This window comes from Castanea sativa, chromosome 1, assembly GCF_040712315.1.
Source record: "Castanea sativa cultivar Marrone di Chiusa Pesio chromosome 1, ASM4071231v1".
Taxonomy (NCBI): Eukaryota; Viridiplantae; Streptophyta; class Magnoliopsida; order Fagales; family Fagaceae; genus Castanea; species Castanea sativa.
This window is the reverse complement of record NC_134013.1, coordinates 18,843,264-18,913,525: the sequence shown is the minus strand read 5'-3', so window position 1 is coordinate 18,913,525 and position 70,262 is coordinate 18,843,264. Positions and strand designations below refer to the sequence as shown.

The window sequence follows — 70,262 nt, the reverse complement described above, 5'->3', positions numbered from 1 at the left end:
GTGATGAGCATAATAATTATTTTATGGTGGTTTTATTAATTATTTTTATACAATTTAAACTAATTTAATAAAGAGTGATTTATTTTGTAATTATATTTTTATTTATTATAAGAATAATCATAAATGTAATATAGTAATAATCATAAATCATAAATTTAATAATTTTTGTCATACTAAAATGAAAAAAATACAATTTTTCTCATAAATTCAAAAGGCAAGTTAACGAAAATATTTATTTTTTAATAAAAGTTATTTATAACATTTTGTGAATAATTAAAAATTTGAAAATTATTCTTTTAGTTTTAAACAAACTTTCTCAAATTTATTTTTTCTACTTGCAATCCAAAACACTAAAAAAAGTAACTAAAAAAATTAATAAATCTTAACTATGATTAATTGGACCAATTAGGAAAAAAATTTGTTATTTATAATCTACTAAGGTTATTTTCTTTGCAGAAATTGTAATTTCATCCACCCAAAATATATTATCAAATAAAAAATTATTAGCAAAATCTAAGAATTAAATTTCTATATATGCATTGTTATAAAATAATAATAATATTATTAATTAAAGTAAATTTGCGAAAGATTAAATTTGTCTCTCATCCAATAATTTTTGTTTAGCCAACCTTTGCTTTTCTCTAAATAAATGGCATTATAGAGTACTTCTAATACAATTATTAAGAGTACTTTGTCCACCACAAAGGATTAAAAAAATAAACAAAAATGATTAAAGTCTCAAAGTTTAACATCTAAATTGAGCACTATAAAAATTATGCTATCAAATTACAATAACTACCAAATAAATTATCCAAATCATGTTATGTAGTAGAATAATATTATATTTTTATATTTAATCCCTTATAACACAATATAGGATAACATTTAACAATCAAAGAGAGAAAGAAAAAAAAAACACACAACAATTATAAAAAAAAACTGAATCGCATTAACCTAAAGTAGATCAAAGAATATAAAAAATTATCAACCTAAAGTGAAGATGCAAGAAAAATAAAAAATAAAAATCCACCCAAAAATTGTATGTGTGTCTGAGAGAGAGAGAGAACCTTTTTTTGTAAGGGAAAACTATACATAAAATGAAAGAGATAGTGACAAATTTATAGTAAGAGGGTGTGAATAAGAATAAACAAAAATAGAGAAAGATGAAGGGAAAGATGAAGAATGATATTAATGTAAAGGGTAGTGGGGGGATGAAAATGTGAGGGAAGGAAAAAGGTTGGAGAAGTAGTGAGGAGAAGAAAAAGTAAAGGAGGGAGAAAGGTTGGAGAAGTGTAAATATGAAATAAAAATATATTAAAAATAATTATAAAAAAATGGAAAGAAAAAAGATAATGACGTGGATGCTGACATGGCTCAACACAAGCGCAGCACCATCAAACGCAATATTATATTTTTATATTTAATCGTTTATAACGCAATATAGGATAACATTTAACAATCAAAGAGAGAAAAAAAAAAAACAACAATAAAATTTTTTTTTTTTTTAAAACTGAATCGCATTAACCTAAAGTAAATTAAAGAATATAAAAAATTATCAACCTAAAGCAAAGATGCAAGAAAAAAAAAATCCATCCAAAAATTGGGTGTGTGTGTGTGTGTGAGAGAGAGAGAGAGAGAGAGAGAGAGAACCTTTTTTTTTGTAAGGGAAAACTATGCATAGAATGAAAGAGATAGTGACAAATTTATAGTAAAAATGTGTGAATAAGAAGAGACAAAAATAGAAGAAGATGAAGGGAAAGATGAAGAATGATATTAATATAGAGGGTAGTGGGGAGATGAGAATGTGAGGGAAGGAAAAAGGTTGGAGAAGTAGTGGAGAGATGAAAAGGTAAGGGAGAGAGAAAGGTTGGAGAAATGTAAATATGAAATAAAAAAATATTTTAAATAATTATAAAAAAATGGAAAGAAAAAAGATAATGACGTGAACACTGACGTGGCTCAACGTAAACGTAGCAGCACTAAACGCTACGCTTCGGCTTTTAGTAATATATAGATATAGATTTGATATTACTTTTTTACTAATGCTAGATTTACAAATTATTTTACAAACCATTAATGTAGTGAGTGGCTAGTAAGTGAAAATGTGATATCAATGGTGGCTTAGATGAGAACCAGTAATAATTAATTACTGAAATAATGTCACCTAAAAAGAAGAAAAATACTAAAACTTCAAATTATTTTACAAACTACTGATATGATGGGTAATTATTAGTAAATGATGTCAATCATGAGTATACATATAGTTTAAGGAAAATATCAATGATATATTCACTAACTATTTTATAATATTTTTTTAAATTTTATTGAATCAATAGATAGTTCTTACTAATTCTGGTATAAGCCTACTATTAATAATTTGATATTACTTTTTTACTAATGCTAGATTTACAAATTATTTTGCAAACCATTAATGTAGTGAGTGGCTAGTAAGTGAAAATGTGATATCAGTGGTGGCTTAGATGAGAACCAGTAATAATTAATTACTGAAATAATGTCACCTAAAAAAAAGAAAAATACTAAAACTTCAAATTATTTTACAAACTACTGATATGATGGGTAATTATTAGTAAATAAAAATGTTATATCAATGGTAGGTGTGGGGGGCAGAATGATCAAAATACGCTTTTGGGCCTTGGACTTGATTTAGAGGTATCAATTCGTCTGAGCAAAGCCTTGAGGTCCACAAGCAAGCTCTTGTTGGAAGGATTGATGGGGTTGTACGAGGAGGGGCATCTACTCGGCCAAGTCAAGTGAAGATCGAACGATGTGTCATGATGTTTGGAAGAGAATGCTGGAAGGTTTGTTGGGTAAAGATATGTTCCACACAGTTATAAAAAGGAAGAACGCATGAGAAATATCATGGAAAAAGCTGCTACCACCGCATTAAAGACTCTGCACCTACCCATTTGGCCACATTAATGGGGAAATGACATCTGAACAGTATAGATCAGCCTTACAGCTATTGTTTGAAGACTTCTAGAGGGCGGTGGATGGGACAAGTATCTGGATCATTGATTTGATCCATACTTGGAAGATGGAGGGAAGAAGAAGGATGATATAAAGGGAAAAGATAGGCATTCTAAAAAGGGGAGGAAAAAATAAAATAAAGAAAGAAAGCACTGTACACATCATCTTCAATTTTAATTCATTGTTTGGAGAGGGAAAGACAATACAAGTTATCATCGGCTTACGTCCGAGGAGAGTTTCTGTTGTTTTATCCATTTGTTGTGTAGATAATGGCAATCTAGCCCACCATATTTGTTATCCAATATCCATAAAACCTAGGTTTCAAGCTCAAGCTCTACAAATTTGATTGTATAAGGCTTTTTGGGTCTGAACCCATCATGCAGTTTGGTTCGGGTACAAATTGTACACTTACAGTAGGTTTAGATAAAAATTAGTAAGAATTTGCCATATTAATGATTTTTAAAAATTTTGTAAAATTGTTTGTGACTATATCATTGCTCAAAAAATAATAATAATAACGAGAGAAGGCTTGGGTGGGTCCCACACAATTGTGGGATCCATGTAGAGTAAGAGAAAGTTATAAATGGATAATGATTCTATATAATATCAATGGTTGAAAATTTTGTAAAATGGCTTAAAATTAATAGCTTGAGTAATGTTAAGCACAACACACATATTCCTTGGTGCACGGTATTTTTATATGCAGTATGGAGTCTATGGAGAAATAGGAACATTGTGGTGTTTCATAATAATGTCCCAAATCCAATGCTTGACAAACTCTGCCTTAGTCAAGCTAGGGAATTTCATTTTTGTGTGAGCAAGATCAACCAAGTCTCTTCCAAACTTTCTATCCCTATCAAATGGAATAAGCCAATAGTGGGATGGCATAAACTAAATACGGATGGTGCCTCTATTGGAAATCCTGGTAAGGTGGGTGGTGGGGGAGTGATCAAAGATTGTCATGGATGGGTGAAGGGTTACTCTCGATCAATTGGATATACTACTAGTGTGATGGCAGAGTGGTGGGCATTGCGGGATGGTTTAATGTTAGCTATTCAAATGGGCATAAACCAGCTAGAGGTGGAACTTGATGCCAAGGTGATTGTGGAGTTACTTAATGGTGCTGACTGTCCAAACCGTGCTTACACCCCTCTACTGAATGATTGCAAGTCCCTCATAGGCAAGTTGGTGCAGGTCCAGATGAGGTATGTTTTTAGAGAGGCAAATCAATGCGCTAATTTTTTGGCCAAAAGGGGTTGTGCAATGAGGGAAAATTTTGTAGTGTTTGATCTTCCCCCCTCTGTTGATCTGAATGTATTGTTAGATTCATATCAAAACGGACTGTACTATTTTAGGCATGTTGCCAATACTTTGGCCTCTATGGCCAGTGTATAATTTTTTTGCTGTGTTAATATATCCATCCTTCTAACCAAAAAAAAAAAAAAATGGTTGAAATCAAAAGTAAAAAATATATATATCAGTTTTAATATTAGCAGTCATATAAAAAAAATTAGTTTTTTTTTTTTTCCTTTTTCACCTTCTAAGTTTTACATCCCACACCAATATAGTAATTGCTTGGCACAAGATCCAAATCCCAAATGATAATGAATGTAGCTGCTCCTACTTCGTCTCACATATATAATATAACATGATTTTCACGAGTTATATAAGTAGTTTAATTGGTAAATTTACTTGTAGTAAAATAAAAGGCTTGGTTTGAATTTTGGCATATATTAAAAATCAATTAATATCTTGGTATAATGATAGAGTGCAATTATCTTGGAACAATTATTATAAATTCCAATTACGTCTCATTTATAAAATATGAAATCAAAATCAACCATTATTAGGAAATTTGGGTTTAGTAAAAAGGCATAAGCCTAAAAAAAATGTGAGTTTTATTAATCTATGTTTTCTTTCAACAAGAGGAGAGATTGGAATTTAGTAATAATATATGTGGTGGGTAAAAAATGAAAGAACAAAACTTCTAATTCGGAAACTTGTTTACTACTTGCGAGCACAATTAATTTATTTAGAGATGGGAAGTCAAGTCTATGTTTGAATACCCAATACTAGAATTAAGAAGGCTTAGGTCGTGAGATTAAGAAAGAAATGATGCATTCCTCATTGGTGTTCATTCAAAAACAAATGCTGGAAAATTACAAGTGTTGGTCCTCGGATCTGTTCCGAGGAAGGTGTTACAAAGATAAGTGATCACTCTCTTTTTCTTCTCTTTTTCCTCCCTCTTCTAGATGTTTTTCCTTGCCTTATATATTCAACCTTCTATATTCAACCTCAATGCATCCTGATCCTACACCTAGAGGGTTAAAATCGCTCTCCTAAGATTTATGTCATATCCAGAACATACTTGTAAGATTTACACTGAATTCTTAGCTGTGCCATCACTGTTCATGGTCACTTCCTCATTAATGCGGTCAAAGAAGTGGTTGTTTTGTATTTAATGCGGAGGAGATGACTTCTATACCCTTCTTTCTTCATCCTTCTCGCACTTCGTGCTAAGTCGATTTTCTTTCTTTTTGATGGCTCAATTATGTGCCTCCTCATACAACTAGTGCTTGTCCTTCTGAGGTCTGAAGTATGTCTTCGGAGTCCTCACCAGTCAAGCTACTCTAGTCTCTTTCTAAGTTGTGGGATTCCCACCCCAGATCATTTTATGAATTTTAGCTCCTCGAAAATAACCTTGCTGGCCTATTTTTATTATTCCGGATTCTCGTCCCCCCCCCCCCCCCCCCCCCACACACAATATATACATATATACTAAAAGTAAATAATTCTATTATTGACAATAACATACATTAATGAAAATCCAATTATCTTGGACACAAGTTAAAAGATATCTCAAACTCATTGATATTTTTCATTTTTCTTACAATTATTGGTAGATTCAGTCCAAAAACACTCACAGGAAGATTGGACCAATGTCCATGACCCAACACTCTTACACCTATTAATTTGTTGGTAGTGTTTTTTTTCTTTTTTTCCATGAAATAAAATTCATAGAAAACAAGAAAAGCTACACGAAAAAAAAAAAGGTAAAAAACAAGAGACCAATAATTTGACACAAGAGATTTCATCCTCAAGTAAGATTCACTTATTACTCTACAAAGAATTGTTTTGAATCAGGGATATTTTAAGAGAAGTGCTACGTCCACAACATTTTTACAATATTTTCATAACAAATCACAGGTGGTTAGTTGCTATTGGTTCAAATTTAAATTCAGCACTGAGATTACTTTTTTAACACACTAATAACAACCAATAATAACCTGTCACTTAGAGCATCCACAGCTGGGCGTGATATGTCAAATGTAAGATGAGTTTAGCAATAAAGGCCCCAAAATCCCCCACAGCTAGGCTTGTAAAAAGCAAGTATTGCAAATTTTTTTGCAATACTGCTATAGTGAAATTCTAAAGGCACCTTTAGAATTGCAATGTAGCACAATTGTAAAAAAAAAATAATAATAATAATAATATTTTATCAAATTTTCACTTTCTCAATTCCTCTCTCTCTCTCTCTCTCTCTCTCTCTCTCTCATCTCCACTCTCTAGCTTTTTTTCTTTTTTAGTTCATTCATTCAATCCCTTCCCCTCTCTCGTCCCTCTCTTCCCTTTCTTTCTTTTTTTCCTCTCTATTTTTCCTTGAATCAAGGGTTTGATGTGGTGGCGGATGGGTTTGATGTGGTGGAGCTCATAGGTTTGATGTGGTGGGGATGAGTGATTAAGGGTGACGGTGTGGAGCTTGTTGTCCGGCGTGGTGGAAATCGGCGTTTTTTTTTTTTCCTGTTTCGCTGATCTGGGTGGGTTGATATGGATAATGGAGGATAAAGGAATGGAGTTGTGTGGAAGAAGGTGATGGGTTTTGCAGTGATGTTGGCAGTTTTTTTTTTTTATCTTTATCTTTTTCTATTTCACCAGTTTGGGTGGGTGGATATTTGGATCGGCGGGCTAGGTTTGCTGGAGATGGCTCCGATGGGTTTGACAAAGGTGGGTTGCTGTGTTTGACCATGGGTTGTTGTGTCATGCTTGGTCGGCGAGGTCTGGGATTTGCGTTTTGGTAGGCATGGGTCACGACATGGTTTTTTTTTATTTTAATATGGGTTTTTGTTCCAGTGGGATTTTGGTGAGTAGTGGGCAGTGGTGGCGTGGTGGGCATGGTGGAGGCGCAGTGGTGGTGACTGGGCAGTGGAGGCGCGGTGATAGAGGTTGAGGGAAGGTGGAGGAGAAAATTGGAAAAAATAAAAAATGAAAAATATATTTTATTGTGTAGATATATTATTTTAATGAGTAGAATAGGAAAATAAAATTGGAGATGCTAGAGGTATTGTAAAATAGTATAGTATAATGATAAAGTGGTTTTTTGAGATGGTAAAATAGAGTAGAATTAAAATTTTCGACTGTAAATACTTTTATAATTTATTATAAAAATATTATAAAAATTTGTGGACATATTATTTATCATATTTTAATGATCTCTTCAACCAGGGTTTCAATTTTTCCTCTCATTATTGTAATTATAATTTATTATTATTATTGAAAAAACACACCTACTCGCTACTCCTCCACCGAGAAACTGACACAATAGATGATTCAACACGTTGCTTGTAGTCTAGTAGGACCCACCACTTCTTGGAGTCTTACGACGTAAAGTCCAATCTGTCCGAGAAAGTTGTTGAAGTTATCCAGTTAAGGTTGTTAAGTTTCTGATAAAACAAAAGCAAAAATAAACTCACAAACAAAAATAATTTTTCCTCAGCATCCCCATAATCAGTGCCGGCTCAATAGGTGGGCAACTGTCTAAGGCCCAATGAAAAAAAGTCCTCAATTTTTATTAATAAAGATATTCTTTTACCAATAAAAATATTAATTAAGCCATAAATATCCACAAATAAATAAAAAATTTTATCAAAGAAAAATCAGTTAAAGAAAAATGTTTTCATTGGATAGATCAATCATTTAATCTCTTACACATATAAATGTTAAAAGAACTCATTAATCTTACACTAGTAAATAAATTTATTCTCAAATTTTATTTAGAGATATCAATTATATAAATTTATTAAAATTTTCAATCATAATTTTTTAGTATTTGGTTACTTCATTCAATAAATAGTGTTTATTTTAGTTGTATAGTCATTGAGTAATGTGATGAGTTCATTTCAAGTTGTACTTTTTTTCTAAAAAAAATAGATTTTAAGTAAAAAAAAATAGATTTTAAGTAAAAAAAAAAAACCAAAAGTTAAATAAATATTCTATTAATATTCAAAGTATAAGAATAGACCTCGTTTAAAGTAATCGCCTTAGGCCTCACAATACCTTGAGCCGGCCTTGACCGTAATAAGATGCCATCTTTCTTCTTTGTTTCTTTCTTCTTCTTTTTTTACTTTTTATTTTTTTTTAATTTTATTTAGATAATTTTTAATATATGCTGTCTATAATGACGAAAAAGCAGTTAATCAACTTGTTGGCTTAAATGAAGACTTTACTGTTTTTTTATCACAATAAATTTGTTTAGAGATAAGAAGTCAAATCTAATTATGATATCCAATGCGTGAACAAATAAAGTTTACATCATAGGAATATAAGACTGAATGAAAGAGAAAGCTTCTTCTACTACTTCATAGTTTAAGAACTGGTTAAAAAATACAAGTGTTGGACCTCAAGTCTAATTCGAGGTTTGGTTTACAGATGGATATATATATATATATATATATATTTTTTTTCTCTCTTTCTCCGTTGCGTTTGGAGCTTCCTCTCGTTTTTATATCTAGCTACAATTCATCTGAATCTTATACTTGAAGGGCTGAGATTGCACTCCTAAAACCCTTGTCTCATCCAAAACAGACTAGCAAGCTTTAGCTTTAGTGCTTTACCTTACATTCTTAGCTGTGCCACCACTATTCATGGTCATTTTCCCGTTAATGCGGCCAGAGGAGTTGTTGTCTTATATTTAATATGGAGGGATGACTTCTACACCCTTCTTTCTTCATCTTTCTTGTATTCCGTGCCAAGTTTGCTTTCTTTCATTTTTTATATTTTAACTTTATGCGCTTCACATAACTGGTGCTTGTCCCCGAGGTTCAAGGTGCGTCATCAGAAATAACCTTAATCACCCATTTAACTTAGATGTGGGATCCTTGTCCCCACAGTGTTTGCTATTGATAATGGTTCTTTATTATTAGATCAATATATTAATGTGGATTCCAGTTAACTCAATTGGTAAAGTATTTAATAGTTGTATAAGAGATATGCGGTTCAATCTTTGTCTACACTAAAAACTGATTAGTGTCTTGATCTGATGATAAATAACTATCATTAGGAGCGGACGACACATAGTGAAAATTTCTCAAAATCTCTTTAAAAAAAATCAAGATACTAATTAATTGGTTTTTTTTTTTGTATAAGCGAGTACATAATTTATATCCCTTATTCAAATATAGCTAACTGGAATCCTCAATTCATGACTTATTATTAGTAGGTGAGAAAGTATTGACCTTTTTTTTTGGGGGGGTAAGATTGGAAATTACTGTTAATATAATACTTGGATAGTTTTGAATAATTCATCATGCGTTACATTTACGTTTTCAATTAAAATAGTACAGTTACAACGTGACAAATTGTATGGCATCTCATTGATACTATTTTTTTAAACATAAAAAATCTCACTGATATCTAGATGGTGGATTTTTTTTTTGTGGGTCCGTCCCTTATATATATATATATATAATATTATATATGTTAAAATTTTAAAGCATGCACGGATTACTGGCATAATTATTTATAATATGTAAATTTTAATTACATTTAATTTTATTCTATATTTAAATCTAATATATAATTCTATATGTTTTTTTTTATGAACATATAATTTTATATACAAACACAATCATGAAAGATACCTAATGATGCTAGCATATATAATTATATATACAATCTCTTCTAAAATATAAATAAAAATCCACAGACAATCACAATCACAATAAACTGTATTAATATTAACATAATATCAAAATTTATATTAAAAAAATGAGAAAAAAATTATATTGTGTTAAACTTGTTTATGCATTGCACGAGTGGGGGAGCAATTTTAAATGAGATGATTCCTTTAAAAACAAGAAGATATTGTATTGTTATTCGCGTTTGGGGAGCAACTGGCTAGAAACTGTGATTTAATAAACAAATTATTGTATAAAAAAAAAATTATAAAAATACCGCAACTTGAAAGTTGAAACTAAACAATGATTTATGTATTCAGCAAAAAAAAAAAAAACAATGATTTATGTGTTCACTGTTTTTTTCTTGTTCCTTTTTGGGACTTTGTTTAGCCCAAACCCAATAGTAGTAATGGACTTTTATAAAAAAAAAAAAAGTCATAATGGACGGAATTTCATGACATTGGGTCTCCAAGCCCAAAAAAAATGTCGTTTAACAGATTACTCCATACGTATGCGCTCAAAGCCTTAAAAAAAATACAATGATACACAGTATTGAACTTCACGACCCAATAATCTTAGAAACACCACTACGTGCTATTTGTGACTTAATTTTTTGCCCAACAAGGCAACACTTAAAAAAAAAAATATTAACATACAGTATTCGCTCACGATGATTGCTCTTTATTACAAAATCAAGACATCAAAATTTTTTTTTTTTAAAGCGAGGATCAAACTATCTAAAACCTTTTTTTCTTTGATATGCCATATGAAAAATTGAGTAGCTCGAATTTTATTGTGACCCATTCAACTCACAGAGAAATAAATGAACTTGAGTGTCCATATTTTTAAATCCCATTCATTTTACCCCATACATAATGTGGGCTTCAAGGATTTGCTAACTCATTGGTTGTCTGGCATAAAAGACCATGTACTTAAGTTTTGCCGTAGGATGAGTTTAGATTGGGCTGAAACGTAATGTGTCTGCATTTTAGCCTTTTTTTTTTTTTGCTTGACGCACATGTCACTGTTCATTGGTCATGAATAGTGATTTTAGGCCAATGAACAGTGATTTTAGGCGTGAATAATGTTTATCACACATTAAAAAATTATTTTGCTACAGTGTTTTTCGGTTTTAATTTTCAGTTTTCAGTTGTATCCAAAAAGACCTTTAATATTGACCCATTTTGTGTAAATAAAAAGCTTTTAGGTGTGAGACACTAGGATCATGAGTCCAATCCACGAAGAGAAAGAGAAAATGAATCATGAACCCAATTTATTTAAAGAAACCTATGGGTCGTAAAGCCTAATTTATAAAGTAATGAAGAATTATCATGAGCTGAATTGGTCTGGTAAAACTTATGGGTTGTAAAGCCCAATTCGTAAAAGTAACGAAGAATTATATAGATCACAAAGCCCACTTATGAAGAATTATGTAGATCACCAAACTCAATCCATGAAGGGATGAAATCCACTGGTAATGCTAAACTATGTTATGAATTTTTAATTTTTTAGAGATAGTTTCAACTTTCAACTTATGACGTTTACTTCTGATGATTTCTTTTTATCATCAGACTAAGACATCAATTGGTTTTTGGTGTAGCCAAAAATCGAATCCCAAATCTATTATTCAACTACAAGAGATTTTATCAGTTGAGTTAATTGAAACCCATTTATCTTGTGAACTTAAGTTTATAAAACCGAATATGTGAACCAAAGTATTAGTTGGTCACAATTTTATGTAGCCAGGGCTAAGAAATTGTCTCTAAAACTAAAAGGAATTATTTTCAACAAACAATACTTAGGTAGGAAAATTTTCTAGTGCACATAAGAAATGTGCTATTCATATTAATTAAATACATAGTTTAGGAACTTAATTAAATCTTTTACAAAAAAAAAAAAAAAAAAAAAAATTGAAACTCGATATTAAAGCCAATTAGATTTTCATTAAAAATTAATGAGAAATAAGCTCTTAACATTAACATGTTGAGCTCGCCACCATCGCACTACTCATCACCAAGGTTGTTGGACCTAAACTGGCCAGTTGGATCAGTTTAACTTGGAACTGGATTGAAATTTGGTTTTTCAGTCATGTAGAAGATTTCAAAGAAATCTCGTGAACCACTTGACCCTCAGTTGGATCATATGGTTTGGGTAGAACTAGTAGGGGTTCAATCACGATCCAACCTTGTTTTGATAGATTGGAAAAAGAAAGAAAAAGAAAGAAAGAATAAAAATGCAAATATCAGGACTAGAACTTGGGCTGAAGCTCTAACCAGTAGACTATCTTTATGCTATTGGAAGTAAACTTAACAGAATCTCATACTACTAAATTAAATAAACTTTTATTACTTCTTTTATTATAGATTATAACTAACGTTCATTCCCATAAAAAAAAAAAAAAAACTAACGTTCATATTGTGTTATATATTTTAATTAGTCATCTCTAAAAGAGAATATATAAAACATATTCCTACTTTTATACTTTGAAAATAAATTTTAAATTTTAATGTTTTTTTTCACGCTTTATTATTTTATTTTTATAAACTTTGTTATTTAATTTTCAAAAATATGCTTGAAAATCATTTCATTTTCCCCATATATATATATACATTTATTTATTTATTTAATTACTAAAGTGTAGGTTCCAGTTAGCTCAGCTGGTAAAGTTTTTGATGGTTGTATAAGAGATCTGGGGTTCAATCTTTCCCTACACCAAAAAACTAATTGGTGTCTTGGTCTGATCAAAAAACTGATTGGTGTCTTGGTCTGATAATAAAAAGCTATTATTAGGAACGGATGCCATAGGTTGAAACTTTCTAAAAAAAAATAATTACTGGTCTGATAATAAAAAGCTATTCTCAAGAGCGTATGCTATAGGTTGAAACTTTCTAAAAAAAAATTAATTACTAAAGTAATTATGATATCATCGTGGTTCAGTCTGGGTTTGAAAACTATTCTCATTGCTTGACCAAAATCTGACTGCTTACTTGAGAATGAGTTGTGGTTGGCTTTGATTGAGTTCTCAGTTGCCAATAGGTAGGAGAGTTCCTAACTCGACATGATCGGGTCGAGTGACATGCTGACTTTTAAACTGAGCCTAACAACCCGATCCCCTCATGTTGGTTGGAACTTGGAATGACAAGGTATGACCCTTTAAATGTAATATCTAAGACTCTTGAGCTGTGCTCATCTTTACTCAATATGTCAGAATTTTATGTGCATTAACATTTTGTTGTACGTTTTGATATCAGTGATATGGCATGTCATGTTCTTTGGGTAGTTCCTTGTGATGTTTACATTTAAGCAAATCTAGCCGGTGTTCAAATATGGGGTCGCTTGGATGCATGACTTGGTATAGGACAATATATCAAATAGTTTGCACTTAGCACAAGTAAACATAAGCTGATGAGCAAACTTAAGCTTAACTAATTTAATTGTCAAATTGGATGATAGTTGATACATCACCAATCAAGGAGGGCATTTTCCTGACCAAATTTGTCTTTCTATTTAGTTTAGGAAATATGCTGATTCTGAATTTGGCAAATTGTTATTGGTCATTGAAGAACCATAGTCATTAGCCACAAAGCCACCATAAAGGACATAGATACAAAAAGATTGGAGTCCCAAAGATTTAAATTTCCAAGCTCATATTGAGTTTCATAATCTAAGCTTTTCTGTCTAATACGTTGTTGACTTTCATCGTAAGCTCACTAAACAGGTGATGCTAATTCTTCTCTGTATAATGTGACCCCAATTAGTTGTCATTGAAAATTAACCAATTACCCTAAAACTTGTACAACTTATCATTTTAATAATGATTAACATTTATTGGTAAAAAAATTTTCTTAAAAATTTCGTGTTAAGCAACAAGAAAAACCAGTTGGACCTAATTTTTTTCCTCCTTGTTGGTGCTTGGTATTATGGGATTTTGATGTGATTGTCAATGGATAGTTGCAAATAACAAAGGGAGGGCATATACTCAAAAGAGTTAAACCAAAACTTGCTTTGGGTGAGGTAGAGCTGCCATATGAGGCATTTTCAGAATACTGAATTCATATATGGGTGAATACTGAATTCTTTATATTAAATGTAATACAAACTCATTCACTTGGCCATATATCAGATACCATTTGTTGGTTTCCATAAGAGGGCTTGTAGAAGCAGCTAGCATCATTGAATACAAAACAGAATTCTTAATAACCATGTCGTAAAAATATAGCTAAAAAAGGTACAAGAGATCCTGTGCCAGCACAAATTGACAGCCACTCAATATATGGATCGGTTGCTCACAATTTTATACATCAGGGCTAAAGGATTCTCACTAAAAGGAATTGCTCTCGGCAAACAATGCACATACAAAATGTGCGAGAAACTTTTAACCAAAAAAAAAAAAAAAAAACTGACCATTTGAAACTGATTATCATTAAAACTTAATGAGAATTCATATATAGGGAATCATTGTGGACTATACTTGATCTTATAGAACGAGTCATTATAGACTTTAATGGAGCTTTTGCATTACTTGTTTCCAGCTCTGCTCAGGGACGGAGCCAGGACTTGGAGTTAGGGGGGGCGACTTTGCTGCTAGCTGTGTGCGGTGGCTTCGACCCTTGAGTCTATTTTTTTACTACTAAGGATTTTTGTTAAAATTTTTTTAAATGGCCAAGTAGTTTGTTCTAGGTAAAATATATTGATTGGACTTAATTTTTTTAGTTTTATTATATTGGTAATTTTTATTGTTGAGCTAATTTTTTTGAGTTTTTATATTTTGTTTTAGATTTAATCTATTAATTTTTTATGTCCTTTAAAAAGTGAAAAATGCTAAAACTACAAAATTTTTACAAATTGCTAATGTGATAAGTGGTTATTGATATATAAAAAGTTATGCAAGTGTACGAACTAATAAGAATTTCTTTACCTTAATAGTTTGTATAAACATTGTAAAAACGTTTTTGGCTATAAGATTACTCTCAAAAGAATTAATGGCATTATTAAGGGGGGCAAAGTGTAATTTTATTGAACAAAATTGTTAAACTTAGTACCTATTAATATAATAATATTTTTATAAAAAAAATTAGGGGGGGCCATTGCCCCCCCCCCCCCCTAGTCCAATAACAGCTCCGCCCATGGCTGCACGTCTAACAATTCTAGAAGAAAACTTTTGCTGCTTGTTAATAAATTTATCTGCATAGCCGATATGGTATGTAGTAAACTAATTATTTACAATTAATGTATATTTGCTCACTTTTTAAAATATCCATGGCTGAAGAACAGTTACTCAAAAATAAAAAACCGTAAATTATAAATTTAAAAAAGAAGAAGAAATTGAATACTAGAACAATGTGCTTTTAGCAAAAATTACTCAGACAGGAAACATGTTAATATCTAAAGCACATACAAAATATGCTACTAATCAACCAGAAAAAAAAAGAAAAAAAGAATCAAACAATTTAACTAGAACACCGTAGCAGAAGATGATATGAAAACTTTACATATGTGACAGAATCTTAACATATAAAACTGTAAATGTAGTTACATCAAGAATCAATAATGTGGACAAAAAATGGCAGTAATTCCTATTCCTAGGCTAATAATTTCTTCCAACAGTAGCCGTCGTTCTCTTGACAATCAGTTAATTCAAGCTACTGGCCCTGGTTAGACCTTCCAACGTTTGTTGCATTTGCAACAAGTGACATAGGTTGTCATGGGTTCATCGGCACTCCGGGTCTGCATTTGGTAATAGGTACACTTGCGCTCGCGACACCGGCTGCACTGGAACATGTCAGTGGTGGCCTTTTCTTCCTCATCAGCATCATGCATACATCTTTTCATGCTTTTCAAGTGTATCTGAATGTTCTCTCGCTGCCTTTTCTGACTGGCCATCTCCTCAGCACTCATGGTTACAAGACTCTCAGGCTTGATCTCTCCAAGAAGCACCTTCCTCCTCAAATCTGGATTCTTTGGGTCTTTGAGATTGAACAAGATGGATTGATAATTAGCCTTCTTGATGGGATTAGACCACCCAATCCTTTCAGACATAGCAGACTCTACTGAAACGGCCACTTGAACTGGGTCTATTGCTGGTGATATGCTCACATCAGTTTCAGAAGAAACTCTAGAAAAGGCCTCTTGCAACTGTTTCCTAACCCTCTCACGGTAACCAGAGGTTTTGGTGATGGGTTTGGAATCTTGGTGATGATGATCATTAATTTTGTTCTGCAGAGGCACTGGGGTCGTTCTGTTTTTGCCTTAGGATTTGTCGTTGATGGTGGGTACCTTGGAATCTTGATGATCAAGAAAAGCCATACCCACATTTGTTTCAGGCTTGGGAAGCCGAAACTTGAGAACCTCAGTCTTTGCTGTCATTGTCACAACGTGTAGCAAGATTGTTGATGGTCAGTGCTACCTTCTTCCTCTCCCAAATAAGCTTTGCTCTCCAAATTGAAGTACAGCGTTGTAGTAACTCTTATATGTATTTAAAACTGCTTGTGTTGTTGTTTCCGTGACCCTCAAGGAGTAGGAGTTCCGAGTTGGAATCGGAATCGGATTTTGGAGTAGGGCGGTGATTAAATTGGGTTCTAGCCGTTGGACTGTCAGCTGCTTGGTTTTGAGTTTTAGCAAGTCACAACTAATTACTAATTAGTGTTTCCGGAATATACTAAACTGTTTAGTGTTTGGAGTTTGGTTGGATCAATTTATATTTTATTTTATTTTATTTATATTTCTTTCTTCATTTATTTATTTTCTACTTGTTCCATTGAAAATGGAGAAGATTTTGGACCCACATAATTATTAAATTAAACCTGAACAAGAATAAGTGTTGGATCACTGGTTCAATAAGTGGTTATAGATTGAGGGAACTAAAATAAATATGAAAATAAGTTTGATGAATCATAAAATTAAATATGAAAAAAATGGCATGCCTTAATCACTAATTAAAATTAAGTCTAAAATACAAATCACCTAACATAATACAAACTCAAAGTTTCACAAGTAACAATACTAGAAAGTATAAAATAAAAGAATATTATAGCCAAGGCTTTGCTATATAAATCTTATTATATTATACAGTATTTCTTAAAATTTTAGGAATAAAAGTGTGGGGAGTAAAAGGACCTAAGCGGGTATTTGGGCCCTTGGGCTCTAGCAAGGAGGGTCGATCTGTTCTTGAGCTAAGAATTTGTTAGTATTGCGAATCGGCCCATACGCTGAGGGTCCGAGGACACATCCGAGGGTGAGTGTCTCCTCGGACAGACCTAAGAAGATTCGTAGATTCACTACGAAGGTCAAGGCAGAACTCTGGAAAGACTGTTGGTTAAGAGGGGGAAACCCTGAACCTTCTAGATACACCGATGTTAGAAAAATATCATAAGCAAATGCTGCCACCTCCACATTAAAGACTCTGCATCTACCTCCCTGGCCGCATTAATGGGGAAGTGACCCCTGAATAGTAGAGCTGAAACTTCTGGTCACTATTCAAAGGCACTAAGGGAAGAAGTATTTAAGGGGGGTGAAGGCCAAAGAGAAGGGGGCAGTCTGTAACAAAGAAAGAAATTAAGAATTGTAATCTTTAAAAGAAAGAAAGAGAAATAATATAGCAGTAGTCCTCGGCCCACGTTCGAGGAGATCCATCGGCAGTTATCATTTATTATTTACAAGTGTTTGCAATCCAAAGCCTGTTATCAAGTTCTCAGTACCTTTAGTCTAGATTTCAAGCCCACGCTCTACAAATTTCATTGTTTAAGGCTCATTGGGCTGAGTCCATAATTTTTTTTGGGTCCAGGTGCAATTGTGCACTTACAAAAAGTATATCTCAAACTCTAAAGTTACGTTCAATGCATATAGTATATCTCAAACGTTACTCTAATCTCATAAATTACAAACTGATTAGAAAGTTGAAGCTACATCTTTGTTGAAAGTCAAGCATCAACCTTATAAGAACTCTTTTGTTTTTATTAAGCTCTAAATTCAGACAACAATATTGCAATGAACCCAAAAAGGAAATTTTATTCAAAACTACAAAACCAAATGGGTCGCAATAACTCATTTTGATTGCATGAGTTGCGAAAAAATAGTTGGATCTTACTTTTAACCGGCCAATTTCATTAGTTATCCGATCAAACAACTAGACCGGCTTAGGTATTGCTTCACCAAGTTATAGGTCCAACGGATTGGGCCAAGTTGGGTTTTAATAACTATGGCTGCAAGAGAAATTACAATTACACTTAAATGTGATAGTCAAATAAATAAAATTTAAAGCATAAAGTAAAAATGGGAAAAAAATTAAAAAGGTGAAAGTCAAATATGTTAACTAAAAAATAAAAAAATTGGGGCTAAGTTTGAAAATGAAAAATGGATTTTTTTTTCTTTTGTTTGTTTGTTTGAATTTTTTTGGGGCCCTAGTTGCAAGAGAAATAAGTGGTTAATGTAGTAAACCTTGAACTTTGAACTGAGTCAACTTGGGCCAAACATTGCATAATCACCCCACCCCTAGATTGAAATCACTGGGAGTGAGTTTAGTTGGAGTGATTTTGGAAGGGATAAAGGAGACAATAGGGGAGAACTTTTTTTTTTTTTTAGTTGCTTGGTTGGAGGGGAAAAGTGGAGGGAGATTTTGGTGGGGCCCAGTTATTTTTTCTCCGGGCCACCAAATATTAATCCCCCAATTTGGATAGAATTATGGAGATAAACTATTAAAAAAATGTTTTTATTTTTTGTAATAGGAGTATGAGAATAAATTTATATAAACTACACTATCTAACTTTTATACTCAACCAAATAAAAGAGTTTTTTATTCCTTCACTTTTCCACCCTTCCTCGTCTTCTATCCCCCACTAGATAATTCTGGACTTATTCTAGTATCTAATAAGAAAAGAAAAATTAATGAGCATAGAAAGGCATTAAATGCATAAGTAACATTGAACCTTATAAGCACTCATGCATTTCTTGCGTAATAGTCAAAAACTCAAAATACCAACACTATGACAGGGACTTTATACAAGAAATGAATGGAATATGAACAATTAGAGGGGTTTTTTTTTTGTTCCTCTTCTCCTCTAATACATTAAGATAGGGTAAATAAAGTATAAAAAAAAAAAAGTTTTATATTTTTTTTTTGAAAACTTTAGTTTTATATTATTAATTTGGCAGTAGCGTGCTTAGTTCCATGTCTACTTGCTGATAATGGTGTTATTAAATGAGGACACATTAATGAATTTAAAGTTTAAACTAAAGTAAAAGTGTTTAATAAGTGTGAGGTCGTGACAACTGACAAATGTTTAAAAGGAACAAGGCCATGGTGAGTCGGTCATTGCAATTAATGGAGGATGTTATGATCCTAATGTCCCCACATGGATTAAGTAAAAGTTTAATCATATGTTTATAAGCTCTTGGATCCCCTTCCATCATATATGCAAGTTTTTTTTTTGTAGGTCTCAGGTGCAGAAATTTGTGTTGTCATGCCTCTACACAAGTAAATCCCCTTGGAAGGTCAATTCTCCTCCATTATAAATGTGATGAGTGATAATAGCTTAATTTTGCATATTTGTATCATTATTTGAGAGTATTACCATACAATACTTTATTTTTTGGGTATTAAATCATGCATTCCATATTTGATTTTGAATAATGTGAAATAGTTAGTTTTGTGTTTAAAATTATTTTTTAATGAATGAATATGTTTTTTCTAAGAGAATTGAATTAATTATTGCAAGATTTATCAAGAAAAGGTATGAGCCAATTTGCACAATGAAGAAGGCTAATGGGCTAAATTTTGACAATGGAAAAAATAAAGTTAAATAAAGGCTAACCCAATTAAATTTAAGCCTAATTGGACTAAAAAATCAAAGGAAATTTGCACTAAGTGTCTGTTTGGAAACATCTTATTTAGTTTATTTTTGCTAAAATATGCTTTTACTTAGAAAAAGTGAGAAAAAGTAAGAAAAAAAGAAGAAGAAGATTTTACAAAGTTATATCTAAAAGCTAAAAACCCAAAAACTAGCTTATAATCTATTTCCAAACACACTAAATACAAATCAAACTCAAATTAGGATTTAAGCATGCACAAACTTTACTGTTTTGGACATAACTTTCACCTCTAAGATATTAGATTGTGATAATTCAAGTTGGGCCAAAAGATATCTCAAAGAGTTACAACTTTGCCGTTTATAAAAAATCCAAATTCCAACACTTAATGGTTCAAAAAAGTCGGTTGAGTAGAATCTAAGGATTTTTTCCAAATGAGAACTCTACTTGTAATAAGATTTTTGGCCTATTTAAAGGATTTTTAGGTAAAAATTCAAGTACGGTAACCTAAGACAAAATCAGTTTTTTCTTCTAGTTCATTTTCAAATCTTAGAGTTATTATTATTATTTTTTTAGTGCATTGCTAGAAGTCTTGCTAAAGCAAGGGGTTCAACCTTCTATTGATACGTCCTCAACAATATTTTGAAGATTTTAATACTTAAGTTTTCGTGTTTCTGATTGATTACCTAGAAAAATGTTTTATTCCATATAGCAAAAGACAACATGCGCTGGGAAAAACATTTTCCACAAAAAAATTTTACACCAAAGCCTGAGTCAAGTTTGTTTTCAAGTCATACACATACAGTTGAAAACCCCAAATGCTTTGAATAGTAAGTAGAGATCATTTCCTCCAATAGTCAGTGTATCCTTAATCATACATCATCCAGTAATCAAAACTGGAAAAATGAGTCAGGTGTCCTGTAGTTCAATTACATAGCCTACTCTCCTCTATTAAAAGAACCGTGGTTTGAATTGCCCGTCCCCATTGTTGTAACCATTCAACCATTCAAAAAAATAAAACTGGAAAATTGAAAATGACCCCTCCTTCCTAATACCCTTGTTTTTCATCAATCTTCTTTACTCTATCAAAAAAAGAATAATAGTTCATCATGAGGTACAAGGGCCTGGCAGTAAAATTTTCCAGATTTTAAGACACACAGAGCATGTTATACGTATAATTATCGAAAGCCAATCATTTATGAGACCAATTAGAAATTTTAAGAGCAACAGTGAGCGCAATCCAAACTAAATAGAACTTCATTAGTTCAGATTTATTGCTAATGACCGACCTGCAGTCAAAAGAATCTTGAGCAACGTCTTGTAATGAGGTGGGGGGTACCCTCACTCACCTCTACACATCCAATTTCTCATGCAGCTATTTATAACTTAGACCATGAATTAATCATTGAGGGGTCTTCAGGGATTGGAATACGAGGATCTCTGTTTCAAATTATTGATCTTCCTCTTGTGCAACTTATGGATGCCTTCCACGACTTGTCTTGATGAACATTGAAATATATGTCGTCCAGGCCAATGGATTTCGACCCTGAAAGCACACCCCATCAACTAAGTTTTTTGTTTCCCCGTTCTCACTGGGACTTCTTTCCTGTTTAGCTGGCCTTGAATGATATAAAAAGACCATTTCATGCTTGGCCAACTGCCTGCCCATACTCATTTGAACAATCTTTCGCAGCAACTGGCAATTGGAAGATACGCATCCCTCCGTGGGGATAATGGCAGGGAACTCAAATCCTCATCTGCTTTCTGGTAAAGCATTTTCTGCACATAGAACATCATATAACACTGTGAAGCTCTCACTATCTCCTCATCAACCTCAGTGATCCAAGCATCATCACATTTGTACCATCGGTTTCTCAAGCGCAGATAAGTAACATAATGGCCGGATTCAAGTGTCCCTGAGTGAGTAACCACTGCAAAAATCTCAAAGTCAGTATTAATATCTGATTCATCACCCTCAACAGAAAAGATTCTATTCCCAAATCTGTTTCTGACAATTGAAGAGGACAAATAGGGGGTCATATCCAAGGAGAAAGGAAACTGCAAATATCGATCAATTTTTCTCCACATTTTTCTGACAGGTGAATGCTCAAATCTTTTTATATGCAAACACAAGACCAATGGGAGTCTCCTGATTGACATTTGCTTCACTGAGTCTCGCATTTCTTGACAGGTCTCGCAGAAAAGTTTCTGTTCTGATCCCAACTTCTCCTGCCTTGTGAACAAATCCAAACAACCCAAAAGAGTAGATATACTGCTGTTCTCATTTGGTTTGCTACGCTTGTTAACAGTATCTGTTGGAGAGAAATTGCTAGTGTCCAGGTCAACTGAGATGTCCACACAGGGGTCATAAGTTGTTGAAGTGGATCCACAGGTCATGCAGGTGACATCTGATCTCAACAATCCAGAGAATACCCTATGAGCAATACATTGGCAATCTCCACTATCTGTAGAAAAGAAGAATTATTTTTAAAAGACTATAAATACTAAGAAAGGTGAAAAAAAAAAAAAAAAACTTCATTTTCTAAGTGTATTACACCTGTACTCTTCACTGTGTGACAGAATGCTTACTGCCTACATAAAACTTTGAGAACCAACACACAAGATACTGCAAAAAATTCTCAAACTTATTCTAAACAATATTAAGTTAATTCAAAAATAGAAAATAACAATAATGGTCCAGCATCTTTCTACGATTCTACTCATTTCTTATTGAGCTATGCCCAATAGGAACACATGCTTTTCAGATTTTCTGAACTTCTCCAACAAAAACTAGCAAATGATTTTGCAAGTCCATATTCTTCCTGATTAGCAGTAGAAAAATAAATCAGAGAATCTCCAATTAGTCATTGTCCTTCCACACGGTCCCCCAGCTGCACATTGTCAGGAAGATGACCGTATGCACAGTGTCTCAGCATATAAGACAGAATCATGCATCATCTTTAACCACTGTGACACTATACACATTATGTGACTAAGAAGCAGAAAAGCACCAGATTTGTCTCACTTTCTTTCTCTTTTTTTTTTTTGGGATGGGGACCTAAATAAACATACCAGATGTCAGATTTTATTTTTATTACCTCTATTTCGGTTCCTTGATTTGTCCTCTTTCTCATGGATCCCATCTAAGACTGATATGAAGAACTCATGAGCATCCTGCTGCTCATAACTTGCTAGATTTGCTGAATGCTGCCACCAACTTGAAATGTAAACCAAGTTTCAACATATCAGAGCAAGTTTATCTCCATTTTTTTTTAATCGGACAAAAAAATAAGAGGAAATATGCTATAAGATCTAGACAAAACCAGGATCCCATCAAACAAAACCAATGAAATCATTGTCAGCGATTCCCAAGGCGTATCAGCTAAGGACCACGCCTCATGAAGCGGAGATCACTAGCTCAAATCTCCCTGTCCCCTCTCCTAGGAGCCAAAAATTTCTTATAAAAAACATATATCATTGTAAGTGATTCTATGCAGCTTTCAATTAAATTCATGTGCAGAATTTAACTCCAATCACAGAACCTGTGATGCAAGTATGCAACAATGATGTGTAAAACAAGTTCTGTTCAAACTTCAAATCTATCTGAAGCATCCTAGTTATATAACATTAAATGAGATTATGCATTTTTAAATGTAGCTCATCTAGCCATCCAAGCCATCTCCAATTGTTTTATTCACATCAAGAGGCTCAAAATAAATCAACCAACAAAACAATGTCACAAACTTACATTTGCCAAAAAGACAGTCAAAAAAGACAATTCGCAGATACATCCTCTTACAAAGAACTACTGTAAGACATTTATCTATTCAATAAAAATCAATCATCAAAACCATGCCACATAACAAGATATGCCAAAATTAAAGACTGGCATACAGAGCAATGGCAGACCTGTATAGAAAATGAGCAGGACTATACGGTGCTCGATCACCTGAAAACACAGCCGAGAAAACGACATCAATGTCACAAGACAAGCATAGCCGATCCCCTGATCTTCTCCGGCAAGCTTCATGATTATGCCCTTCACTCAAGAAGTAATTCCTGAAGGGAGGAGCATGTAGCAATGCTTGCAACACAGAGTTCATGAAACAAGTGCTCCCTAGATTATTCAATCCTCTCAAACCCAATGGATAACAAGATTTATCCCTCCGATCCCTCATGGAAACCAACTGTTTAGATTTCTTCAAATCCACCAATTCTTCAGCCACACCTAAACCCAACCTCCTCCTCTTAACCAATCTCTCTCCAATACTCTCATCACCATGCTTATCATCCCTTGGGACACCCATGTTGTGCTTGGACATTACAACCTTATCAAAATCAGGGTCATAGACCTGATCGCAGCACACACAGCAATAAAGCTCAGCCCTTTCGATGTCCACAGCTAAATCATGGCCATCCTCAGACTGAGTATGCAAAAGGGTATGGTCCAAACATGAGACAGAGTTGCAAATCAAACAAAGATAGAGTCTACCTTGAAACCCATTACAAGAATTGCATCTGGGAACCCCTGTGTTGAGCATCTCAACACTTGTTCTCCCATGTGGAGTGGCCTTGAGGTGCCTTTGTATGGATTTATAGCCACTCAAGCCATGCCTGAGCTTGTAATCTTCAAGATGCTTGCAAGGTTTTGGGTTTGTGTATGAAGGGTTTCTTGAGGACATGTTGATAGAGATTGAAAGAAAGAGGCTTTGATTTGTTGCAAATCACAAGAATTTGTTAAAGCAAAGACCAATATTAATAAAAAATAAAAATAAAAAACAATAATGGAGTTATTGAAAAAAGAAAAGAAAGATTCTATCTTTCAACGAAATTATTGAAAAAGATGTATAGAAGAAAAGGATCTGAGATTGGATTTGGAAGTTTTTGAAGAACAAAGGGAAATGGGTTTGGAGTTTTTTGGGTTACTGTTTACTGATTTGATGAGAGAGGGAGAGATAGAAAAAGCAAAGCTTTAAAGCTCTGTTTGGGAATGACTTAGGGAAGAAGAAGCTGCTTTTGAGGTTCCTTAGTGAGGCTGAGCTGCCGACTCGTTGTGGGTTCCAAGTTCCAACTTTTTCATGTCAAGCCCTTGTAAAAATTAATAAAATAAACAAATTTACGTGAAGCTTTGCCTTTGCACAGTGAGCACATTAATTTTTGGGGTATGATAATAGGTACTCTTGTGCAGTAGTAGTTAAGAGGCTAAACGGGTTTGGCACTTCTTTGCATTGAAAACCTTCCGCCTTTAAATTCCTTCTCTTCCGATTATCAAATTATAATAATAAAAAATTAACAGTTTAATTACATTGGTAATGAACCAAAAAAAAAAAAAAATTGAAAGATAGCTTTTAAATTAAAAGTGACTTCAATCCCGATAAAAAGCCAATAAATTTTATTATAAGATTCAACCTTAATTAGGAGTGGCAATTATTTGAATTGGTTCGTGTCAAAACTGGTTAGCACACTTTAACAATGATTAATAAATTAGTTGATACCTACTTAATCCGCAATCAACTTGGAATGACCTTATTCACATAAATAAATATCAATTTTATTTGAAATAAAATTCTAAAGTCCTGACCCATTTATCCAAAAAAAAAAAAACCATATTTTCACTTTTTTTTTTTTTTTAAAGATCTTCTATTAAACAAGTTGAAATGAATTGTGCAATGTTGTAATGTCAACTCATTTAACAAACAAGTTGTATTATGGTAGAGGGGTTTGACACCATTATAAAATAGGTCTTTGAAGTTGAGCTATGTATTCAAATACTGTTGCCTTGACATGAATTTGATCCACTAACATGAATATAACTCTAACCTTAATCAATGATTTAGTGCTCTTGTTAGTTACCATACCCTTACTTTTTATTGGGTGAGAAATTTGAACCGTCACTAAATTGATTAGGAAAATCATAAAAAATAATAACGGTTTTGGTAGATCAATTCTTAATGTGGATGCCAATTGCCCAAATAAGTGATTTTGATCAAGAAAATCAATTTCTTACTAGATGTTGTTTCAATTTAGTCGGTTAGAATAATGAAATATTTCGGTACTAGTTAATACATATGTATTATTCTGGAGATTACCGCTTCTTTTATATATATATATATATATATATGTATGTTATAAACCCAAATATAAGTATATTTAGTCTAAATACATTAATCCATCCAATGGATTAACTTAAACAATATATTTTAAAATGTGTTTTTTTAAAATAAAAAAAAATTATTGTGCCAATCGAAACCATCAAAAAAATCTTTTAATCGGTACCGACGTAATATTAACTACCGAATTTTGAGCTGTTAATCGGAGGGTCTATATATTCTTATCTTAATAAGAGTCAGACTTTACTTTTCCCCCCAAAGAATCTAACAAACTAACAAGAATGAAAGCCCCAACGTAGAATATTAGCCAGTTTCTATGACTATTGGACCGCGCACTAAAAGTCGTACTTGTTGATCATCGTCAATGGATCATTTTTCATTACCCACTACCATCAATTCCAACCTTTATTACAACCTTCATCACTTTTTTTTTTATTAATATCAATCACAATATACGACATTAACATTTGTGAAAAAATCATTTTTTTTGGTTAGTAAACTTATTGTTAATTTTTATTCTAATATTCATTTTCAATATTAATTTTTAGTCATTAGAAACTCAATAATATTATAAGGGACCTTGTTGTTTACTTAATCAAATTGATGACTTAATTGGAATCTCCTATTATGCAACGTAAAGGCTCAATGATTCATCTAGTGGGGAAACGTAAAGAATACCGGGGGTTGTAAGGATTTTTTTTTTTTGGAGAGATAATTGTAACATATAATGCTAATTTCGCAGTTCAAACTTTTTCTCCTTAGACCCCCAAGCACTTTATACATTGAGAGATGCCAAAATAATTATTAGATATTTTTTTAGTATGGTAACGTAATGCTTCTTTTTCTTATATTCATAATGAATTCTATTAATTAAATTCATATTAAAATTCACTATAAATATGAAAAGAATGAGCATTACATCATCATGTTTCAAAACTACTAAATAATTGTCTAACACATTGAATAAAGAAGCAGCCAGTGCCAATCTGATAGCCATGACAAATGTTGCAACTTGCAAGTAAATATATATTTTTAATTTAAATTTAAAATTATATTTTAACGTTTTCTATATTAATCTTCTATCGGTGCGGGACAAGGCAAGCTAGACACCTATACATAATACAAGTACACAACTACGCATCTTCTTTTTTTTGATAAACAACTACGCATCTTGTTGCTTGCAAGCAAAAGCGTTGAAAAATTTTTCTTGCAAATTATTAGTATAAATGCTTTTGTTGTAGCTGACTTTCATTCATTGTCATGACTCATGACCTACGTCCCATGAATACGGTAGATAAATAAGAAAAAAAAGAAAAAGAAAACAAAAAAGAAAAAGAAAAACACTGAGTTCTGAATAATGGCATGCTCAACCCTAGCACTACCTTCCATTTTATTGCAATATGACATTCCGTGAAAGTCAATAAGTATGAGCATAGCTGGATTCAGGAGACTGTTTATTAGACAAGAAATAAAATGATTTGTATACAATTGGATTGCATAAACAAAATACGTTAAGCATTAAACACGTTCGAGGTTCAAGCGATAATCTGGTGGTGATAATATAGTGATAAAATGATATATATATATTGGGTTTACAAAAGTGAATCGACTGGGCTTAGAAAATAATATTTGTAAAAAAATGGTTTGCAAGAATGAAATATGTTAGGCTTAATCAAGTTTGAGGTAAAACCGTAAAAGTGATAATCTAGTAATAAATAATTTGTATGTATGAAATTGGTTTGTGTTAAAAATATATTAGTCCAATAACATAGGTTCAAACTTAATCTTACTATGTGTACAAGCCAAGTCTTCTACTTAAACTAAAAGTCTATTAGTTTAAGGTTTAGCTTATTCTGTATATCCATTTTAATTATGGATCATTATATTACAGAATTTGTACTACATTCTTATATATTAAAAATCCATTTGGCTAAACCATTGCTTCTGCTTTTGTATCTATCTATCAGCATATTTAACATGATATATCAATGCTAATACTTAATATATAGTTTACAAAAACAAAATAACAAGGTTCAAATGTTACTCCAATGCTCAATGGTAATAGCATTGTTTGTAATGTCTCATATCTATGGTTCAAATTCTACCTTTTCTTCTCTTTTATCATCTACCTATCTAAAAAAAAAATTAATAAAAATCTTGTTTGTTTGTTTGTTTTATTTTATTTTTTATATTTAATTACCTGAGATGGTTTTAGTCAAGATTATGTTACCTTCTCTTATTGATAGGGACTGAGGCAGGGCTCAACTACGATCTTTATTCTGCTAAATAATTGAATTGATACTTGATAGTACTTCAAAGTTCAAACTAACAATAATATCAGTTATTATAATTGAGTTCATTGAATAATTATCGAAACCATTGTTATAATAATAAGGGAATGACATCAGGGAAGGGTTGCCTAACCGTTTCTTTAGATATTGTTCCTTTGTCCCCCCTTTTAAACAGAATATCTTTGCACACATTTTTCAATTAGGTTGATAAGAAATATATAATAGGTGCTCATTGCATGTTTTCGATTTTCTTCATTGGCCTTATTTTTTGCATGGGAATTTTTTTAAAAGAGAACATAGCAATTTTATTATAACCCGCTCTTACCAGCTATAATGACTTTGAATTTTCTTTCTTTTTATGATTTATAATGACTTCGAATTTTATAGTTTTCCGTAGATAAGGAAATCATCAGATATTTCATTTTGTTTCACCTGTAGAATTGATTATAGGATAAAAAAGAGTAAATATGAGAATGTTAAATCAAATGTCCTTTATTTTTTCATTTACTAAAATCAAATAGCCATTTTTTTAGATTCCTTTTATTTCATCATTTTCATATTCTTTTTTTTTTTTAAGAAAGTTTCAATTTTTCAACTTATGACTTCTGCTCCTGATAATAAGTTTTTATTATTAGACCAAGGTACCAATCTGTTTTTTGGTGTAGGCGGAAATTGAACACCAAATCTCTTATTCAACCATCAGAGACTTTACCGGTTGAGCTAACTGAAACCCACAATTTTCATATTCTATTTCTCTGTCACTTGCACATAGAATTTACTTTTTCCTATTCCGCTATCATTTCTATTTCTTCACTTCGTACTATATGAGATTATAACTCATTATGGGAAAAATATACTATTTTTGAATGGAATCAAACTTCACTATTTATGAACAACACTACTTGATTAATGGGGAAAAAAAAATCAATTTGTGTCTAGCGTCCAATTGGGATCATTTAGGACAAAACTGGGGCCATATGAGATGCACGTTAATTCCATTTGGTCCTTCACACAATGAAGGGTTGAGACCCCTCCATTATAGGAACTGAACGAATGGATATTGCAAAGGACATGATTGTGATGTGGAACGAACAGGTATGTTGATCTAGCTTTCCATTGCATGAGGGAAGACTGAGTGGGACTTGGGATAGTTGAAGCCATCGAATGTTTATGTAGATGTTAGTTCGAAAGGACACACAAGTGTGGCAGTAGCATAATGAGATATCATTCAGCCAATGGTCCTTTGAATAGAGAGAAAGAGAAAGTCTATAAACAAAAAATGTTGGGTCCCAAATTATATTATCACCAAAATTATCAATCTAAAATAGCAACCACAAAGTAAAACACAAATATTTAAGTGAAAAACCCTTTCTCCTTGAAGGGAAAACTCAAAACTACGGGTTTGACCCTGTATACTTTTACTTTTATCAAATCTTTTTTTTTTTTTGTTGAGAAAGTTACTATTATGAAATCAATTACAATATTCTCAAGTTTATGCCTAACTTGAGACCCACCAAATTAATACAGTAATAATTCTTCTTATGTATGTCTCATAGCTAAAAAAAATCTCTTTATTTTCTTTACTCTCTCACACACACTAATTATTTATCTAAAAGGCAGCAACACTTTGCTCTCTCCTCTCTCCTCTCTTCTTCACGCACAACTCTCTCTCTCTTTCTCTATGTGGTTCTTCTTTCTCTTTCTCTGGCACTTTGCAACATCAAACAAAGCTTTCTCTATGTGGTTCTTCTTTCTCTTTCTCTGGCACTTTGCAACATCAAACAAAGCTTCACAAATTCTCTTTGATTTGTGTGCTTTACCAAAAAAAAAAAAAAGTAATTGTCAACAAAACCCAAACCTTGTTGTCTCTCTCATTGCACTACCTCAGCGAAACTCTCTTTTTTCTCTTTTGATTTCACACTCTATATTTCCTCTCCCTATAAGGAGAACCCTAGGGTCAAAGCCATCAAATTCTTTGTAGCATTTTCTATTTTAAGACTCTTTTCCTTTTTCTTCTTGGATAAGAAATTCATTAATTCTTTAATGAGGAATAATTCCACACTAAGGAATAATCTTTCTTCCCACACCAAAAAAACCCAAATTAATTTTTCAAGTCATAATTGAAATTTAAGGCAATTTCCCAACAAAAAATTGAGAATTGCTAGCGTGCCATGTTGTTGAGTGGTAGGTATAAAAATGATATTATTATAACTAATAGAAACCAGTAAAAAATTGTCAAGTTAACTGTTGTAAAAAATGTTGTTAGTAACATTGCTCTTGATTCAAATGACACCTTTGTCCCTCATGAGAAACCAGTGGTAGATGAGCTCATAGATTCTTGTCCATGGAGTTTGTGAATTGCTTACTAAAGAAAAGAGAGATTATCATTGGAGGTGATGATCGGAACTAGGTCACGGGTTTTACTTTAGGAATACATATGTTACAAGTCCTAAGAGCAGAAAAGTAGCTAATAATACTTAATAAGTTGCCAATAAAAAAATTTATGTGCTTTAATGTGCTTGTCTTCCAGTCCCACAACTACAAGAGGACTCATTGGCTTTGAAAAGAGTTGGTAAGGAGATCCTGTAATGTTTTGTCACACTATTGGACCTAACCAATGTGAATGTGTTTATTTAAAAACATCATGACTTGATACTTGATAACACCCGGAGGCTTTGGACCACATTTGAATAGTGAATATATTTTGGCTCTGCCCACCAATGAACCAAACAGGGAGAAGGTAAAAACCAACCAGGCAATTGTGAATTGTAATGGTTGATTCGAGACAACTGGGCCTCCTAAGAATATTGGGGGTAGGGATTAGAGGAAAAAAAAAGAGAGAACTCAGATTTTTATTCTTCTGATATTGTTTCCTTAAAATCATTGCAGCCTTATAAACTAAAGCTGCAGCTGAATTGATTAGCTAACCCTTATCTATCACATGCTCTATAATACGTTGAGCACATGCCTAATTAGCCAGGTCATCTATAACTGAATGTGACCTGCCAATAACTGCCAAAACATCCTAGGAATCTATATCAATTCCTAGTACAATGCTGATAGCTACCAAGTATCACCATACAGCTAACACCAAGTACAACAGAAGCATAGTGCATATAAGCATGTACAACAACAGCAACAATGCACAAACAGCAGCACCAGCCTTTAGTATAGCAGCACACAGCAGCAATGCGCACAAGTAGGGAGACAAGCAGGTTGTAATAACTTTGTCATGATACCCATTGAAAAAGCATCAAATAGGGTCAACAAACCCCTTTCACAGACATTTTCTTTTAAAGAGATAGATAATAGATCATACATAATCAATGGATTTATGGCAAACTATGACGAAATAAGCTTCGAGGCCCCACGATTTATAAATTACTTAGGTCAAAAAGTATATTCCCAAAGCCATAATCTACTAATTATTCTAAAGATAACCACACACATACATCTAAATATTAACAGTTCTATATAAGCAAAATTAAAACTTAAAGAAATCAGCATAGACCTATAATGAATATAATCCTGGAAACATAACACAAATTAGCTTTGAGTATTATCAATTACCAAAATATTAGTCATCTTAATCACAATATCACATAGACACTATTATAACAATACACTGGCTTTGAACTAAGAATAAAACATGCCACAATCTTACAAAAATCCAAATCTACATCCTTAATGGAGGTGTTATTACAGTAATACACAGGATTTCGTCCAAGAAACAATTTATTCATGTGAAAAACAATTAGTGCAACACTAACATATAATAAATTGATTAGGAAGTAAAAAGGCAACAATCAACAAAATTACAACTTGGAATGTTCAAAACCTTACATACCACAGAAGCACCAACTCGATTTTTTTAATTTATACCTAGGTTTTCTACAATATTTCCTAATCTAGAGAAAATATATGGACTGCGAAATACAACCAAAGATACCAAAATATTGCTGCATTTGGCCTGCACCAAGGGCGGCTGGGCTATGTTGAGATGGCCATATGTGAATCAATGAAATTTTAGGGCATCTTGGGCTGGGCTGGGAGCCTGGGACAGAGTACCTAGGGCTGTCAACAAAGCAGGACGAGATGGCTGGAGCTTGAATTGCTGAGGACTGGGGATAAATATTCTTTACCCGGATGCGGGACAAATAGGCTGTTCTTCGAGGGAAAGATGGATCTGGCTGAAGAAGTGAGAGATACAATTTTGAAGATTAGACTAAAAAATAAGAGAGAGAAAGACCTCTGAGAACAGAAAATATGACTGAGATAAAGCCATAAAGGAGAGGGGACTCTTCTATGAGGAAGTGAGAGAGAATAATGTGGGAAAGAAAAAATAATCGGGGGTTAACAGGAAAGAAAGCAAAACTTAAAAATTTTATACAAAAGAGTTTGCTGATGTGGAAAATTGTGAGAGCTACAAAGCTGATGTGTCATTATACAAAGAGGTCAACAAAAAGTCAAACATCTTTGGTTTTAGATTATTTATAGATTTATAAATATATTCTATAATTATATTTTAGGGGGCCTTAGGCCATTGCCTAAATGGCCTAATGGTTGAGCCGCCCCTAACTTTTAGTGTAAAACTAAGTAATTCGTTATAGGCATATATACATATATCTTCCAAAAAGAACAAACAAATTCACATACACGCAGGTATACATGTAATTAAAAATGAAAAAAGAAAGACTAACAATACAACTCCTTACTGTTTTCATTATAGTAAATCAATCCAAGATGCTACACCCTACAAGTACTGGGTCCCTACACACCACAAAGATATTAGAAGACCTCTCTCCTGCACCCCTATGGTTGTGACTGAGTATGCAAAGCAACCAAATAATCAACCATTCCACAAAGACCATATCCACCCTTTCAGGATAACCACTTAAACCTGTAATCAATTTTTTCTTGACTAACCAGATGTACAAATGAGATGTTAACGAATAAACCTTGTCTATAGATATATCTCTATGAAAATTTATTTTACTCAATGACTATAACTTCATCTACTTTCTACTGCTACTCAAACTGCAGGCTCACGAAACACAGGTTTCTCCAGTTTTGCTGCAACAATGCATAAATTACAGAGCCCACAAACACAACATACATTGACCTATTTTGGTTCCTTCTGACCTTTGTGAAAGCACCACATTTTAAGCAAAGGATGCCCTAAATCCTGGCAACTTAGCATTTGATAATTCTTTTCTCTTTATTTTACAATTGCTTTTATAGTGTTCTCTTATAAGTTATAATAATCCTAAAGCTGCAGCATCTTAGTGTCACATGATTGAGAAAGGGTATTTTCCCCAGACTAATTCAGTATATATATATATTGATAGGTAATAAAAAAAAATTAATAAAAAATTTGAAATAAGTACATTGGCATTATACTATCAGCTCAACAAGCTAAGATCTACAATTGACTAATTCAGTATATATACTCAAAAGGGAAAAAAAACCCAAAAAAGCAAAAGAGAGAAGGAAAGAAAAGGATTTATAAGGCACATTATATATAAATTTAGGAGTCAAGATCACAAACTAACAAAAGTGGCAGTTAAGAGTTACCAAACAACTTCTCCTTTGTCAATTTATCCTCATTCATGAAGAAAAGATTAGAGAAAATTCTGCCAAGGGAGAGTCAGAAGTAGTGAGATGAACACAGCAGGGAATCATTTACCCAATGATTCCAAATGTCAATTAAGTTGGAGCAATATATCATCTAGATCATCATGTCAGTCATGCTTTATCTGTAAAATCTTTGCCAGTGAATATTTTACAGACGTAAAAAGACACATACAATTCACAATGTCCTGTTCCTTCTTAGAACACCAGACGCAAACCAAATAACTAATGTGCAACAACTCATATTTGTAAGACAACAAAAGAATTAAAGGCATACCTCTAGTCCTGATTGTTCAAGCATTCTAATGAGAAAATTATTAATTAAAATAAATCCTATGTGGGCCACATATTTCAAAATATTTACCAAGTTATCAAACATAGATGCCAAATTTTAAGAAAATTTAGAGTTGGAAGAATTAACTCAGAGAAACAACTCTTTGATTACAGGTTGCAGATGACCGCACTTTTATGATTAAGATGATTTCTCCAAAGAATGAAATGAAAGAATAAATGAAATACTCCGCATCCCTATGTATCAAATGATGAACAAATTGATGGAGTGTAATACAGATATATGGCATTACAGCTTCAATTTCACCTCATGAGAGTACCACATAAGCAATTATATGATTGTGCATGTGGTATGTACACACGTAACATACGCATGTATACAGAATTTGTCACACCTATATGTGAAACGGGAATGAGGTCAACAAGTAAGTTTCATTAGAGGGGATATTTGTTTGAACCCTGAATGTCTTGTTGGGAACACCAGTAATGCTAGTTGAGCTACAAGGTTCTTGGTGCATTGCATGAACATCCTTAATGTTACCAAAGTAATCAAAGATAGATGGCAGAATACCCAATTTTCACACAACCAAAGTTTATTATTTGACCCAAACTAATCATACACAAACCCTCCAACAGTAACACAACAACATCCTTAATTAACAGTGTATGAAATCCTCATGTTCCCACGAAATCACAAATACCCAGAAGCGTATTAGCCCCCAAAATAGCATTACCAATACAAACATAGACACCCATTTCATATATAAAGCATATAAACAAGCTCCGGGATAGGATTCAAGAAACTACGCGACCAACAACGGGGTACTTAGCTTCGAACTTCTTCTCCCAGTCGTTGAGGACTCCGATCTCCTTGTCGGAGAGGCCATCGAGAGAGGGTGTCACGTCCTCGTCGTTCTTGCTCATCTTGGCCAGAGCTCTGCTGGCGTCTTTGCCGGCGAACATGGCGTAGGGACCTCCGGGGCCGTAGAACGACTTGCCGTTCGTGACATCGAATATGCGACCCTTCACAGCCACGTAGAGGGGCTTTGATGCGTCCGTACCATTGTATTGGGAGAGCTGTTGGGGTGTCAAATCCATTGCTCTGCGATTGAGTTTAGATTTTCTGAGAGACTGTTATGAGTGGCACAGACTATAAAGAAAGATATTAGATATTGGGAGTGGAACGGTGAGTGTGAGTGGAAAAGGGTCTATTTAGAGCAATTGCATAAGTTAGTGTATAAGTGTGTATAATAAAAGAAGTGGTCAAATTTATATATTTTTGATAAAAAATAGCCCACATCAGTTAGTGTAAAAGTGTGTATATTTTATATTTTCGTTCAAATTGCTATAGTACCGTGTAAATATACACGGTTAGAGCATCCACACCAGCTCTTTCATTTTACACATTCATTTTTACACTAAAAACCCACTTTTTCTATTTTACACATTTAATTTTACAAAACTTCCACATCAGTTCATCTATCCTACCACCCTTTTTAATTTAATAATTAATTTTCTTTAATATTTTATTATTTTCCCCCAACTACCTCTTAAATTACCGCTCTCTCTCTTTCCCAGCTCATTTCTCACTTTTGCTCTCTCTCTCTAAACCCATCTCTCAGACTCTCCCTCTCCCTCTCCATCAACTACCTCTCCGATCACCAGCTCAGATCACCATCCGCGAGTCCGATTGGCGAGCTCAGATCACCATCCGCGAGCTCCAATCGCGATCTGCGAGCTTCGATCGGCGATCTGCAAGCTTCGATCGGCGATCTACGAGCTCCGATCGCGATCTGCGAGCTCCGATCGCCGATCTGCGAGCTCCAATCGCCGATCCGCCAGCTCCGATCGCGATCCGCCAGCTCCGATCCAGCGTCCGCAAGCTCCGATCCACGGCAAGACCCATGAGCTCCGACCAGTCAAGCACTGATCCGTGTTTGTTTGTGTATGTCTGTGTTTTTTTTTTTTTTTAGCAAAGTATATCTCTGTATATTCTGTGTTGAGAAAAAGATGAGAGAATGAGGCTGTTGAAAACGGATCAGAGAGAGAAAAAACGGAGCGAAGAAGAAATGATAAAATATTGTATAAACGAGCTACAGTAACCGTGTAAATATACACGGTACTGTAGCTCAGGGATGGTTTTACACTATTTTACCCAGTTTTAGCTCCACTGATGTAGCTCAAAATGTGTAAAATTGAAAAAATTTTGCATTATACATGATTATCCACCCACTGATGTGGATGCTTTTACTGTAGCGGTGTAAAATATTATTTTATATTTTTTTTTCTCACCTCTCACCTCTCACTTCTCTTCTTTCTCCATCTGACTTCTCTCTCTCCCTCTCCCTCTCCCTCTGAACGGGACAAAACCCATCAACCACCGAGCATCGACCATTGTCCAACCACCACCACAACAACACCACCCACCACCGCAATAGCACCACCCACCTCCGCAACCTAGCAACACCCACCATCACCACCACAGCCAATCACAACACCTTATAACACAAAATTGACCCAAAAATTAACAGAAAATTAAACTAAAATCAACAAAAAAATCAACCCAAAATAAACAAAAACAGAAACCAAATTCAAAGGAAACCCAGAAAACCCGCTTTGCCTCAACCCAGAAACAGAGGACGGAGCTCGGATCGGATCGGAGCTCGGTTAGATTGAGAAACAAAGGACGGAGCTCGGATCGGATTGGATCTGGATTAGATCGAGAAACAGAGGACGGAGCTCAGTTAGATTGAGAAACAGAGGACGGAGCTCGGTCAGATTGAGAAATAGAGGACGGAGCTGGATCGGATCGAGAAACAGAGGACGGAGCTGGATCGGGTCGAGAAACAGAGGATCGGAGCTCGGTCAGATTGAGAAACAGAGGACGGAGCTCGTGGATCGGAGAGTTGATCGAGAGGGAGGGTTGATTTGAAATGGAGAGAGAGAGAGAGAGAGAGAGAGAGAGAGAGAGAGATGAATCAGAAATGAACAGAAGGAGAAGAGAGTGCGCGCGTATAAGATTAGGTAGTTGAGATAAATAATAAAAAATGGTGAGAAAATTGATTATTTAATTAATAGATGTAGTAGAATAAATGAACTGATGTGGGTGATTTGTAAAAATAAATGTGTAAAATCTTAAAAGTAGGTTTTTTGTGTAAAATAGACGGAATTTTTACATGAGCTTGTGGGGAGTAAAAGGACCCAAATGGGCATATGGGCCTTTGGACTGTAGCATGGAGAGCGCACACTCCCGGGGTTAAAGCTCTACGAATTGGCCCGTACTCTCAGAGATGCGAGGGTACGGCGGGCGAGCTTCTCCTCGAATAGATCCAAGAGAGCCCAAGACTTCATTATGAAAGTCAAGGCACAACTCTGGAAAGACTAATGGTTAAAGGGGGACACCCTAAACCTTCTAGATGTGCCAGTGTTAAGGAAAATATCAAGGGCAAATGCTGCCACCTCCGCATTAAAGGCTTTGCACCTACCTCCCTGGCCGCATTAATGGGGAAGTGACTCCTGAGCAGTAGGGCTCAAACTTCTAGTCATTGTCCAAAAGGTATTAGGGGAGGAAGTATTTAAGGGGGGTGAAGGCCAAAGAGTAGGGGGATCGCAAACAAAGAAAGAAACTAAGAATTGTAACGTTTAAGTAAGAAATAGAAATAATACAGAAGTAGTCCTCGGCTTACGTCCAAGGAGGCCTAATTTACAATTATCTTTTGTTATTTACATGTGTTTGTAACTCTTAGTCCGTTATCAAGTTCTCAGCACTTCTAATCTAGGTTTCAAGCCCACGCTCTACAAATTTTTTTGTCTAAGGCTCATTGGGCCTGAGCCCGAAGTTGTCTTTGGGTCCAGGTGCAATTGTGCACTTACAATTGGCGCCGTCTGTGGGAATCTAGTCTAGAAGGAGTTGGGATACTATGGTAGGCCTGGGTTCTCACCATGCGGAGTCACAGGGATCACAACCGGAGGATCTTTTCGAGCGTCTTGAGCGTCGAAGGAATCGTGAAGGAAGTGTCCATACAGAATACCCCGGGGCTAGCCATACTCATGGTGGGGGTAGCACCACCCATGGGGATGGTGCTAAAGCCATGCAGAAGGAGATTAATCGTTTGAAGAGAAAGTTACGCCGCGCCAGACGCAGGTCTTCACCGTCCTCATCTAATCCTTCCTCAGAGGAGGTACGGGGAGGTAGCTACAGCTCAAGGTCATGCTCACCCACCAGTGTAATGTCCTCTAGTGAGGAGGACGACCAGCCAGCTCGCAGACGTAAGAAGCTTCCTTCTAGGGGCTTAGGGAACGATGCTATGAGTCGGGCGTTGCACCAACTCTCCAAATCTCCGTTTTCACGGAGGATTGAGAAAGGGAGGCTTCCCAGGAGGTTTACTTAACCCACATTTACCATCTACAATGGCCGGACTGATCCGGTGGAGCACGTGAGTCACTTTAACCAGAGGATGGCGGTGCACTCTCACAACGAGCCCTTGATGTGTAAAGTTTTCCCCTCTAGCTTGGGACCTGTTGCTATGAGGTGGTTCAACGGCCTTAAATCGGGGTCTATAGGTTCGTTTGGAGAGGTTACTAGAGCATTCGCTTCGCGGTTCATTACGTGTAGCAGAGTACCTCGGCCATTGGACTCGCTGTTATCCATGACCATGAGGGAAGGGGAGACGTTGAAAGCATACTCCGACCGTTACTGGGAGATGTTTAATGAAATAGATGGCGACTTTGATGAGGTGGCGCTCAATACCTTTAAGGTAGGTCTTCCTGCGATCACGACTGAGAAAGTCTTTGACTAAAAAGCCCGTCCGCGGCGTACGTCGCCTCGTAGGGTTGTATTGACGAGTACAAGAGAGTGGAGGAAGACCAACGACAAGGAAAGGGTAAGGAGAAGGTTATCTGCGGGGAGAGAAGGGATTTCGGGTCGGATAGGTACCACAATAACAAGCCGAGGGAGAGATTACGTTGGGCGATCGGCTCGGCGGCACCTCGGGCCATGAACACGTATTCGAGAACCGGTACATCGATTCTTGGAGAAAGTTCGTAAGGAGCCCTTCTTCGGGTGGCCTAGCAAGATGGCGGAGATCCCACAAAGAGGAATCGAACCTCTTTTGCCAATACCATCGGGATGTGGGCCACACTACCGAGAATTGTCGGACCCTTTGGAACCACTTGGAGCGGCTTGTCGATGAAGGAAAGGCGGCCGCACTTATGCCAACCTAGCGGGCGGGGCGGTCAATCGCTCGAACAATCGGAGGGAATAATTCATCTCGGCGGCGTTAGGAACAATTAATGTTATTTTGCTGCACACAGCGGAGCCGGCTCGGGTCCCGCCGGGGTGATGGCCGGTTTCACATCCTCGGGCGAGGAGTCGGGGCTGCGGAGCAGAGGTTGAAGCTAAATTTGCCGTCTTGGGATTTTTCGAGGAGGATAAGGTAGGGACTATCCAACCCCATGACGATGCTCTTGTAGTTACGCTTAGGATAGGGAACTATGATGTGAGGAGGGTGATGATAGATCGGGGCGGCGGTACGGATATCATGTACCACGATCTATTTATGGGGTTAAGATTGAAGGTAGGAAGATCTTACTCCTTATGACTCGCCACTTATAAGCTTCGAAGGGAGAGCCGTTGTGCGAAGGGACGAATCCGTTGCCGTTCAATCCGGCTCGAAACGGTTGAGGTGGATTTCATTGTAGTTGACGCGTACTCCCCGTATACGGCCATCCTCGCCGAGGCCATGGGCGCACGCTCTTGTTGTCTCCTCTACCTTGCATGTTAAGGTTAAGTTCCCCTCGAGGGAATGTGTTGAAGAGGTCTTCGGCGCCACGATCGGTGGCCGGGCAATGCATATCGAGCGCCGGAGTCTTTGCACCGGACGGAAGCCGAGTCTTTGGCTCGATCACCGAAGACTTATAGCGGTTAATAGCTCTGATGCACTGGAATGGTGACGGGGAGAGGAGGCTCGTTGTGAGGAGTTAGAGAAGTTTCGATAGCCGATGATCAAAGAGGTTCTTCCAAGTCGGCATACGTTTGCCACACCAAGAGAAGATGGAGTTGTTGGAATTTTTGAAGGACAATATTGATGTTTTTGCGTGGGACCCTTATGAGGCTCCAGGCGTAGATCCGAACTTCATTTGTCATCGTTTGAATGTCAACCACTTTGCCATTGTGCCGAGAAGGCGACCACCTCGGCGTTCTTCCAAAGAGCATGCCGAGGCTGTAAAGAAAGAGGTGCTCGAAACTCAAGAGGGGGGGCTATTAAAGAAGTTTTCTACCCCGAATGGTTGGCGCATACGGTTGTGGTTAAAAGAAGAATGGAACGTGGAGAGTATGTGTGGACTTCACGGATTTGAACAAGGCCTGCCCCAAGGATTCGTTCCCAATGCCGCGTATTGATCAGGCGGTGGATGCCAGCTGTCGGACATCCTCGAATGAGTTTTTTGGACGCCTTCCGGGGTTACCATCGGATTCCACTAGCATTGGAGGATCGGGAGAAAGCTTGCTTTCATTACTCCAACGGGGAACTACCACTTTATAAGGTCATGCCATTCGGTTTGAAGAATGCGGGGCTACCTACCAAAGAATGATGACTAGAATGTTTGAACGGCAACTAGGGAAGACCATTGAGGTGTATGTAGATGATATGGTGGTGAAGAGCAAAACAATACCTTCACACGTCAAAGATCTAGCCAACACCTTCCGAGGTGCTAAGAAAGTACAAGTTTGCGCCTTAACGCCTCGAAAGTGCTCTTTTGGCGTGGGGTCGGAGAAGTTTTTGGGATACATGATTACTCACGAGAGGCATAGAGGTGAACCCGGCGCGAGGTTCGAAGGCTATTCAGGATTTGCAGCCGCCTTGGAACCCAAACGAGATCCAGAAATTGACCGGAATGATTGCTGCATTGAATAGGTTTATCTCTCGGTTAGCTAACCGATGCCGTCCTTTCTTCCAATTGTTGAATAAATGGAAAGGGTTTCAATGGACCGAGAATTTGCGTGTTAGCTTTCCGAGCGGCTTAAGCAATATCTTTCTCGGCCACCCATCTTGTCTCGCCCGAGGCGGACGAGGTCTTGTTTGCTTATCTGGCGGTGGCCGTCCACGCGGTCGGCTGGTCCTTATAAGGAATGAAAGCGGGGTGCAAAGACCGGTTCTACTACGTTAGTAAGTCTTTGAATGAGGCGAGGTGCGCTATACGCTCTTGGAGAAAGCGCTTCGGCCATAGTTCACGCCACGCGCAAGCTTCCTCATTATTTCCGGTCTCACCTTGTAGTGGTTCGACCCGATTGCCTCTCAAGGCGGTGTTACGCGGCGCCGATTACCTGCAGTAGGGTGGCAAAGTAGGGAACCATTTTAGGAGCTTTTGACGTTAAATACAAGCCTCGCACCTCGGTGAAGGGCCGAGGTCCTCGGCCGGCTTGGTGGCGAGTTTGCGAACCATTGCTAGAAGAAACTCTAAAAGAAGCCCACATGGATGGAAAATCAGTTGGTGTGATCACAGTCGCAGTGCCTTCGACTTGGAAAATGTATGTGGATGGGGCAGCTAATCAGAGAGGGTCTGGTGTCGGACTTGTTCTGATATCCCCTAAGGGAATTATCTTCGAAAAATCTCTAAGGCTGTCATTCTCGGCTACTAATAATGAAGCCAAGTATGAAGCAGTCTTGGTGGACATGAACATGTTACATAAGATGGGTGGAAGGGAAGTCCATGCGTTCTCGGACTCTCAGTTAGTGGTCGGCCAGGTCACGGGGACCATAGAGGCTAGGGACCCAAGAATGCAAGAATACTTGGCCCAGGTCAAGCGTCAGCAGGCAGAATTTGACTCCTTCGTCTTAGCTCACATCTTTAGAAGTGGAAACACCCATGCCGATTCTTTGGCTACGTTAGCAACGTCCTCGGCTCAGGGTTTGCCCAGGATTATCCTTGTGGAGGGTTTGCTAGAGCCAACTCTTACCCCCGCCAAGGCGGCCCGCATCCATCTAATAAGGCCTGGACCTAGTTGGATTGACCCGGTCATATCTTTTCTTAGGAATGATATCCTTCCTGAAGACAAGTCTGAAGCAGATAAGATACGTCGAAAGGCGCCACGTTTTTTATTGTCCGAGGACTAGAAACTGTACAAACGATCCTTCTCAGGACCGTACTTGTTGTGTGTGCACCCTGAATCAACGGAAGCACTTTTGGAGGAACTGCATGAAGGGATTTGTGGAAGCCACACTGGGGGAAGGTCCTTAGCCCATAGGGCCCTGACTCAGGGTTATTGGTGGCCCAATATGCGAGAGAGAGGCTCGGGACTATGCCGAGAAAATGTGATCAATGCCGAGGTTCGCCCCTAATATTCATCAACGCTTTGGAGGGGTTCTCGACCCTCTCTCCGGTCCTTGGCCTTTTGCGCAGTGGGGATTGGACATAGTGGGGCCATTTTCGAGAGCTGCAGGAAACAAAAGATGGCTTCTCGTGGGGACAGACTATTTCACTAAATGGGTTGAGGCCGAACCCTTAGCAAATATCAGAGACGTTGACTCCAAGAAGTTTGTCTGGAAAAACATCGTCACTAGATTCGGTATACCACACACACTCGTCTCAGACAATGGCGTTCAGTTCGACTGTAAGGCTTTTAAGAAGTATTGTGGTGATATGGGCATCATAAATAGATACTCCACCCTAGCTTATCCTCAGGGAAATGGGCAAGCCGAGGCCGTTAACAAGGTCATAGTCAGTGGGCTCAAGAAAAGGTTAGACGATGCGAAAGGCAGATGGGTAGAAGACCTCCCATATGTTTTGTGGGCGTATCGGACCATACCGCGCAGGTCCACGGGAGAAACGCCATTCTCTATGACTTATGGAGCCGAGGCAGTGATACCTCTAGAATCTGGTTTTCCCACTCTCAAGACGAGTTCTTTTAGCCCGAAAAATAACGATGGACTCCTGGAGAAAGGTCTTGATTTAATTGAGGAACGACGCGAGGCAGCTATGGTCCAAATGGCTTATTACCAACAGAAGCTAAAACGGGGATATGATGCTCACGTGAAGCTAAGGCCGCTTGCGCCTGGTGATCTTGTACTAAGAAAAGTTGTGGGCACTTCTAAGAACCCAGCTTGGGGTAAGTTAGGACCAAACTGGGAAGGCCTCTATCGCATTGTTTCAGTAGCAGGCATAGGGTCGTATCGACTAGCAGACCTAGATGAAAGAATTGTACCACGCTCATGGAATGTAAATAACCTTAGAAGGTATTATTATTAATAAAACGTGCTTTTGTTGGTTAACATTTCAAAGTTATAAGTACCTCTGGCGTTTGCAGTTACCGTTCTTGAGAATCAAACAGAAACTTGGTTAAGTGTAGTCCTCGGACCACAAACCTTGTGGAAATTGATATCTTATCATTTGTTAAACAGAACCTTAGTTATGCCAGGTCCTCGGACCTCCTACTTTGGGGAAATTAACATTTGAAGTTACTATTCTTAAGAATCAAACAGAAACTTGGTTAAGTGTAGTCCTCGGACCACAAACCTTGTGAAAATTGATATCTTATCATTTGTTAAACAGAGCCTTAGTTATGCCGGGTCCTCGGACTTCCTACTTTGGGGAAATTAACATTTGAAGTTACTATTCTTAAGAATCAAACAGAAACTTGGTTAAGTGTAGTCCTCGGACCACAAACCTTGTGGAAATTGATATCTTATCATTTGTTAAAAGCAGAACACTTAGTTATGCCGGGTCCTCAGACCTCCTACTTTGGGGAAATTAACATTTGAAGTTACTATTCTTAAGAATCAAACAGAAACTTGGTTAAGTGTAGTCCTCGGACCACAAACCTTGTGGAAATTGATATCTTATCATTTGTTAAACAGAACCTTAGTTATGCCGGGTCCTCAGACCTCCTACTTTTGGGAAATTAACATTTGAAGTTACTATTCTTAAGAATCAAACAGAAACTTGGTTAAGTGTAGTCCTCGGACCACAAACCTTGTGGAAATTGATATCTTATCATTTGTCAAACAGAACCTTAGTTATGCCAGGTCCTCAGACCTCCTACTTTGGGAAAATTAACACTTGAAGTTACTATTCTTAAGAATCAAACAGAAACTTGGTTAAGTGTAGTCCTCGAACCACAAACCTTGTGGAAATTGATATCTTATCATTTGTTAAACAGAACCTTAGTTATCTTTGGGTCCTCGGACCTCACTACTTTAGGGGAAATTAACATTTGAAGTTACTATTCTTAAGAATCGAAACGAAACTTGGTTAAGTATAGTCCTCGGACCCTGAGCCTTGTCGCTTGTTCTTAATATCTTGTCATAGTTCTTATTCTTATTACACGTTTTATGAAAATCATTATCTCACCATTCATTAATTTGGATCTCAAGTTCCTCATTTTTAAGTGTTAAACAAATTTTTGTAAGGAATGGTCTTCGGACCTTACATCCTACTGAAAGCAATATGTCAGATTACAAAGGTTTAACCATCATGTGAGTTGTCTAGCTGTGACATTATTTAATATCTAAATTAAGTTATGTGGGTTGTTTTGAAGTCATAGTGGTTTGCATGGTGGAATTATACTTATTTATTTTGTTTTCCCTTTAACTATTTGTTATTGAAAACTTTCATGGCAAGTACAAAAAGAATAAAGTAAAACAAAGACAACATGAACGAAAGTTGAATAAAAATTTTCTTAATTAATTATATACAAAAAAGGGGAGGAGTACAAAAGGTTCTATCCTAGGCCTTAAGCTTGTGCGGGGGGTCTTGGAGGGAGGCTGTGCCCGACCTCGGTACTCTTCAACTCCGGTTCAAAGGTGGACAAAACTTGCTTCCCTTTGTACGCATTGAAGGAACGAGGAGCTCTATGTCTTGAACTTGCTCCTTCTCGGCGCCATCACACTTGTCCTTCTCTTTATAGGAACCTTCGGGTTACGTAGGATCAGTACAAGTTCTTGCACCACGGGGAGGAAGGGCGAGAAGCGGCAACGCGGGAGGGTCTTCAATTTCTGTGTGTGGGGAAGCCAAATGTTCTCGGGCTTCCTCGGCTCGGAAGCTTGAGGAACCCCGAGTTGCATTCATGGCCTCTCCCCGGACACCGGTGACGATACTCTCGGCACGAGGCCGCAAAGCCTCTGTCGAGTTTGTTCTTGCGTTCGGTCACCCCTCTTGATAGGCGGCCTTCGCCGTGGCCTCCGGTGCGTGCTTGTGGGCGCGAGCCTCCTCCTTTGCCCGCGTAAGCTCCTTTTCCAAGTCGGGCGTGCACGGTGGACTTGGGCGAGCTCGTCATCCTTTTGACGGAGAAGCTTACGCTGCCACTCCACTTGGGTTTCCATCGTCTTGGTGGCCTTGTCACCATCTCTTTCTCTTTTCAAGTCGGCCGGTTGACGTGAGTTTCCCATTCTGCGCTAGGGCACTGGCTTAGAGACTTTTCGCCTCTTGCCTTAGCTCTTGCTCCATCCCAACGCGCTTCCGAGAATCATCCACGAACTTCTCGGCATGGGCACTTCTTGGATGGTTGCAAAAATGTTAGGAGGTTAAATACGGTAAAGTGTTTACAAATTAAATATAAAGTACAATTGCAAGGGGGAACTTACCGAGCTAAACCCACTTTTTAATGAAAGGAACATTGCGGCTGGCCCATTTTCTCCAAGGATTCCATATCCTTGGGCGGCGAAAGGACGCTCCAACACCTCGGCTAAATGGTGGGTGTGGCCTTGTTGGATTGCCCTGATGCTGGAGTGGCAGGGAATTGGTGCGCCGTCTAATCGCAAGTCAGGGTACCAGGTAGCTGGTGCTCGGCGCACCTCGGCGACGTCCCTGATCTCCCCGCTTTCAACTGAGCGGGCGTGCCCTTTACTCTTGTCCAGCTTCTGCTGCTGGGCTGGCAGTGGCTGCTGTTTCAGCTTCTTTGGCTTCTCGCCACCAGCCCCCTCGGCATCCACCTTTCTTTTCTTCTTAAAATCGTCGGTGGGAGGTTTGGGCTCGGCTGGAGGAGGAGGTGGTGGCAAGGCAGGAGGAACTTGGGACCCCCTCGTCCCCTTTTTCGCCACTCTTGCGCCTTTCGCTGTCATAAAGTCCTTCAGCTCGTCCATCTCTTCTTCAAGGGAGCTGTCGTCTGGACGCGCTATCACAAAACCTTCGATCCCAGAGGCCTCAGCTGCTTCTTCTTCCTTGTCGGAAAGGATAACAAACGGGTTTCCGCGAGGTCGTGGGGAGTCCTCGAGTCGAAACTGGTCTATCTCCTCGTTCAATGTGTTCGAAGAAGACACTCGCTTCTCTGGGATAGCAATTGCCTGAGAGTGCACGGCGAGTGGGATGGCCGCGATGGGCTGTGTGTACAATACGGTGTGAGGGGCGTCAAGGATGTCGTGATCGGCCAAAAAGTGAGGTCTGGCTATGTGGATTCTCCTACGCCTTCGGTCACCCGCGATTATCGCGTTCTCGATCTCTTGGAAGTCCGAGGAGACAGGATCGTACCCCAGAATCAAGTGGGCCGCCCTAAGTTGTAAGTCTTTGCTGACGAACACCTCGGAGCGTAGCATTCTATTCAAATCTGCAACGTTGCAGTGGCTCAAGCGTGGGCGTACGTTTTGCTTATCTACAAAGAAAAACATCCAGATAAACAAACACGGTCAGATGCGTAGAACATATAATGAATTAAAGGTAAACGCTCAAGTAAATGCGAATACACATTCCTAGATGATTTAGGGAGTTATGGGATGGGAAGTTAAATCCTAAAGGTGTCGTACATGGATCTCCCCACTCAACTGGGCAGTGGGGGCCGTCGTGCCAGTTGCTAGAGACGATGAGGTAGTCATCTTTCATGCCTTTATTGGATTTGGGCAAACAGGAGATCAACCTAACTACGCTGGAGCGGGATTTGATGTAGTAACCTACTCTAGTGAGTTTGTGGCATTCGTACATAAAGACGACATCATGCCAGGTGAGGTTCAGGCCCATTTGCTCGTTTAGAGCGTCGATGCTACCCAAAACTCTAAAAACGTTTGGGGCGCATTGATCAGGACACAACCGGTGGTTGCGGAGGTACTCCCTGGTTACAGGCTTCATTGGGAGGGTCATCCCACCTTCTACGAAGGCTACCATTGGGATGATAACCTCTCCAGCCTTCCTAGAACCGGCCACGGCTTCCACGGGCGATATTCTAAACCTACGTCGGCAGGGAATACGATACTTGGCTCTAAAGCCTTCCATCCCCGGCGGCGGTATCAACTAGACATTTAAACTTTCCCATCGAAAGGAACGAAAAACTAAGTTCTAAGAGGGAGAACCGTTATAAGGGGAGCGGGGACAGTCGAGGAGAAGGGTTAGAGAAAGAAATGAGAACTTACAAATTTCAAGTTGTGCAAATTTCCACGGATTTACGCAGACAAAAGGCGATTCTTGATGTTTTGATGGGATTAGCCTGCGGAGAAATAAATGAAGGCGCGGGTTCCGAAGCGTCACGATGTGCGGGAAGCGGCCTCGAAAATTGTATTTGTCCCGCCCAAATTTTTATGAAGTAACAAGGACCGTTGGATGCTCATCTCGCGTTGAATGTGGGGGACAAGGTATAACTTACGGTAATAAATGCGCGCGTTTTTGAAAATAAAACCGCCGGTGGCATCCTACGGAACGCGAAACGGTCTTCACACGTGTAGTTATTTACGAACGTGTGGGGAAAGTTTTGTTGGATCAAAACCCTATTTTTCTCCTCGGATGAGGAAAAATAGAGTTTTGAAGGGCTATTAATGGGGAGTAAAAGGACCCAAATGGGCATATGGGCCTTTAATTTGTATAGCATGGAGGGCCGACTGCTCCGGAATTAAACTCTACGAATTAGCCCGTACGGCCGAGGATGCGAGGGTACGGTAGGGCGAGCTTCTCTTCGGACGAGATCAAGAGAACTCAAGACTTCATTATGAAGGTCAAGGCACGACTACGGAAAGACTAATGGTTAAAGGGGACACACGAGCCTTCTAGATGCACCGGTGTTAAAGAAAATATCAAGGGCAAATGCTTCACCTCCGCATTAAAGGCTTTGCACCTACCTCCCTGACGCATTGATGGGGAAGTGACCCACGAACGGTAGAGTGAAACTTAGTCAACTTGTCCAAAAAGTATTAGGGGAGGAGGAAGTATTTAAGGGGGTGGAGGCCGGAGAGAAGGGGATCGGCAACAAAGAAAGAAACTAAGAATTGTAACTTTTAAGTAAGAAATAGAAATAATACGAAGTAGTCCTGCAAGCTTACGTCCAAGGAGGCCTAATTTACAATTATCTTTTGTTATTTACATGTGTTTGTAACTCTTAGTCCGTTATCAAGTTCTCAGCACTTCTAATCTAGGTTTCAAGCCCACGCTCTACAAATTTTTTTGTCTAAGGCTCATTGGGCCTGAGCCCATAGTTGTCTTTGGGTCCAGGTGCAATTGTGCACTTACAGAACTGATGTGGTTGCTTTTACAGTATTTATTTAAGTAAAATTTCATTTTTTTTTCTTAATTTTTTTAGTAGATTAATATTTGGTCAATATTGCCGTTTATCTCAAAAAAAAAAAAAAAAAGAAGTCAATATTAAAACTTAAAAGTGCTTTTATTTCCTTTCTGGGGGTTTTCTTTTAAAATATTTAAATAGTTTGTAGATAATTTTTTTTTATAATAAATCTAGTGGCAAAATTTTTAATATGTTTTTTTTTTTTTTAAATAGTTAACATGACTTGTTATAAAATAACATAAGTTGTAATTGTAGATCATGAGAGTGATAACAACAATGATGAAAAGAAGTTGAAAAAAAAAAAAATATTGCTAAGCATTATCCAATGAATTAAATTAGAAAGTAAATTCAATAAGACGGGTGTAAAAAAAAAAAGAATTTTTACATCTTCCAATGATGTTGTGCCACATCAGATTTCTACAATCAAAATCACATTTTCATAAAAAAAAACACTTACGAACTTTTATAAATGCTGGCTTTTCTTGCCTGTCTATGTTGACATGCTGTTGGCCACTTGTTTGAAAGAAGTACTATTTCTGTAAATTTTTACACAACAAATCTTAAGTGATAACTTGTTATAGGTTTTTAACTTGAATTTACTATTAAAATTACTTTTTTATCCATTAGTAATAACAATTAACTACTTGCCACGTATGATTTGTTGTGAAAGTGTTGTGAAAATGTTGTAGGTATAGCATTTACCATTTGTTTGAGTCTCAATGACTTAAAATTTCTAATTGGATCAAGTTTCTCTTCTTTAATAGCTATGGAAATAGTAACCAAAAAGAAAAGGCAGCAAAACTTGGAGATTTCGCTAGTTATAAGCCTCCCAACGGTGATTCTCAAATGATTACAGCATCGTCAAAATTGTCTCCAACGACTCTTTGCCATGACCTGCTATTGCTCTTTTGCATGATGAGATTGTGTTTTGAATTTCTAAATATTTTGGTTAAATTTTTTATTTATTATCCTACCTATTTTATGAGGGTGAAATCGTGTGTGTACATTTTATTTTTCTATTGTAAAAATTTGATGTAGCACATTGGTAGTGGAGGGTATAGATAAAGCCCTTTACACTATATTCTTATTGAATTTATTCTACTGATGTATATGTCAAACTCATGAGCCTCATACATAAGGTTTTCAGGTTTAAATAGGACGATAGTTGTAAAAGTTCAATGTTGGGTTGTTAGTCCTTTTGAATTTTCTCTTTAATTGAAAATTTTGACTTTTAAGTTAGAATGCTTCATGCGTGCAAGTGCAAATGCTTTGTTGGTATAGCTTCAAATTACAAGGCATTTTTATGATGAGCAATGCTTCAAGCATAATAATTTTCACCACTTTTTTCACACCTTGTTAAGTTGACATAATATAATCAGTGGCAATATTATTGTCATATGGGATATCACTATTTGTTGTCAAATTCATTATGTATTTATACTTTTTCTTTATAATATTGGCATTTTATCTTTGTTTTGTGGTTACTAGAAATACTATGTTGGTTCGCAAAAGCTCTATTTGCTCGACTCATACACCCAAAGGGTTGCATTAAGTTGACAACTAGACTAAAATTTAGTTACACTATTATGAATGGATTCATTATAAATACGCTACCTAACTAATTTGTTGAAGATCTATTGTTGACCTCAAAATTTTGGGACTAAAACTTTATTTTTTTGATGATGCAATGAATCGTTAGTAAGTCAATCGTCTAAACGCGTAGTCGCTAGGGGTTCTTAAAGAATAAAGGACTTATAGAGTGCATTGGTATGGTTCCGGCAAAACCCTTCAAATATTAAATTAGCAATTGCATGATTCCTAATAACTCCAAAAGTATGAGAACTGAGAAATTATACATAACTTGGAGAGAAGGGAGCTTGGTGTTTATGTAGTGGTATAAAACTGACGAAGTTTGCATGAATTTAGAATCTTCCCTTATGGGGAGTCTTGAGATTTTTGGGCCTAATTTCCCATAATTAGGGGATACGAATATGTAGGAGGATTTTTAGGCGTGGTGTACAAGTTCTTTCCATATGGAAATAGTGAAGTGGAAGATATGCAAATGGCTTAGGAGACTAAGTGTAGGGGGTTGTCCATCGGGTTCTATTCGTCTGTCACAATGGTGTACCGGACAAGCGGTTCTTGGTTGGATTGCATTGCAAGATACCAAGAATGGGTAGCTGACGATCCACTTGCACGTGACAATCCCTTGGAGACACGACAACTCTCGTGTGGTAGATTTATTTTGCTTTGGTGAAAATATACCCACCCCATCGTTGTTGTTTCTGCCAACTTTCTTTATATTCTCTTGTTCTACTTGATTAGTTGATTTGCAATTTGATTGAAAGAAAGTAAGATAATTCTTTAAGTTATATATAATACACTCCTCTCATGGTTCTTTATAAAAATGAGTACGAAAATCTGTAAGGTGTATAAACTAGAAATATACTTCCCACGTGACTTTAGCATACTGAATAGCACAAAGATAATAATCTTAAAAGCTTCGAGTCTGCTTCAACTTTTGCTCACAAACCGTGTGGTTGCCTGATTCACCTTTGGCATTGGTATAATCCCTTACCCTAATTTAGCTTGGCGTTAGACCTGAGATGTGCATAGCACCATGCGTAGAAACTAAAGTCTCATGGGTTTCATTTGTCTATCAAAATACAATTGAGATCTATATCTCACAGAGAGCCATCTATAGACTATTGCTACCATCGGCTCTCTGGTTAAGGGTGATTTGTGAAATGCTAAAATGTTTTATTTATGTCTACAATCAATCACAAACCGTTAGCATGAAGCTATGAAGGAACTACATTTTGAATAAAGCACAAATCACGATACCATCAACATTTGCTTACTACAAAGTATTGGATTCAATATTCCAGCATCATCCACTGACTCACAGTGTGTTTCACAAAACCTAGCTACTAGTTTGATAAAATTAAATTAAAACATCCGGCACATTGTCCACATGATGGCCATGAGTAATAAGCCAACAGTCAAAAACAATATCAGAGTTTCATCCGTCAGTCTATTTTGCGAAGGATGGCTGATTGAACCAAACATGCACATCAACGTAAAGGAATACCCCCACCAGAATACTCAACTTCCTGAAATCAAAGAAGAAAATGTTAGGATCTTGATAGAGCATTCTGCAGTAAGGATTGTAAAGAATTCTAGTAAATAATAGAACAAATTTGATGTTTACTGCGACCCAATAGCTAGGATAAATTATCAAGAGCAATAAGGCTATTTTTGGTTTTCAGCAAAAAATATTGGCGGAATCAAATCGAGCGATATCGAAATCACAACGGGAAATTGCCTTTCTTGAAACACGAAAATCTGCTGATTCAAAAACGCAATCCCACAAATTTTGCCCAGCCAAACATATCCTGATTTCTGCGATTTGATAAACGGGCGTTTAGCTCTCTCAATACGCCTAAACAAACGGGCTCTAAATGCCACAAAGAAATGCTTTAAGAACCAAGCATCAAACCTGATTTCAAGTCTAACTACCACAGAACTCAGAGCAGTCATCTCAAAGTGTAGAACATTAACCTCAAACTATTATTTTGATGACATGCAACCTCACCAAGGCCCCAGAACAGTGATCTCAAAGGGTAGAACATTAACTTAATTTAAAGAAATTTATGTCCTTTATTTATTTATTTATTTTATGGCGTGGAACTTCTCCAAGCCTTGGGGAGTACACCTCAGATACATGACTCCTTGGGGAGTACACCTCGATACATGACTCCACTAGCTAGAACCGTGTACCAAGTAATCCAAGAGAATTTCTAGTGGGGATACAAACCTGACAAAACTTATGTACAGCACCTTAGGTGTTGTTTCTTAGATTCTCCTTTTAAAATTCTGCCATGTGACTACTTAACTTAAAAAATACACTACCATCTATGAGAAAAAAGCCACATGATAGAATCTTAAGAAATGAATCTAAGGAACAGCACTTAAGTACTGTACCTAAGTCTTGCTCATAAAAACCTAGGATGCCTAGATCTACAACTCATCCCAAGCCTCCCACCACTAGGTGGCAGCTTGATGAGTTAAATGTTTAATATAAGGAAGTGGATTCCCAATCTTTGCCAGACCATATTAAACATGCATTTGCGTACTAAACTACAATGATATTTAGAGATTGGCACAAAGGCAACAACTACTTCTATCCCTTCATTTTTTAATTTTCTTTTTATAATCTGATACAGTAAATTATAAACACACCAAGTGGGTCTTGAACCCACAACCTCACCCAACATCCCATTATTATGAGAGGAGGAAGTAATAACTGAGCTATTGCTCATTGGTAACTTCCATCGCTTCATGTTTCTAACTTCGTGAAAAAGCATGTCAATGGCCATTCATGAATTTTTCATGTTCATATTAGTAAGCAAACAATTTCAATGTGTTCTCATTCTTCTTTGTGAGATAGATAACATAATTATTCAACACAACAAAAAAGAAAAGAAAAAAGAGGAAATATAAGGAAAGATAGGATTCAAAATGAGGAATTGCACTTAAAGATAGGAGTGACCCATATTGATGGGAATATGAGGAAAAGCTGTTGGATGGTATAGTCTAAAGAAGTTTTATTCACTCTTTTTCTCATCTTCCACCTGTTATGCAGCGAAAGGAGAGATGCCATTTGATATAGAGAGCATTTTTTTTTAATGCACAATAGTTTTATTCACAAGGGGACATAGTTCAAATACACAAATTGTGCATTGAATACTACTAAGAAATTACAATCTAAAAATTCAAAAGAACTAACCCTAGATTAGAAAATGCAGGGATACTGCCCAAGGTAGCCATCCAATCATACAAAGATCATAAAGTAAATTGCTTAGGAAATTGATTTGGGTGTTCAACCCCATCAAAAGTTTCTCTCTCTCTCTCTCTCTCTCTCTCTCTCTCACCAAATTGCCCATAATACATATAATGATATTACTTTCCATATCTTAGTTAAACTCCAAGATAACTGAACCTCTTGTTGACTAGACAGAAAGTTTGAGTACAACAAACCAAACAAATTTTCCACATTCTCTACTTTCCAATTTCGAAAGTTTCAAGTGAATTGCAGATTCTAATGCCTTGTACCTCTAATATCAATAAGATACATGACTATTGAGGCATCCTTATCCTATGCTAAATCTAAACAGATCAGGTCTTTCAAGGGATAGTCAAGTCATACCAAAAAATGAACTCAAGAGCCATCTCCAACAACAAATTTAATTAGTTTGAAAAAATTATTCCACCCCCTAATAATTTTCAATAGGCCTACCCTGTGTGAGCCACTGAAGAAAAAAAAATGTCTCCATACTTCATAGAAATGACTAAATATTCTCTCGTCAGTTCCAATCCTCCATAGCCATCAAGCTGGAAGCGCTTTGTTAGAAGTACTCAATTTGCAAATCCAAATTCTCCCTCATTTAAGAGTGAACACGCCTCATTCCAGTTTGCTAGATGGAATTTAGAAACACCACCCATTCCTCCCCACAAAAAGTTTCTCTGAAGTTTTCCTATCTGTTTGCAAAATAAATTGGTATTGTAAAGAGTGACATGAAGCATGTAGGAAGGAAAGAAAGTTTACTCTTAATGAGAGTGGTCCAATTGCCATAAGAATTCAAAAGGAGATCTCGTGATTCCAAATTGGAATACTCAGGTAATAATATTCACATAACTCTTTAGAGCAAGGCACACTTTACCTGACTATTCATGATAGGTTAATCACTATGTTCTCTCAGTTAACTAAAAAAATTGTCCAATCTAAACTTTAGAAGCAAATAAAAGAGAATTTATTCCATGTATTTTCCTAAAAGCCCCAGACACGAAATCCCCTCAAAAATGATACTTTTTGAAGTCTCCAGGAGACCACAGATTTATCCATGTTACCAAGTAAATCTACCAATCCTCATCAGAAAGGTGGGTTTACTTGGTGAGAACAGGAGAAGGGTTGGGGTTGGGTTAGGCCCAGTATATGTACAGGTGCTAAGTAACCATTCAAACATGGCTAGCCAATATGTTAAAATTTGGAAAATGAAGCACGATAAATTAGAAAGCAATTAAAAGTATGTTCAAAGAAGAACAAATATGTCAATTAAAGTATCTGTTCTGTTGGGATTGGTTTGCTGAAACAAAAAGATAAAGAAAAATGATAAGGGATTGACAGCAACATAGTTTCTTATGTGAACATTTAGACTGTTTGATGTGGAGAATTTGGAGGGAGAGAAATAACTGGATTTTTGAAGGAACCGAAAGATCGATTCAAGAATTGAAGACTTCTTTCTTCTATACTTTGTTTGGGTGGAAAAATGTGTCAGGTGTTCTTTCAATTCTTTGTCTGATTTGTGCTCAATAGATGTAGTTTTTATACTTCTTAGTTTTGTTTGTCTTCTGGTTCTCTTAGTACACGTCCTATGTGCTTTGGTTTTTCTTTTACTTGTTTTTTCTACCAATGAAGTTTATTGCTTATCAAAAAAAAAAAAAAAATTGGACTTATAATGGAGCAGAATGCTGTTCAAAACTGAGGCTGCCAGCTAACAAGTTTGGACAAGCAATAGTGGATAGACTACATATAATCCATGTCATTTTCCAGCAAATTATTCTTATGGGATATTATGTCAACAGTCTACAAGGAACTTTGAATGTTACTATTAATGAATGTACAAAAGTCAAAATAAGAAAATTGCAATAGTGGTTTAAACCATTTGCCTTTTGGCTTAATATAAACAACGAAAGTATTCAAGTATAAATTAGAGGAATACCAAGCTTCAACCGCAATAGAAGAAAACTAAAAAAAGCTAGAACCACTAGTAGTCTGCTTAAAGTTTTGGTTACTAAACCATTCAACCCAGCTAGAGAAACATTTCCAGAAATTTTAATGTAAAAAATAATAATAAATAAATTAGCAAATTCAATCATCATGGGAGGAGGAATTTAACCTGTGCAGGAGGTAATGAAGAAACCCAGTCTGATGCATGTGTAGGAAGAAGACCCAAGGTGTTAAGCTGCCAAAACAAAAATAGTAATTAAATAAAGGAATTTAAATACAATGGAACAAGGAAGCATGTCCAAGAAACAAGAGAGAGAGAGAGGAATGGATATAAGCCGTTTTATTTTTTTTTGAAAATTGAAACTAGGTGATAATGCAATTAAAACAACAAATGATGACAAATTGAAATTAGATCTCACCTTCCAAACACCCAGTGCTAAACCCCCCAAATTGAGGGCAATGAAGAGTAACTTAGGCCCAAGAAGCTCTACTTTACTGTCTTTATAAGGTTCAAAAACTGCAGAACCAAAATAAGAATTACTTGAATGAACTTGGCAATCGAATAGAAGATCTGAGTAGAATATACAAGGAGAAATGCAGGCGGCAAAAATCATGTGAAAACTACAGTAAGCCAAACATTAGTGCTAAAATACAATAAATAAGCCATGTCAATCACGATTGGTTATACAGAAAGGATACTCACATCAACCGGTCAAATTCATTTTTTGATATGTCCACCACTAGGGGTGGATGTGCTACTTGACCCAAAGAATAAAGGAGAGAAAGAAAAATTTGTATAAGCAGCACCAGATTTCATTATTACATTTATTTTCCATCCCCTACAGATAGGAGGATTGGATCCACCTCACACATGCACGGGGGAGTTCTTTTTGAAAGAGGGAGGGGTGATTCTTTGGTTCACTATATGAAAAAAATGTGGTTTCAAACCTCACTTACCAAAAATATTGTGGTTTTGAATCTCAAAAAGGATACATCCAAGATGTGACACACGTAGAACAGTCAATAAGAACAAACTAGTCTGAAGCTATTCATTGTGCCCAGAATATTTTCAGTTGAGTTTCCTTTGAATTATGGCTGGCTGAGCTTGCTCACATTTTTTCATTTTTTGGGCCCTATTCAACTCTGGGCTTAGTTTTTACCCTAGCCAGATTTAGATCAACATGTGTTTTCATACTTGTGTTATTTACATAATTATGCTCTTTTTTCAAGCACGAAGTTCACAAAATTCCTTTCTTTTCTTTTCTTCTTCTTCTTTTTTTTTGGTGGATAAACGACAATATTCAAATGCTTAAAGTGTTGAAACTTACAACTCAGGGTAAGGGACTAAGGGGTCTGACACTTGTTTTATACATAGAATGTTAAATTAAGCTCTTGTTTTTGGGGTAAGTACCAAGTGGTGAATTTTATTAAGAAAGAGAAACTTGCTCAGCCAAGGTTTTCTTTTTCAGGGCCTGGCTTTGGTCCATGGCTCAGCTAAGCCTGGTTGGACTGAAATGCCTAGACTAATTTGCAATCAATTCATGGCTAGCAAACATGTCATCACTCTAAAAGAACATGAAAAAATTTGCTGATATGTAAATTTCGTGTGAATGAAATGAAACATTTATAATGAATAAGAATGAGGAGGGTAAACATTTTTCAAGTTTAAATATCATTATAGCAATATATATAAATGACATGGCTTCCTCCCTAGTGATTTCATTTGATCGTTTTTATTCATACATACAAGTAATAACTAATTTGCTTAGCTTCTAATCGAGCTGATAAAACAAGTATAAGGGGGGCTCCACTGCCCAAGCAAAAGAAGACTTATTACAAATATAGCACAAGGGTAGCGGGTAATGGGTATACAACCTTAGCTGATCCTAATGCCCTGAAGAGCCATCACAAACCAAGTGCATCATAATAATAAATTATCAAAGAATATTTTAAGTTAGCGGAATTTAAATTCAGCTAAGTTATCTTCGATTTCCTTCCTCATTCTTCCTTTGTAGACATGGATAAAGGCCAAAACATTTGCTTATGCTACATAAAGTACTTAGAGTAAATAACAGTTGGAATTTTTTTTATAAAAAAAAAAAGGCAATTGTCTTATCTTACCCTTCCCAACCCCTTGTAAAGCACTGATTGGCTGCCAAAGAGCCGAAAATGTGATACCAATGCTAAACAAATGCACCGTACTTCCAGCCATCCACATCATGAAACCCATCATCAGTAAATTCTTGAAAGGGGCCTGTGCCACTTCCCAAGCTTTCTGTTCAAACACAAACAGATTATGACATTAAGTACCTTCGCTTTCGATCCAAGTCCCATCCTAATCAGCAATAAAATCAATACAACTTATGTTTAACACAATTAGTGAAAGAACATACGAGGAATACAGCACGATTAAACTCCTAATACTAACAGAATAACAGTAATCAATAAAAATTGTCGACAATTCAAACGACTGAAAGAAAATAAAACACCTAAAGGATGATCACTTCCATAAATATTTCCTGTAAAACCTCATTACCTCGCAACATTCAACAACAACTATCACCAAAAACAACTTCAACATAGCCTAATTGATTCCACTTTCTTCCACATATTTCACAAATTTTAGCAACTCGCCTCAATATAATTAGGGGTATTTTGCAACAATTAATCAAATAAAAACTGTCCTTAATCGTAAAACCAATAAAAAAGAAGAAGAAGAAGCAAAACCTGAGTTTTCCAGGTGGCTTCAGCATCCTTCTTTTGGCGACTCAACGTTGAATCATCCTATATAGAGAATGAATACATAGATATTTATATGTGAATTTTGATCCAATTAGAGAGAGAGCGAGAGGGAAAGGGAACCTGATCTTGGGAGGCGCGAGAGAAGCCAGGAGGGTCAGGGATGTCGCGAGAAGAAGGAGATGCAGAATTGTCAGTGAAGTCAACGCCCCATCTTCTACCTCCTACCATTACTCCTTTTCCCTTCTCCATCTTTCCTTCCTTCCTTCCTTCCTTCCTTCTCCAAATCGAGATTTGATCTCTCTCTCTCTCTCTCTCTCTCTCTCTCTCTCTCTCTTGCTACTGCCTCTTTGTGCTTCTTCTAACTCACTCTATTGGTCGCCTTTGGTTACTCTATTTTTTTGTGTGTGATTTTTTGTTTTGTTATTTTCAGCTGTTGGGTTGTGGGCCTTGTGGTTTTAACAACATTTACAAGGGCCCAAATAGTCTGCACTGAGCTGGGCCTGTTCTTTTCTTGATCAGACTTCCTAACCTTGGACTTCCTACATATTGGTTGAAGCCTAGGGATGGCAAAAATGTTCCAACCTGTCTGATTTGTCATGTCTTGCTTTGGAGCAATGCTAGGGGCCAATTGTCCACAACTTTAGTCATAACTTATCACATGACGAGTTATGAATGATAAAAGTATTAATCTATTATCACACTTTTACTACTCATAAGTCATCATGTGGTGATCACTCCTAGTGTTAGGGATGGACCCAAGTAGGGGCTTAGGCCACCCTAATCCTTTTTTTTTTTTGGTAGTTAAGCCCTCCCTTTCAAAACCTTAGATCCCCCTCCTCTTCAATCAGTCTAGCCAGCCTAGCCCAATTAGTAATTATTCAACCAAAAACTGAACAAAAAAAATAAAAGTATTAAAAAATAGTGATTTTATTTTAGCAAAAAAGCTATTTTACCTCCAAAAAATCATGTGTTATTAGATAAGCAAAAGCTAATTTTTTTTGCAATTGCAGTAAACTGGTATAAATACTAGTTGATTGTAGCATGTTGTTAAAAATAAAATAAAATATTTTATTAAGATTATCTTTCTTCCTTCAATTAAAAAACTCAAATTCTCTCTATTCCTTTATTATTTAATGAGTTGTTTATATTATTTTAAATGAAGTAATAAAAAAAATAGAACATTTGATGTTAGGTGTATTGTAAAGTGAGATGGTAAAATAGACAAAGTAACTTTTTGAAGTGATAAAAACTAAATTGTTTAGCACCACTACTGTAAATGCCAATATATATAGCCATCGTGGTATTAAAAAGCAACATTTTTTTTAATTTCTTTTTGTTTTTGTTAGTAGATGATTAGATCTTAATGTATTAAAAAATAATGATTTTGTGTATTTATAATTTGTTAATATTATATGAATGCCTATTTGGAGTTTTTTTTTTCCCCCTTATTTTGTCCCATGTGAATTTTTTTTCCTCCCTAAGAGAAAGAGGTGATGAGTTAGGGACAAGTTTTGCTTGCCCAAGTGTATATATGCATGTATTATTTATTTTAAATTTAATATATTTATACATATATAATTTAATCTCTCTTTTTCTTTTCTTAGATCTTAACTATAATCTATTTTTTTATACATATAATTTATTGTCACTTTTAAAATAGTTTTTCATCTCCTCTTAGAACTTTCACGATTATCATTTCCCTTTACGTTTCATATTAATCTTTTCGAGCTATAGTAAAACAATTCCAAATATCCCTTATTAATTAGCTTGAATTTAAAAAGTGATTCATGACAAAGTTGCATGTAGTATTAAACTTAATTTTCTTGTTTTCTTTTTTTATTATTCTGAAATAAAAAGGAGAAAAAGAAATAAGAGACGTGGTGGAGTCACGCATCTCTAAAAACAAAAACAAAAAATTACAATTGGCTGGTGGGCCCTATATATTTCCTTTAAGGTGGAGCAGGCTGAAAACCAACCAAGCTCATTCTCTGATCAACCATGGTAGAGAAGAAAGATTACTTGTAGGTCAGCCGTCCTTTTGTTGTTCATGTTTTGACTGTCTGATTTGGATTTTTTGTTCCTTGTTTTCAGTTGTGGTTTCCTCTAGCCACAAAGAAAATGATATATCTTAACAAAAGAATTAGTCCAAATTTACATCATTGAGATCTTATTATAATGAATCCACGGAATGTTATTGAAGGTTTTATAGTAAACTAACTTTCGGTTAATCTTAAGATTATAATAGTATTTTTTTTTTCTTTTTTTTCATAATTCTTTTTTTTTTTTGTTGAGAAGCTTTTGTTCATAATTCAGTAGTTGAGAGAAGAGAAGATTTGAATCGAAATGTTTATATTGAAAATATTAAAAAGTGTTAACCAGTTGAGTTACGAGATTTTTGACATAAATTTAATTAACAATAGTATAATTGACCCTAAGTGGGTAAATTTAAGCCAGTTATTCCTAGTGAATCTTATCATTTATTACCCAAATTATAAGCTAATGTCCTGCAATATATTTAGGTTTTTTTGTTTGTTTGTTTGTGTGTGTGTGAAGGAGACAATATATGGTTGGCATGCATGAGAACCTTGCCAACAATCCTTTGTTATAATTGATTTTTGAACACATCAATAAGGCTTTGTTGGGAAGCAAGGATAGAAAAGTGATTCTCAATCCCCATCATTTCTGTTTAATAAAAAAGATGAAAATTGGTATAGTGGGCCACTAATATTGGATGAAGTAAATCAAGTACAGAGAAAGAAAGTTAGTCCTGTCTTTACAGATAACATTGCTTTTTTCTTTCTGGAAAGACAAATCATAGCGCTTGGGACATTTTGTTTGAGTAACAGTGATGTTACTACTCAACAGGCTGAATAGTGGGCTTGGAAAATTCCAGCATCCTCACCAGGTCTGAGTCTCAGAAAGGGCAGTAGTGGGATTCTACTATAAGCCCATACAATCAGAAAATAAAAGAACAAAGGCAAAGAATTAAGCACAACATCTACATGCTACTCTGATTACATAATGGTCACACCCACAAAAATAGGTAGACAGTCAATGTGCATATTTCTATCTTAGGTGAACAACAGTCTGTGTCGTGTGCATTATGTCCATGTATAACCGTCTGCTCCTCCAAAATTTATATGTGGTTGCTATGACTCTTTCTTGCATGAAAACTTGTCCGAAAGGTTTGCCAATATAAATCCTGCAAATACCTGAATCCAGTTGAACTAGTTAAATGAACTTTCTACTCTGGTAAGGTTGAAGTAAATCATTGGATTTTATACTGAGAAGCTGTGCTTCAAAGGCAACAATGACTTTCCAAATGGCCTGTGAGAGAGAGAGAGAGAGAGAGAGATACCTGAATGCACCCAAGGATGTAGACTACAGAGTAGTGACGGCCATGTAATACCACATCAGCTACCATCGCGAGTGGAATTGTCAAGGACATGCCTAGTGTTGCAACTAATGGAGTTGTCCAAACAACAGAAAGGGCCCTGTAATGTTTTATTAGAAGAATCAGATTGCAATTACATCAACATGAAGAAAGTACTAGTATGACTGCCAAAGTGCTGATAGGCTGTTTGGATGCCATAAAAGAAATGAAATCAAACCAATCCTTGTTCATCAAATTGAAAAGGCGGTGCTGGAGCCTAAACAATTATTCTTAAAATTTGATTACAAAAGGTACAGTTTTAATCACCAGCGGTTTAGCTAGCAGTAAATCCAAAAATATTCTTCACAAAAATTTGAAAAAATAAAAATCCAATAATATGCAATTATTACTATGTTTTCTTCCTTACGCTAATGGGTGGAGGTTGACTTCATTGCGAATTAGTATGAAAGATCAAAATGTAACATTCTTATGTTTTAGTGTTGCCCAATCAAAACCCAAAGTAAATTGAGGTTGCTCTACTACTTACCATAAGTAATCTGACAGAACGCTTCCCAGAAAGCCATTTAACAGCACAACTTCCTCAACAGATGCTGAATGCGGAAATTTAAATGGAGGTTCAATCCCCACAGCAGTGAGTGGCCACACTACATGAAATATAGGAAACTGGTACATTAGAGCTATTTTGTTAAGCTTTGAGATTATGACAGCATTCTCAACAAGATTTTTTAGTTGATTTAAGGTAATAAAATTGAAGCATGAAACAGTGACACAGCAGAACAGCTTAACTAACAACAACTGCTTCATTTGGAGCGAGGTCCCTGGAAATCCTAATTATGTGAACTCAATAATAAATCATTCTAGTCAATCCGACTTGCAGTATCTTTCACACAAACAAAGCTCTTCTCTCATCTGTATAGAATTAGATAGAATAACATTTCTTAGCAATGGACCACTCAACCACTTCTTCTGGGAGGTCATCCTTTGACATGTTTAGTGATATTTGAGCTATCCCCTTAAATTGTAATACCATGGATATCGAGCTTTGAGCTTTCATTTAAAACACTAGCAAAAATTCTATCACCTCATTATTTATCAAGATTCAACAATGCCTATTAGACCCTAGTAATCAGTAGAGCTCATCTAAATCAAGGTTGATGAATGAGGAGGCGACAGAGTCCAGAGGAAAGAGAAGAAAGATGGTGGGCAGAAAACAAATCACCACCTCTGTAATAAGATGGAATGACACCCGCGAAAGCTTTCACATAGATTTCAAAAAGAAAAAATTGTAAAGAATTGTGCTTCTCTTGCTCCAAACACACTGAATAGTGTCAATTGAGGCACATTTCCAAGCTAGGCTCCTGTCCAGCCTTCAAACTTAGTTATTATCAGAGTGACAGACAAACCAATTTCCAAATTCTTGTGAGGAAGCAATGGATTCCAACAAGAAGGGTAGCATCTAGATTGACCTGACCAAATTATGGGTTTCAGAAACTTCAGTTTAAATGCTTTTGCTCAACTATCTGAATTTTCATCTAGAAGCATCTTGAGATATAAAGCATTGCGAGTCCTGAAACTCATGATAGATGACCAAACCAATGGTGGTTCAGTTGTCAGAAACTATCACCGCCATTTTATCAAATAATTGGGAAGTTTATCCTAAAAAACCACAACAAACAACTGCTATACCCTAATTCCAGTTCAAGTATTTTTCAATCTTAATCCTACAAATTTGCAGTGATAAAGGCAATACATCAAAAAAATTACTAGTTCAATTACCAAGCCACCAAAGACCAAGGAGAGAGAAGAGACCAATGTATCCAAAAAACTTTTGCACATCAACCTTGTCTCCTTTTGATCCAGAAGATTTCTTCAGCAGCACTGTACTAAGTACACCAGTAATTTAACAATTACAAAGGAGACTTAAACAAACAATTTTAAGTTTATATCACCACTTCAATTATTAAATCCAAAAAAGAAAAAGAAAAAGAAATGGTTTTATATGTTTTACCTGTAAATAAGCCATATGATACTGCTGAGAGAAGACCAAAAGCGTCCCCTATGATAGAGTGCTTTCTAGTCCTAAGCAACAAATACATGGTTCAAATTTCTGATAAATATTAATACTAGTATCTCAAACAAATTCAAGTGAAACTAAATATCTCTGCGCATAAGGTGAAAAAACTGAATGAAATTTACAAAATATAATAGGCTTTGTTAGCTGTAGTAGGCATAAAGATATAGTTCTTGATCCATAATCACATTGACATAATTGCCAATCTAGTCTACAGCCAAGATAAACAATATCTTGATTCTAGGTGGTACATAAGCTCCCCTCCTATTCTTCTTATTTTTAAATGCAGAATGCAACAGAATAAAATCTGTTTAATGATGAAAGTTAACTCTCTTTTTTTCTTAATGATTATTTATTTTCATTAAAACATGATTGCCAAAAGACTGAGATAGACTGTTTTTGCTGACTTCATTTCCTACTTAAACCCAGTGATTGTCAGCAACTTGCAAAAAACACGCACTATCAATCAGCCAATCCATTAACTAAGAAAAACATTGGAGTTAAAACATATTATTGAGATATAGCAACATGCCTTTTGACCATGAGCAGTCTAAATTTATACTATCGGAATACTTAATAATGTACAGAATCAGGGTAGGAAGAAAGAATTTTCTCTTGGAGTGTCGCCCCCCCCCCCCCCCCTACCCTTTTTCCCAAAAAGAAAAGGAGAAAAATATAAGAAGCAAGGTTTTCAACTGTAAAACTTAATGCAGATAACATCTCTATAATGCTTATGGATGCAATCTAAATCTATAATACCATCAAAATTACACAGTAAAAATGAAATAGAATAATGTTATGTGCCCCACACAAACAGATAACTAAAAGTGGTATGACATTATCATATAGGAACTGGGTTGGCAGAAATGTAGAAAATGCTCTATAGAAGCCTTCTACTGCTAAGAAAGCAGCGATAAACTCACTCAGAGATGCTTTGCAGTTCGGTAGGTATCCAAGTGTTTCCAAATGTGGTCATGGCAACACCAGCCATGCAGATAAAAACAGCAACAACCTTTGTGATATTTACTGAATCTTGGCCAAGAAGAGCTCCAAAGAAAAGTGTAAAGAGCCCAGATGTAGAAGTCAGGACGGTTGTACTTGCTACACTAGTATTTGCCAGTGCAGAGTTCGATAAATACTGCATGACATCAAAACAAATGTAACACTAATTACATTGCTTAAGAAATAGATATTGATAACTGGCATATCATGAAAAAATCCATAAAACCAACATTGAGGATAGACACATGTCAAAATGAATAAGAATTTATTACATGCATAACAATTTGCAATGTTAAACTAGTTCTACTCCTGTCTCCTAATGAAATTTACAGACTATTACCTAATGGATGCGTTTACTTTTAAAAAAATAAAACAATAATATAATCCTCAAAATCAAAACATCAGGGTACACTTTGACCAATTGTTAACCACATTGTTTGAGAATAAGTCCTCAAAATCATATAGGCCATGTTGATTTAGCAAACATGACAACCTCCTAAGTCAACAGAAGTACAATGAGATGTTATTGTCTTAGTAGATTTTTTATAAAGTCAAAGTTGTATTGAATGATCCATATCGCCAGATCATCATCAAACAATGTTTTTCAGCTACCACATTTACAACTTATGTGATATTGATCATGAATTTTGAGGTTCATTGGGGCTATAGAATCACTGTGAATTTTTCAAGATCTATGGCTATTTTCACAGGATCCATTATGCTTGTAAAGGTGCTTTTTGAAGATGAGATTATTGTATCAAGGGACATTAATGAGTTTATTGACTTTGATGTATGGACTGCAAAAGTGATTAAAGATTTAGATTATGTTGGTTTACTTTTCTAGTTGATGATCATCAACAATAATTCACTATCTTTGTTCCAATCTCCTTAATTTTCTCTAGGATTCATTACTTATGACTGCCCGTCCGGTATCAAGTACAAATGGAGAATACAATAATCTCAGAATTTAAGAATGAAATGCAAAGAATGAAGATGTAGGAAACAGAAACCTAATTTTTTTTGGGCAAACTTGTGATATGAATGAAAATTAGAGAGTATAAGGATTTTTTTTTTTTTGGGATAATTCAATAGTTATAACAAGTGGGATGGGATATTTGAACCCTAGTTCTCCTTATAAAGGAAACCTAATAATGCCACTGAGTTACAAGGCTCTTGGTGAGAGCGTAAGGAAATGATTTAGCCTGTATGTGATATTTTACAACTTATCTCAATAAATTGACAGAAGTTTCTAGGTACATTCTCCCCTAGTTGATAAATCTCATAACCATGTATTCTTAAAATTTAAATGTTTTCCCCCATTAAATGATGAGTTGTTCATTGCCTTGCCCTTTGCTGCCTTTTCTAATTTTCAAACAAATCCTGCAGGCATACAATTGTTTAAGTCAAGAAACATTCTTGCAACATTAAGCATTGACCAGATTATGCTGCTGTTTTTGGATGTCTGTACCACTAATCCACTCAGAATTTTTTAGTCAACCATATAATTTCATTTTGCCACACAATGCAAATTTGAAGAGAAGTACAAAAGATCATACACAAAGAACAGAAGATATCAAAATGAACAAGTTACCTCTGTTGCAAACCATATTGGAAAAAGATATAAACCACACTTGGCAATATCCCATGAACTAAGTTCACAACTTTGTTCAAGCAAGTGAGACTCATCTTCCTCATTCTTTGCAATCAAAGGCCACCCCTCTTCCCTTTCACTAAGATCCTTGTCAGTAACTAGGCCGTTTTCCGTTTCTGGTCCATGGTGCATTTCATTAATTCTAAGAGGGGTATTAAGTCCAGTTGAAGTGCTTATAACATTCGAGTCAACACAAAGGTCCTTATATAAATATGCATTCATTAAGCTGCAGACCCAATCTTTAAGAGCTGCAATCGGTAGATAGACCACCATAAGAGACACCCCCAAATAAGTGATTGCAAATGGCTGCTTATAGTCTGTGAAAATTCTCTGCAGCAAATAAGTAGTGTAAGTTTATAAGGTCCTTCAAAAATAAACTTGACTTCTGATAACACCAGATTTTGCTGTATAATTTGTGCATTATACAAGATTAAGGCTGCTCAAAACCAAACATTGTTCACAAGAGAACAAAAAATTTCTATAGTATCTGTGTCATACAATATGCAGTGTTGCTCAAGCATCTTTCACAAATGAAAACAAATTTCTAGACGATGTTATACACACACACACACACATATAAAGTGATGCAAGAAACAAATTAGGTGATATGCTTTTAAACAATTATTGATGGGTGCATCTGTTCCTAGAGCCTTAGGATATGATTACCCAAGAAGGTGTTGTAGTAATAAGAAAAATATGGAGACAAGGTATTACCAAAAAGGGTCAATTACACTCACTCAGCCACACGGCATGTTTGAATGGGCGCACATCAAAGGGCCTAGCAAAGGCTCATTACACTCCACTCTTAACCTTAGTATCTCGGACATTGGACCAGCCTCAGAGCAAAGCATTTTCACGCACACTAAATGCTGACAACTGTCAGTTGTGCCCAAGCACATACTTAACTTTAAAAAGTGGTGACAACTGACCTCCACTTGATTAATGTGCAAAGCACAATCTTAATTTGTAGAGATCAGTAGGGAAGTCTACATGTCAGAGTCTTGAATGGAATTAAAAAGCGACAAACACTTCACCACCAACCCAAAATTCTTTGTCCATTGAGAATGGCATTATGTTAGTATCACCCAAAGAATCAGAGGACACCAATTTGAATCTGTCATGGGTGTTGGAACAATGAGAGAGCTAAGGGGAAGGTGGGGGCTAATATTTAGCAGAGAAGTTTTCATTTTTCAACAATTTCACTGAATATCTATCAAACCTTTTCCACATGTGAGGCAACTAACTATTTATCTAGAATTTTAAGTATATGAAAATATAAAAGCATATGAACTAGTTCAAGTTATTCACATCAACAGTAAACGTGGAAAAGAAAAAGTTACATAATCAAGGAATAAACCACCTGTAAATTCCCAAGAAAAGTCTCAACTGAGTATTATACAAATATTTGGCTTAGTTGAAGAGCGATTGCCAACATTTGGAAACGAAAAAAAAACTTCAATCGGATTCGACTTTACATACTGGATCTCAGGATCAAACTAGCAGGTAAGGATAAGTTACAAAGCTAAGGGATACTTGCAAACTGTCATGTAATACTAATAAGCATATTGACTTAAAACTTCAATTTTACTTTGTGTGCAAACAATTTTGAATATCAGAGACACCAGAGTAGTAAATTTTATTATATTACCGTTAACAAAAATATTTCCCTACCAATTAAAAAGGCTTATATAACTACGTATACCAATCAATCCCACCAAAACAAAGTAATTTCTTGTTATTATCAAAACCAATTATATTTAGATTAATCGACACGTATGGATAAATATAAGAACAGAACAAAAGAAAGAACATTTAAACTAGTTTTACCTAGTTATTCTTAATAGCAATAAAACAAAATCACAATTCAGACTCTTCTTTTCTTCAACTACCTTATCTTAGCAACCTAACCGGCTAACAGTAATAGAACAAAGTTATGAGAAAAAGCATAACAAACTAAGTACTAACAAACCCCATTCTGCTAAAGAAAGAATAAAATCAGAAATGAAACAAAAAAGAGAGGCACTACAAAGTATAAGCCCTAACCTGAGTAACTTCTGCAGAGGCAACCCATATGAACACAATTACGCCAATCAACCCCAACCCTGCATTGTATTTCCAGCCCATTACTCCAAACACCAAAGAAGTCTCTTTTGCTTTACAACTTAACCCAAAATGTAAACTGGGTAGGCTCAAGTTTTGCTATAAAATCAGCATTTTCTCTGAAGAACTCTGGAGCATTAAAGCAAATTGTTTAGTTAATTAGTGTATGTATCGTGTTTATGGCCATAAAATTAGCTGAGGTTGTGGAGTTCAACATTTGGAAGTTGACATTTGTGGCAACATTTTAAGGGAAGTCACGAAATTTAGTGTCAATTGTCAAACGGCTGGGACAGACTTTGCTTACATTTGTGGCAACATTTTAAGTGAAGTTACGAAATTTAGTGTCAATTGTCAAACTGCTGGGACGGGCTTTGCTTTGAAGTCTTTCAAGTTCCATTTTTTTTTTTTTTTTTGCTTCTCTTCAGGGTACTGTAGGCAATAAAAGCTTTGTGAGACCGACAAGTGGTGCTCGTGGATTAAACTATTAAAAAGTCGTTGACTCGTTGTAGTATCAGTATGAGATTTTTTCTTTTGGCCGGATGTTGTGATACACTGGTACTATTACTATAAGATGAGGTGCTACGCATGTGATATTCCTTCGGTTGTTGTTTTGACTTTTGACTTCGATTGACTGATTGTTGTCCTCAGTTGTTGTAGTCGGCAGAGCAATTTTAGAGCATTCTCATCCTTCCTATTTTATTTTCTTATTTTACTCGTTAAAATTCTCTTTCTTTCTTCTCCGCATCTCTCTTCCACTTTATTAATTAAAATGTATTATAATTTTTACTAAAATACTACAGTATCATCCTAAATGTAAAATGATAGCAAAAATTACAAAAAAAATTGCAATTGTAAGATCTTACGAGTCTAGTTGCTGGACTCTTTTTGTGCCTTTTGTTAAATTTTCCATACACATACCATTTACAATTGTCAATGGAAATGTTCTTAGGAGTTACACCACAAAAACTTACACAATTTATGCCATAATTAGCCATGGCCGAGTTGTGAACGGTGAATGTGTAAATTTATATGAACATACTACTCGCAACTCACCATATGACAGTTATGAGTTGCGACAAAAATTGTATAAATTATTGTGATCCTATTCCTCGCATGTTTTGTGGTGGGCCTTGACAGCTTTGGCAACCTTAAGTTGTTAAGACCATATTTTGTCCTCTTTAACTATTAATTTTGAACCGCTAAAGACTTGACAAATTTGAACCTGGACCTTGATAACTTGATTGAATTCGAATGAAAAAAAATATAGGGTATGGAATATGGACTATAGAAATAGCAACATGTTTTTGTCTAATAAGTTGCCGACTCAAACTCGAACTCAAACCCGAACCTAACCTGCTTATTAAGCTCTTATTATAAAATTTTAGACTTAGTTCTTTTTATTGACTCTTTTTCAATGTATGTTTGTGTGTAATAAAGTCATATTAAATTTTTCTACATTGTTTTTTTTTTTTTTTTTTGAGAAGGAAAATCTTCTACATTGTAAATGAGAATAACGATGTTACTTATCAACTTTACAATTAATTATTAAATATAAATGTTTTTAGTGTCTAATCTAGTAACATGTTTCTTTTTTGGAGATAAAATATAGAAATCCAGTAACATGTTTCTCGTAGAATACGTTTTTGACCCAAACCTGATTTTACTTGAATTTGACCGAGTTGAACCCTAACGAACTCAATTGAACTTGTTTTCTAGGTCTCAATGCTTGGTGAAGGTGATGTACCCACTTTATTATTAGCTAAAATCAAGGCAAGATACCAAGTTCGGACAATTTATTATTACCATATGTGAATTTAGTTAACCATCTTTAATATTGTGATCTTCTAAAGAAACAATCGCACAATATCCTTCAAACAATCACTCCCCTGATATCAAATATATTCTTTGTCAACCACCATTACTATTAGAGTCCTAAGGAAGCAATTCACATGATCTCCTCCAATAATCACT

The 70,262-nt window shown here is 36.0% G+C and overlaps 5 protein-coding genes across 9 annotated transcripts; all 5 read right to left on the bottom strand.

The window, feature by feature from the left end:
- Nucleotides 1-15,596: 15,596 nt before the first annotated feature.
- Nucleotides 15,597-16,307, bottom strand: LOC142621902 (transcription elongation factor TFIIS-like). Its single transcript, XM_075795278.1, has 2 exons — nucleotides 16,218-16,307; nucleotides 15,597-16,157 (listed from the first exon to the last, which is right to left on the bottom strand). The coding sequence occupies exons 1-2, from the start codon at nucleotides 16,305-16,307 to the stop codon at nucleotides 15,597-15,599; spliced, it is 651 nt and encodes a 216-aa protein (XP_075651393.1).
- A 4,607-nt stretch (nucleotides 16,308-20,914) lies between these two features.
- Nucleotides 20,915-24,825, bottom strand: LOC142617611 (ubiquitin C-terminal hydrolase 22). 2 transcript variants are annotated; one of them, XM_075790526.1, is made up of 3 exons: nucleotides 23,655-24,822; nucleotides 22,844-22,962; nucleotides 20,915-22,210 (listed from the first exon to the last, which is right to left on the bottom strand). In XM_075790526.1, exons 1-3 carry the CDS (start codon nucleotides 24,425-24,427, stop codon nucleotides 21,417-21,419), a joined length of 1,686 nt encoding a protein of 561 aa, XP_075646641.1. In that variant the 5' UTR covers nucleotides 24,428-24,822; the 3' UTR covers nucleotides 20,915-21,416. The 2 variants fall into 2 exon arrangements, with proteins under 2 accessions (XP_075646641.1, XP_075646649.1); XM_075790534.1 differs by lacking the exon at nucleotides 22,844-22,962 and having other exon boundaries at nucleotides 23,695-24,825.
- Nucleotides 24,826-34,643: 9,818 nt separating this feature from the next.
- LOC142621526 (putative steroid-binding protein 3) lies at nucleotides 34,644-35,247 on the bottom strand. Its single transcript, XM_075794803.1, has one exon. It carries the CDS (start codon nucleotides 35,164-35,166, stop codon nucleotides 34,864-34,866), a length of 303 nt encoding a protein of 100 aa, XP_075650918.1. The 5' UTR covers nucleotides 35,167-35,247; the 3' UTR covers nucleotides 34,644-34,863.
- A 16,084-nt stretch (nucleotides 35,248-51,331) lies between these two features.
- LOC142615202 (uncharacterized) lies at nucleotides 51,332-58,477 on the bottom strand. Its single transcript, XM_075787916.1, has 6 exons — nucleotides 58,194-58,477; nucleotides 58,059-58,115; nucleotides 57,453-57,606; nucleotides 55,751-55,848; nucleotides 55,501-55,566; nucleotides 51,332-51,654 (listed from the first exon to the last, which is right to left on the bottom strand). The coding sequence occupies exons 1-6, from the start codon at nucleotides 58,320-58,322 to the stop codon at nucleotides 51,616-51,618; spliced, it is 543 nt and encodes a 180-aa protein (XP_075644031.1). The 5' UTR covers nucleotides 58,323-58,477; the 3' UTR covers nucleotides 51,332-51,615.
- Nucleotides 58,478-60,767: 2,290 nt separating this feature from the next.
- LOC142622926 (thiamine-repressible mitochondrial transport protein THI74-like) lies at nucleotides 60,768-68,678 on the bottom strand. Of its 4 annotated transcripts, none has more exons than XM_075796488.1 (8): nucleotides 68,235-68,678; nucleotides 66,132-66,521; nucleotides 64,462-64,676; nucleotides 63,476-63,546; nucleotides 63,277-63,345; nucleotides 61,994-62,111; nucleotides 61,432-61,567; nucleotides 60,768-61,285 (listed from the first exon to the last, which is right to left on the bottom strand). In XM_075796488.1, the coding sequence occupies exons 1-8, from the start codon at nucleotides 68,313-68,315 to the stop codon at nucleotides 61,223-61,225; spliced, it is 1,143 nt and encodes a 380-aa protein (XP_075652603.1). In that variant the 5' UTR covers nucleotides 68,316-68,678; the 3' UTR covers nucleotides 60,768-61,222. The 4 variants fall into 4 exon arrangements, with proteins under 4 accessions (XP_075652603.1, XP_075652602.1, XP_075652601.1 ...); XM_075796487.1 differs by having other exon boundaries at nucleotides 63,244-63,345; nucleotides 63,476-63,540; nucleotides 68,235-68,677; XM_075796486.1 differs by having other exon boundaries at nucleotides 63,244-63,345; nucleotides 68,235-68,676.
- Nucleotides 68,679-70,262: the final 1,584 nt, after the last annotated feature.

Excerpts from the sequence above, each read along its gene's own strand:
- LOC142621526 (XM_075794803.1), bottom strand. The coding sequence starts at position 35,166 with ATGGATTTGACACCCCAACAGCTCTCCCAATACAATGGTACGGACGCA.
- LOC142615202 (XM_075787916.1), bottom strand. The coding sequence starts at position 58,322 with ATGGAGAAGGGAAAAGGAGTAATGGTAGGAGGTAGAAGATGGGGCGTT. Across the intron at positions 57,607-58,058 it reads AAGCCACCTGGAAAACTCAG|AAAGCTTGGGAAGTGGCACA; the intron begins GTTTTGCTTCTT and ends GTGTTTGAACAG. Across the intron at positions 51,655-55,500 it reads CTTCATTACCTCCTGCACAG|GAAGTTGAGTATTCTGGTGG; the intron begins GTTAAATTCCTC and ends CTTTGATTTCAG.
- LOC142622926 (XM_075796486.1), bottom strand. The coding sequence starts at position 68,315 with ATGGGCTGGAAATACAATGCAGGGTTGGGGTTGATTGGCGTAATTGTG. Across the intron at positions 63,547-64,461 it reads GAACTGCAAAGCATCTCTGA|GACTAGAAAGCACTCTATCA; the intron begins GTGAGTTTATCG and ends TTTGTTGCTTAG. Across the intron at positions 61,286-61,431 it reads ACATCCTTGGGTGCATTCAG|GTATTTGCAGGATTTATATT; the intron begins GTATCTCTCTCT and ends AACTGGATTCAG.
- LOC142617611 (XM_075790526.1), bottom strand. The coding sequence starts at position 24,427 with ATGTCCTCAAGAAACCCTTCATACACAAACCCAAAACCTTGCAAGCAT. Across the intron at positions 22,963-23,654 it reads CCTGCTCATTTTCTATACAG|TTGGTGGCAGCATTCAGCAA; the intron begins GTCTGCCATTGC and ends TTACATTTCAAG. Across the intron at positions 22,211-22,843 it reads ATCAAGGAACCGAAATAGAG|ATAGTGGAGATTGCCAATGT; the intron begins GTAATAAAAATA and ends TCTTTTCTACAG.
- LOC142621902 (XM_075795278.1), bottom strand. The coding sequence starts at position 16,307 with ATGACAGCAAAGACTGAGGTTCTCAAGTTTCGGCTTCCCAAGCCTGAA. Across the intron at positions 16,158-16,217 it reads TTGATCATCAAGATTCCAAG|AACAAAATTAATGATCATCA; the intron begins GTACCCACCATC and ends GTGCCTCTGCAG.